The 60948-nt window shown below is 37.4% G+C and overlaps 3 protein-coding genes and 2 long non-coding RNA genes across 8 annotated transcripts in view; 2 read left to right on the top strand and 3 right to left on the bottom strand.

Annotated features, from left to right (window-relative positions):
• Positions 1-422: 422 nt before the first annotated feature.
• Positions 423-6968, bottom strand: LOC137032928 (sodium/potassium-transporting ATPase subunit alpha-1-like). Its single transcript, XM_067404956.1, has 22 exons — positions 6869-6968; positions 6595-6708; positions 5839-5898; positions 5349-5552; positions 5024-5137; positions 4809-4943; positions 4599-4716; positions 4249-4517; positions 3853-4161; positions 3589-3723; positions 3317-3509; positions 3052-3227; positions 2832-2968; positions 2567-2717; positions 2306-2474; positions 2066-2220; positions 1858-1981; positions 1629-1774; positions 1393-1523; positions 1124-1225; positions 938-1029; positions 423-792 (listed from the first exon to the last, which is right to left on the bottom strand). The coding sequence occupies exons 1-22, from the start codon at positions 6878-6880 to the stop codon at positions 764-766; spliced, it is 3075 nt and encodes a 1024-aa protein (XP_067261057.1). The 5' UTR covers positions 6881-6968; the 3' UTR covers positions 423-763.
• LOC137032933 (uncharacterized) lies at positions 6218-18152 on the top strand. Its single transcript, XR_010896764.1, has 6 exons — positions 6218-6518; positions 11829-12151; positions 17077-17274; positions 17416-17519; positions 17615-17709; positions 18042-18152. It is a non-coding gene; the product is annotated as an uncharacterized lncRNA (long non-coding RNA).
• On the bottom strand, positions 16660-36216 carry LOC137032930 (sodium/potassium-transporting ATPase subunit alpha-1-like). 4 transcript variants are annotated; one of them, XM_067404958.1, is made up of 23 exons: positions 35714-36216; positions 33968-34008; positions 22273-22386; positions 21987-22046; positions 21517-21720; positions 21135-21248; positions 20914-21048; positions 20722-20839; positions 20350-20618; positions 19927-20235; positions 19666-19800; positions 19395-19587; positions 19040-19215; positions 18788-18924; positions 18532-18682; positions 18272-18440; positions 18039-18193; positions 17838-17961; positions 17599-17744; positions 17365-17495; positions 17132-17233; positions 16913-17004; positions 16660-16810 (listed from the first exon to the last, which is right to left on the bottom strand). In XM_067404958.1, exons 2-23 carry the CDS (start codon positions 33989-33991, stop codon positions 16782-16784), a joined length of 3087 nt encoding a protein of 1028 aa, XP_067261059.1. In that variant the 5' UTR covers positions 33992-34008; positions 35714-36216; the 3' UTR covers positions 16660-16781. The 4 variants fall into 4 exon arrangements, with proteins under 4 accessions (XP_067261059.1, XP_067261061.1, XP_067261058.1 ...); XM_067404960.1 differs by lacking the exons at positions 33968-34008; positions 35714-36216 and adding an exon at positions 22734-22801; XM_067404957.1 differs by lacking the exon at positions 16660-16810 and having other exon boundaries at positions 16833-17004.
• Positions 19120-19848, top strand: LOC137032934 (uncharacterized). The gene is made up of 3 exons (XR_010896765.1): positions 19120-19301; positions 19371-19545; positions 19731-19848. It is a non-coding gene; the product is annotated as an uncharacterized lncRNA (long non-coding RNA).
• Positions 36217-59258: 23042 nt separating the features above from the next.
• The window catches only part of LOC137031660 (sodium/potassium-transporting ATPase subunit alpha-1-like), a 12965-nt gene continuing 11275 nt past the window's right edge, over positions 59259-60948 (bottom strand). The window contains exon 22 of the mRNA XM_067402769.1: positions 59259-60948. This exon is cut by the window's right edge and continues 1191 nt beyond it. The gene's annotated coding sequence lies outside the window, so the exon portion shown is untranslated.

The following is a 60948-nucleotide window of genomic DNA, read 5'->3' as shown; positions in this document are numbered from 1 at the left end:
TTTAGCTCACGTCACATTTATTTCAATGAAGGTGTTCCTAGAAGTCCCCGTGCGTCATTTAACCTTTAATTTTTGATATAATAAGTGCTTATTTTAGAAATTTCTTACCAGATTGAGGTCTGACTCTGTGTATTTGATGCTGTAGAATAAATCGTGAAAGTTTCAAGTAATGTTAACCACATATCTTATTACTTACATACACATAAATCCAAACCAGCTATTCAGAAATCCCACATGAACTCGTGTCTTACTCACAAAAAGTAATGAAAATAATTAAAAGCAAACAGTAATATTTAAGAGAAATACAAAGCATTAAGTGTTAAAAGTCAACTGAAAAGCACTTGATATGAATGAATAAATGTTAACCAATATTGCAAATTGTAAATAAACGTGTAATTGTGATCACCATTCCTCCTTGTTGTCATCTAATAGTATTAAAAGTGCTAAGTATAGAAAATGCATATTTAAAATATTGCTGTCATCTGTCTTGGTGTTCATTCAAGGGTTTGTTGAAACATATTCTTATGATGTCAGGAATGTAGATCATATCATACTATGCAGCTAAATGCAACTATGTGTACTTTTGTTACTTGGATCCTTGTTTTAAATGTCTAGTTTCATTAAAAAAAAAAATGTTAGAGACACAAAAACAAAATCAGCTCATTTAATCTGACACATTTATTAACTTAAACTGACATTCATTTTGATATTTTCAAAATGATACGTCTCTTTGCACATGTTCCCGACAGAAAGTCTTCTTCTTTTAGTAGTATGTTTCTTGTTCCACCCAGCCTGAAACAAAACAGCACAAATATTAGTTCATTCTTTATCCCTGAAAGGAATAAAATTCAACAAACTACTGTATTTGTAAACGGAAGTAATCTATGTAATTTAAAATTAAACTTCCTGCTTGGGTGTATAATAAAAGTGCCTTTACCTCCTGGGCTCTGCCTAAGGAGGTATTTTCTAACTTCATCATAGATGAAAATAAGCAGGGAATATGGAAAGGCACAGAACCACCACATTGGCCTAAATGACAGAACAAAAACAAGGTTAATTAACAAAAAATAAATGCTTAGGCAATGTATGGCCTTTTCAAGGTCATGTAAAATGTTTCACGTACTTCATTGGATACATCCTGACAGCAACATCCATGCCTGGGCAGTAGGACAGGAATGCTGCCAGAGCAGTTTCCTCAAACAGACCAAAGATGAGGACTTTGTTTCTATGAAAGAAAAAAAAATCAAATTATGGTAAATATAATTTGGTCAAACTGGGCTTTTAGAGGTGCAGTGAGCAACCATAAGCTGGAGCTGAACAAACAATTCAGTCTGATTGATATCAGGCCAATATTTTATGGCTTGTTTGACGCCGGGCCCATTTTGTACATACTTCATTCCCTGCTGTAGGATGGAAAGCCTTCTGGTCTTGCAGATGAGCAAGTCAGTCCACTGCACAATCACAATACTGGTAAAGAAGGCTGTGTGGCATGTGTACTCCACAATCTTTCTGCGCTCATAGGTCTACATCAGACAAGTAAAAACACAGGAGCGTTATTTAAAAGATTGATATTTCTATAGAAATGTTGGTTTCACGTGTGTCAGGTTTGGTAGAGCTGTGACACCTACCCATTGTTGGCCATAGCTGTCTTCCAGGTCATTGAGAAATCTGTCTTCCCAGCCAATTCGAATTCCTACCAGATCCCAGGGCAAGAATCCATTCTCAGCAAGAATTACGAAGTAGGTGAAGAACCCACCAACTGCTTGCATCATACCTAAACATTACATGTGAAGACGCGTAAGAAACAACCAGCAATAAACACCAGTAATGCTCAGTACAGAACAGACATGTTCTTACCAATTTGACCGTAGCTCATACTGATTAACCTCTCATTCACCAGCCTATCTGTTTCAGCATTTCTGGGTTGTCGCTTCATGATGTCGCTTTCAGCAGTTTCGTAGGCCAGTGAGATAGCAGGAACCTGTGGTGATAAATAGATTAAAATGAAAACATTCATTTTATAGTTATCTTCATTTAGATAGCTAAATTGACATCTTATCCCTACCATGTCAGTGCCCAGGTCAATGCAGAGAATGGTGACGGTGCCCAAAGGTAGAGGAATACCGACAAGAACAAAAAAGAGGAAGGGTGACATCTCAGGGATCTTACTAGTCAACGTGTAGGCAATAGACTTCTTCAAGTTGTCGAAGATTAGACGGCCTGAAGTGGAACACAGGTTAGAGAAATAATTCAAAGTTACCTTGATAATTCTTCAGTCAGTTAAGTTCTCAATAACATGTCATACCTTCTTCTACTCCAGTGACAATTGAGGCAAAGTTGTCGTCCAGAAGGATCATGTCAGCAGCCTGTTTGGATACGTCAGATCCAGCAATACCCATAGCTACACCAATGTCAGCCTTCTTCAGAGCAGGAGAATCATTGACACCATCACCGGTTACGGCTACAATAGCACCCTGATGGGAGAAAAAAATGCATTAAAATGGTTCCTGCTGGGTGAAATCATTTAGTATCAACTAGGATTGGATAGATAACTCTCTGACAGTACCTGTCGCTGACAACCTTCCACAATGATCAGCTTTTGTTGTGGAGAAGTTCTAGCAAACACAATTTCTGTGTGATGTTGGAGGATCTCATCCAGCTGTTCTGAAGTCATATTCTTCAGTTCTCCACCATGGACCACACAGGCCTTAGCATCTCTAAAAGGTACACTTTGCATTAGCAGACATCTAAAGCAAATTCAAAAATTCAAAAATTTTGTTTGCTGAATTTTGGAATAAATTTGTTGTAAAGGGCTGAAGTAACAAGTTTACCTTGGATTTACCTCCCCGATAGGGATTTTCAGCCGAGCTGCAATGTCTTCCACAGTCTCATTGCCTTCAGAGATGATGCCGACACCTTTTGCAATAGCTTTAGCTGTAATTGGATGGTCACCAGTAACCATGATAACCTGTATTGGAAGATTCAGAGTTGTCATCAAATGTAATATATTCACAGTGTATTCAAACAGTGTATCTCAAATGAGGACATCACCTTTATTCCAGCACTCCGACATTTGACCACAGCATCAGGTACAGCAGCACGAGGAGGATCGATCATGGACATGAGGCCAACAAAACACAGGTTCTCAGTGGGGAAGTTCACTTCTTCAGAATCAAATGCAAAACCTTCAGGAAACTGGTCATCAGGGAGCGAAAAGTGGCAGAAGCCTGTGAAAGAGAACAAAGAATTATTGAAACGTACTGTAACTTACCATTCTGTGTGTTCATATTCTTCTGCATTCATAAGGTGGCTTTACCCAGCACTCTTTCTCCAAGACCTCCGAGTTCTAAATAAGCATTTTGGAAGGAATCTTTCATTTCATCATCCAAAGGCTGCTCTTTTCCTTCAATCAAAATGGAGGAGCATCGATCCAAGATCCTCTCAGGCGCTCCCTTCATCACCAGCAGGTGCTTAGATTCTGAGGGATTGGTATTCTTGTGGATTGAGAGCTAGAAAAGTCAAAAGTACTGTTAGGATGACCAGTCAAATCTGAATCAGAATCTCCAAAGAATACATCAACAAAAATACCTGATATTTGTTTGTGGAGTTGAAAGGGATTTCAGCAATCTTTGTGTACTTCTCTCTCATTTCAGCGACTGAACCACAGCACAGCTCAATAGATTTCAGCAGAGCAGACTCTGAAGCATCACCAGCTGTTTCTCGCTACAAAACATATTTTATTGTTATGAAAAAGCTGCCACTCTAAATAAAAAATGCATATTCATTGCTGAAACTCTTAAAGTTTCAAGCCTACAAATGCAAATCCAAAATATAGATATTAACCTAGCACACCTTAAGGACTGGAAGATGGCTCTGATTTGCTTGGAAGACGGCACGATTGCACAAGCCAGCAACACGTGCAAGAGCAGACCAAGTAGCAGAGCTCTTGTCAAATGAGGTTCCAGTCTGGTTCTCTGTGGTGTCTGCTATATGAATATGGTTATCAAACCACATGTGAGCGACGGTCATTCGGTTCTGGGTCAAAGTTCCAGTCTTGTCAGAGCAGATGGTGGTGGTTGAGCCAAGAGTCTCCACGGCTTCCAGATTCTTCACCAGGCAGTTCTTCTTTGCCATACGCTTGGCGGTCAGAGTTAGACACACCTACGTGAGTAAACACACATCAAGAAATCATTGGAATTTTGAAATGTGTGTGAAATGATATGTGAACATAATATCTCTCCAACTTACAGTTACAGTGGCAGGGAGACCTTCAGGCACATTAGCGACAATGATTCCAATCAGGAAAATGACCCCTTCCAACCAATTGTAGCCAAGGATCAGGGAGAGGATTAAGAAGGTCACGCCCAGGAAGACAGCTACACCAGTGATGATGTGGATGAAGTGCTCAATCTCTTTAGCAATTGGTGTCTGTCCACCTTCCAGGCTGGAGGCAAGTGATGCTATACGACCCATGACGGTACGGTCACCGGTGTTGATGACAATCCCTCTGGCAGTACCTATTGCATAATGTCATGTTTAAGCATCATTTAGTCATGTATTTTGTCCACAGCTGTTGTAAAGGTATTTTAATTCCATACCTTCAACACAATTGGTAGAAAAAAATGCAATGTTTCTTGTCTCCAAGGGGTTTTCACTAGAAAAGTCAGGAGTACGACTCTGGGGCTCAGATTCACCAGTGAGGGAAGAGTTGTCCACCTGGAAAGGAAAGCAAGAAGGGATGTTTCATGAAAACTCATTTACTGCTGTAAACATATTATTTTTATGCTATGAAATTCTTTAGTTCTTACCTTGCATCCTTGTGCAGAGATGACACGGATATCAGCTGGAATTCGGTCTCCACTTTTGACCTCCACAAGATCACCAACAACTACCTCCTCAGCATTGATGATATTTTTCTCTCCATCACGCACAACCAGGGCTTGCTACGTGGCAATAGATTAACATAACTATCCTTTGTACCTCGTGAAAGCTATTTTTGTGAAATTCATTTACATTCTCATACCTGAGGAACGAGGTTCTTAAAAGAATCCATGATCCTAGAGCTCTTATGCTCTTGATAGTATGAAAAGCATCCATTGATTGTGACAACAAAAGCAAGCACAAGTCCCAGATACAACTGCAAAAAATAATGTAAAAAGTCATTAACCATATTCTTTTATCCTAAGATTGCAGCTCACTTATTAGGAGGACAATCCCCCTAGAGAAACCTCATGTTAAGTACCTTGCTTAATAGCATGGTGGCTATCAGCTCAGATCTTATTATGCTACAACATTTATTGACATATGAACTATTAATGCCCATGTAGAAATTTAGACAAAACTCATACATTGTCATTTGCCGGTTCTTCAGAAGAGGCAGCCTGGATTGAATATGCAAAGAAGCAAAGAAAGGCACCAATCCACAGCAGAGTTTGAAAACCACCAAAGAGCTGTCTGCAGAACTTGACCCATTCTGGAGTTGTAACAGGTGGAGTCAAGGAATTTGGTCCATCACGGGCTAAGATTTCCTTTGCTCGGTAAATGGACAAACCCTGCCACAAGTTATGAAAATGGAGGAATTAAAGGCATGTAGAAAACAAATGCTTATAAATAATAATATCGCATGCAGGTGGCTAACATCCATTACTTTTTGTATCAAAAACTGAAAAGTTGTAGCCTTGAAAGTAACTGAAATGAATGAAATTACCAAAAAGTATTAGGTAAGTAATTATCCACAAAATGTAATAATTTCACACAAATTATTCAAAATAGAAAATATATGAATATTTCTAGAATGCATTGTTGATATTTTACCCCAAAAGTGTCCCTTATGCTTACCTTGGTCAGATCAGTGCCATATTTCCGATTAAGCTCTTCAAATGTCAACTTGTGGTCTTCCTGCAGAAGAATAAAGACATTTGAAATCTCAGTACCTCACTTTCAGACTACACATAATGGTAAAAGCATGAGTGTTTTTGATAACTCTAAGGTATGGTATTCCCTTTCTGTGTAGATGTCTTTGTCTTTGAAAGTTAAAGGGATAGTTCACCAAAAAATGAAAATTCTGTCATCATTTACTCACCTTCAAGTTGTTCCAAACCTGTATGAATTTCTTTCTTCTGCTGAACACAAAAGAAGATATTTTGAACTGTTTGGTTACATTCTTCAAAATATCTTCTTTTGTGTTTAGCAGAAGAAAGAAATCCACACAGGTTTGGAACAACTTGAGTGAGTAAATGACAGAATTTTCATTTTTGGGTGAAATATCCCTATAATGTTGTAAATTCATTTACCACTGCATAACCTAAAACTGCAGGATCCGTGGAGGACTTTAAAATATCCCATGTTGGTATATAGCCCCTAGTATTGGGAGAACTGTGTGTTACACATTGCTTACAGTGTAATAATCACAAGTTTTACAATTTCTCTCAGTTTTTCTCCATGTGATTGAATCGACTACTTCTGCAAAGTGTTATTTCTGGACGTCTTGTAACAGTGTGCATCTCGAGCAAAGAAAGGTAAAGGTGCATAATTGTGTGTGATAATAATTGTTAAAGAGTTCTGTTGTGTGTGTGTGTGCAAATAATTTCATACCAGCTCCACTTCTTTCTTAAGTTCCTCCATGTCCTTTTTATTCTTTTTCCCCCTTTTTGGCTTTTTGACTCCATCTTCTGAAGTTGCTGCCAATTTGTAGTTATCATTCCCCGTCTGTCAGTCATAAAACAATATATATAACACATTCTACCAACATCTTACCAGATCCCCCCCAAAAAATCTACTTGAATAATTGGAAATCTTGCAGAATGGGATAATAAAATGAAACAAATTAAGTGATAAATCCAGCAGCGTATAGCTTCCGTTTACTTACCCCAAGCCCCATTTTTCTTCTTGACGTCCACCTAAAATCCAATGATTTCAGGAGTCTGGTTTGTTCCCCTGTCTTGGAGCCTATTGGAGACAGAAGTCCCTGTGTGTCCAAAACTGGTTCACACATTTATACCCTGCTATCTCACCTGTTTAATGGGGAGGTGTTCTGGGAAAATTAGGGAGGAGTTGTCATTTAGTTTTAACATTTATTTAACCTTCATTTATACAGGTAGGTCATTTCTGTGACACCCAGGTGAAGCACTGGTCTATTAACTATTGTCTTTATCAATAGATCTATGGCTTGTTAATAATAACTCATGTATAACTTTTAACATTAATCCTTATTTGTTTAGTTTTCAGTCTTTTTATGACATATTTCTGGGGTTATATTTGCACGCTAACTTATTTCTATCACTTTTGACCATTTTTGCATTTTCATGGTAAGTAAATAATGACTCTAAATATTGTGTTCTGTCAATATCTGATGAATAAAACTGCTTCTGTAAATGGACAGAACCCATCATTACACGTCAGAATTAGGACTGATTTCAGGACCTTGTCAATGTTAATGTTAAAAAAAGGTTTGCTATATGTTGTCAGTCAATAGACTGTCACAGCCTCCATGTCCTTCACAATGTCTTAAAGTTTAGTCCACATCACACTGCTGAGGGTGCTGCAAACATCACTTTGCATTTGAATACATTTGGAACAATTTCTAAAGACCCTGTGGCTTCTTTATGGGTTTGTCTCACACAAATACAAATGAAATCTCAAAGCAAAAAGAACTAATGGCTAAACTGGTTAACAAGATTATCAGATAAAATTACTGACATTGTAGTTCCCTCTGATTTACTTGTTAAAATCAGCGATGATTTGCATTTTAAATATAATTTTGAATTAAAATTGAACATTAGAACACAATGTTTTATGTTCATCTGGTTTCATTACAGTAGACCTATTCATCGCATTGCTGAAAGCCAACATGCTTTCAGAATAGAAGCATTACAGTTATATATATATATATTTGAGATGCCCTCAAACATATAGTATATAAACATATAACTTATATCTTTTGTTATCTTATTATATGTTGCTTTTTTGCATATTACACATTTGTGCATGGCTAAAATGTTTTGGGTTACTATTTTCACAAACCTCTATTTACTGTTTGAAAGAATTTCAGAGACAAAAAGCAAATTCAGATCTATTTAATTACAAGATTCTTTATCATTCTGAAAATATATATATATTAGTAAATATTGTTATGAAATGGAAGTAATCATTGTCATTTACAATGCAACTTTCCTCTTGGGAAACAGACATATTAGCTTTTGAATGAAAACACTCTTTGTTGAGGCTAATAACAAAGTCTGTTCACACCTGTAAGATACATCTTGTATTACCAGAGTATTTTCTTTCATTTTTTTTTTTCTCATGGGTTTGGTTAGGTAGGGTTGGAGGTATAACATTTCAAATGTATAGATATAGCTAAAAAATATATATAAAATAGCCTCTCTTAACCTGAATGCAACCGATTTAAAAGAGCCTCATGGCCCCCATGTCCTCCAAACTGCCTTAAACGTATTTCTCCAGCATCATCACACATCTGAGGGTACCGGAACCACCATTTGGCATTTTTGTCTGAGTATTATGACCAGGATAGGACCGGGTGTAACATAAATAAACCTTTCCAACAGGTATCTCAAAGTTTATCCCCCCCCCATTATTTTACCCCAAGTGGGAGCAAAACAACTTCAGTGCTTGAGAAAGTCAAAATAATAAGTTTAAAACTCATACTTCCCTTACATTAACCAAACAGAAAAAGATAACCACAAGCCACCAACACTATGTACTGTACAAGATGTGTGGCAACACCAACCACAAACAGAAACAACAACAGAGATCGTAACAATGATAACACAAAGGACAAAAGTAACAATGACAAGAGAAACAACCCTGGATCACTCTATCATGATTAGTGTTTATTGTGGGTTTTTTGTACCAACACATTCCTATAGTAATGCCCCTTTCTGTCAGGCCCCTTAAATTTTGCACCATCTTTATCACAATTGGCATGTATTGCTTTGTGTTTCATTGTAAATGACTCTCAAGATCAGTGAACAATCCATCTGTTCTTCAGTGAACAGCTTTTCTTAAAACTGGTTATTCAACTGATCACTTTCTCTTTATCCAGAGAATGAGAGCATGTCTTTTAGGCTGCATGACACCAAAAAACATGCTTTCTTCCAAGATGGGCGTATATACAACCGTTCCATTAAGAACCACAGAACCTTTCCATTGAACAAAAGGTTCTTTATTGTGGAAAAAAATGTTTCCTTAAGAACTGATCACTGAAAGGTTCTTTTGGGGAAACACAAAATGGTTAATCTATGGCATCACTGTGAAAACATCCTTTTATTTTTAAGAGTGTAGTCACTATAATGGCCTTTAAGATCAGTGAACTGTCATTTACATTGGACTTTGTAAAGAACGCTTGGAATTTGATTTTAAACCTTTCCTCAAAGCAATGGCACTTTTGGAAGGGGCAGATTTACAGAGATTGGAGGAAACTTTTTTCAAATCCTGGGAGTGAATAAATGATAGGAACATTAGCATGGTCATGTTGGTTGAAAGCAGTTGTGTGAAGTTCTAGCAGTGTTAACGAACTCCTTAATGCATCTATTAGTCATCATGTGATTCATATGCAAAGTGCCATTTTGTTGCATCTACATCCATCAGATGCCTTTAATCTGCTGCAAACACACTGTTTTTAGTCATTAAGAGACTTTTACCTTCCTCTTCAGATTGACAGCCTATTTGCATATCAGGTTACTGGGAAAAGCTGAACACAGGACGTAAAGTCAAACAATCTTGGGCTAACACTGGGCTAATTTACTCAAGAATCTGTTGACTGAACGGCAAAAGGGATGTTTCATACAACAACTCATGTTGGCGAAGAAACCACATACACAGGAAGTGCCACCATAACTGACATGTGTAATCACAGTTGGTTTGAGGGCATGTTTGAGGGCATCTCAAATATATTACCAGAAAGTCTATCTGATAAGAGACTCATTCAACCAAATCAGTAGTTTAAACTTGAGTGACTCCAGCTAAAAGCATTCAACATTAAGCATGTATTTACTACACCCGCAAAAAGGAGCAGATTAACCTCAACCAGGCCCTAAAACACCTGCATTAATGTAGGATCTTATAATATAATACTCACTTATAATAAAAAAACTCATGATTCTATGCTTTGATGCACGTTTTTAAACTTCTGAGTGCCATTATTTAAATATTTAAAGCAGCAAAGAGAGAAGCTCATGCTGTAAGTCATGTGTTCAGGAAACAAACTAATTTCCCCACACCAAAATAGAAAGGAAAAAAACCGAGGCCAAAAGCAGTACAGAGGCAAAATGCAATCAAACTTTACTGAGCGTCGAGTTTATGAAGCAAGTTGTATTAATAGACAACTTTTGTTTGGATTCAATTTTTGAATCAAAAGTTTCCACATGGGTCATAAAGAGGTTGCTGCTACCATTATTTCTATGACGTGTGGTTGGGAAGTCCCCATTTTCATTCTGAAAAAATGTTTTCATAGTCGCCATTTTGTTTTTTTGGGTTTTTTTGATAAATACATAGACTACTTCTTTATAAGATATATTTGTTTGTCTGGGAGTTAACTTGTGGTAATTACCAGAGATTCAAATGAGCATGTGCCCAGTGTTAATGTAGATGAAGATTTGTTTGACACTACATAAAACACCAATTATAAAAGCTTTTGTTTTTAATTGTTAGTGTTATAGATTTTTTTTTATGAAACCTTTATTATTTGCCAGTTAATAGTTCATTAAGAGTTGCTGATGTTCAGGATTTTTACACTTACCTCCATTAAAAATATTTACCCCTGCATAAAAGTATAGTGCTTTACAATTATGTACACTCACATATGATGAAGAGTTTCTTTTATAGGGTTAATGAGGGGGTTTCTCAATGAAAAAAAATGCAGACTGTGAATAAAGTGTTTTAACAACAACCCCCCCTATTGCTTGTACATGATACTACATTAACACTTAAAGGATTAGTTCACTTTCAAATTAAATTTTCCTGATAATTTACTCACCCCCATGTCATCCAAGATGTTCATGTCTTTCTTTTTTCAGTTGAAAAGAAATTAAGGTTTTTGGATGAAAACATTCCAGGATTATTCTCCTTATGGTGGACTTCACTGGCCTCCAAACGGTTGAAGGTCAAAATTACAATTTCATTTCAACTTCAAAGGGCTTTAAATGATACCAGACGAGGAATAAGAGTTTTATCTAGAGAAACGATTGGTCATTAAAAAAAAAAAAATGTAAATGTATATGCTTTATATAAACAAATGTTTGTCTTCCAAGTGGTTCTGCCAAAACCGCACTTTCATATTCTTCAAAAAGCTTACGCTGTATGTCTTCCCTATTCTACTTACGGAATGAACGCATCGGCAGTTCCATTTTTTCAGCGTAAGCTTTTTGAAGAATACGAAAGTGCGGTTTTGGCTGAACCACTTGGAAGGCGAACATTTGTTTATATAAAGCTTATACATTTACATTTTTTTTTTTTTTTCGAAAATGACCAATCGTTTCTCTAGATAAGACCCTTATTCCTTGTCTGGTATCATTTAAAGCTCTTTGAAGCTGTACTGAAACTGTAATTTTGACCTTCAACCGTTTGGAGACCACTGAAGTTCACTATAAGGAGAAATATCCTGGAATGTTTTCATCAAAAACCTTAATTTCTGTTCGACTAGAGAAAGAAAGACATGAACATCTTGGATGACATGGGGGTGAGTAAATTATCAGGAAAACTTTATTTGAAAGTGGACTAATCCTTAATAAAGTTATTTTTGTAAGGGCTACCAAGCATCTAATTTTTTGTTTGTGTGAAAAAGATGTATTTGTCTTTGTCTTGTTTAACAGCTAGAACAACTATTATCCTTCCAGAGTACAGGATGATGTTTGCAGGTTGTGGTGGTCCCATAATCCTCTTGCCATTTGTGGAGATACAGAATGCTTCTTCAGCCATCGGTTTATACTTTATTCATCTACTGGCCTGTTAATGAAGGGAAAGAAAACGTTTTTTTTTTTTTATATATATAATAATTGTAACAATTGTTGAGAATAAAATGTCTAAAATGAAATTGTGTGATACATCTGTACCAGCAGATCTCCCTTTAAATCATGGATTGTTTGCATCTCTTTGCTCTCAATCAAGAAGAGACACAGCCTGCACCACAAGAGCAGTGAGTATTTACTTGACTTTCTTAAATATTTAAGTTCACTTTTTCCTTATGTTAAGAAAAAATTAAACAATGTATATATAATTCAGTATTTTCCATGTGCGTCAGATGTGCCAAGGTCTCACACGCTGGACATTTTGACTTCTCATCTGCAACTCGTTTTTATACATATATGGTATAATACATATATTTATAATATTTAATAAATATATTGAATCTAAAAATGAATCTAACTCTTAAACCTTCTCCGTGACCTGACATGACAACATAGGCTCAACCAGCAGCGTGAGTTTTGACGCAGGATTACCTGTTTTGCTGAACAATGCAATTCTGTTTTTTTTTTTTTTTTTTTTTTTTGCTGTTCTTTTGGTGCTACTAGTGGTGGAGAAATCTCACTGCAGCTTTTTTTTTTAAAAAAAGTAGTTATTTATCACGTAAATAGCCTACTCTTTCTTTTTTATATACACGCTTTTATACACACCTACACTTTCATAGCAGACACACTTTTACCCAAAGCAACCTACAAAACACTTATTATAGGCACATACTTCTAGAATCAACTTTCTGAAAGTTCATCACTGTCATGTCTGCTTTGGATACCTTTACGAAAAATACGTTTATTCAAGTGTGCCATTATTATACTTCTTTTAAACTAAAAAAATAAGAAAGCCTACTTTCAGTCCACTTTTATGTACTTCTCAGAAATATACTTAAAATTGCACTTTAAGTATACTTGACTTGTACTCACAGAAAAGTGTTTATTTGGCGTATACTAGTACTCAATATTTTGACAGAGATATACTTAAAAGTATAATTAAGTAGTTTTAAGTATACTTGGCTTATAGTTGTGTTTAATCTTTTGATTGAGTAGTCTATTAAATACTTTTTCACATAGTTTTACATACTGTCTTATAAACGTACATTGTTTGAAAATATTGATTTATAATTCTGAGTATCTGAACGTTTTTGTAGGCTACTCCACATTTACTTCAAATCTACTTTACTCTTTCCCCGCCACTGACTGAATTTTCCGGATATCCACTGTTATACGATAGGGGGCGCTATTACACTTCTTCTGAAAGAGGATAGAATCTCCTGATCAAAACACAGTCGAAGAAGAAACAGAAATAAGCTGGAAGATTGTTTATTGTTTATTTATTTAATTTTTTTTGCAAAAATAATATATAAATAGTAAAGTAAGTATGATGTTATGTTTACTTACAAGTGTACTTAGTGTAAAACCACTAAACTAGTAGTTTACTGAGTACAGTTCAAAGTGTATTTTCATATACTAAAAAAATGATACAAGTATTAAAATAGTAAACTACTAGTTTCACTTCTAGTGCAGATTCAGTACAAATGAGGAACGTAGTTGTGAACTAGTTGTGTACTCAAAGTTTACTACTATTACACTTATAGTACACCCAAGCAGTACTGAAATAGTACACTTACAAGTATACTACTAGTACATTCACATTAGTATACTGACCACATAAAGTATACTTAAAATGTACTTGAACATTACTTAAGCATACAATTAACTTGAAGTATACTTTTCGTAAGGGTAACACTCGAGCAGTCAACATGATACATTGATTCCTATGAAAGCATATATGCAAATTCCACCTATTGACCCCCCGAGGACAAAAGTGTAACCTTACCTAGCTTTGCATAAAACAAAACTGTAACCCTACCTTACCCCATAAAAAAGTAGAGGCAATGACAAAAAAATCGACACAACAAACGAAACATCAAATAGTAAGAAAAGAAGCAAAACATGTAAAGAAACACTCCAGCAAAGACACCAAATCCTGTTTTCCATATTTCAATTAAAATGTGGTGCTTTGGATAGGAGAATCCTCTCTATCCTCCTGTTTTGAGACACAAATCCAAACTTGGCTCAGAAATTTGTACTCTGTCAGCTTAACCTATTTTAAGGGCAGGAGTTTGGGAAAATTTGGGAGGAGTTTGTCAGGTGTCATCTATCTTTAACATTCATTTAACCTTCATCACATCTCATTTATATAATAATTTGTGTTTTTTTAACATTAATTTGCTAATATCGAACATAATATCCTTTTCATGTTCATATTTGTTTGCGATTTTAGGTTTCGAGTATTTATTTTGTCTTTATGAACGATTTCCTCATTAAAAATGAGATTCTCTCTTATTTTTATGACTTTTGTCCATTTCAAAGGTAAGTGAAGAATGACTAAATTGTAATAAATCTGATAAATGGGTACAATAATGCACTATTAAGCACTAATTTTAATTTTACCTTCTCCTTGTTTTGTAAACATCTTTCTGTTTTGTCAGTCAACAGAGCCTCACTGGTTTGTCAACCTTACTTCCTCAAAAAGTTTAGTAGCATAACACAGCTGATGATGACATCATGGCACACATTTGTGAACTAATGTTTTTATAAAGGAATGTTTGACTAATGTTCAGCACGTTCTGCTGGTTTCACTGATATGTATAAACATCTCTCACAAACTACATGCCACATGATACCAAGAAGTACCTGAACTCTCAGTATTAGAGGTCATGGGTTCAATTCCCAGAGAATGCAACAGACAGATTTAGACTTATGCATGTAAATCGAATGTAGTTTTAAAGGTTTAGTTCACCCAAAAAATTCATTTATTACTCTCCCTCATGTCGTTCCACACCCATAAGACCTTCGTTCATCTTCAGAATACAAGATATTTTTGATAAATTCAGATGTCTTAGTGAGGACTCCATTGACAGAAAGATAATTAACACTTTCACTGCCCAGAAAGCTACTAAACACATATTTAAAACAGTTCATGTGACTACAGTGGTTCAACCTTAATGTTATGAAGCGTCGAGAATACTTTTTGTGTGCCAAAAAAACTAAATAATTACTTTATTCAACAATATCTAGCGATGGGCGATTTCAAAACACTGCTTCATGAAGCTTTACGGATTGCATATCAAACTGCCAAAGTCACATGAACTATTGAAATTTTGAAACACCGATGACGTAACGAAGCCTCATTTACTGAAATCACATGACTTTTGACACTGATTCGAAGCAAAAGGTTTGAAGCTTCATGAAGCAGTGTTTTGAAATCGCCCATCGCTAGATATTGTTGAATTAAGAGTCATTATTTTGTTTTTTTGGCACACAAAGTATCCTCTTTACGTGATAACATTAAGGTTGATAAAATACGTCTTCAGTAGCTTTCTGGGCATTTGAAATTGTTAATTATCTTTCTGTCAATGCAATATCTTAGTTTGTGTTCTGAAAATGAACGAAGGTCTAACAGGTGTGGAACGACATGAGGGTGAGTAATTAATGACAGAATTTCCATTTGTGGGTGAACTAAACCTTTAATTCACTTTGGATAAAAGTATAGGATAAATGCAGCTATATATAGAGTCACATTTGCTGTTGTTAATGAGTCTTGTTTTCTGTCAGCTGTGCATAAGAATCAGCATTGAGCATGTGAAACTTTTCTGTAATAAAAAGACAGCTATAGACATACACGTTTTTTTTTTTTTTTATCATATTTAAATGCTAACTGCTGGTTAGGATAAGGTTTGTCTAGACCCCTGCTGGTAGATTATGTAACTACACCAGTATGGGTGCATCTCAATAGAGTGCCTCAGGGATGACGCATTTTTGTAGGCAAAATCCGGAAGCGAGTTAGCATTTTAGGACTTCCTGTTCCAACGCCGTAAAGTCTATGGGTTTTTGCTAAATCGCCTGAAATAAGGTCTGTGGTTAACAAAGCCTTTAAATACTTTCACGTTTTGATCTATAACATAAAACACACCAGTTATAACCCACTTGTGATTTTTTAAACTTTTAGCCTACTGTGTCTTAAAAACGGCGGTTGCTAACAAGCTGCTAAAAGGGACTACTTCCTTTGGTGGGGACTTTAGACGTCATCATGACAAACAGGACATTTGGACAGCATTTCTCATGAAAAAGTGGATAAGTATTCATAACAGCACAGATCATAATCAGCGAGCATGTTTTTGAATAAAGTTTGAGGAAGCTTGACGTTGATCCGCGACCATGGTGTGCTGTAGTCCGTTACTGTTAGCTTTTTATATCTGACCACTTTATTTAGGCTTTAAAATCTATAAATGTTGTGTTAACTTGTAAAGATTATCTTGATAGAAAAACGTGTAAGTGTCATAACCCTTTGTTAAACACAGAGCTTATTTTCTGCGATTTTCGAAAAATGTCTATGAGAAAAATGCATAAGCTTTCAACCGAGGGAACCCGTGCGCCGCTAACTTCTGGGTTGGCCTACAAAAACACGTCATCCCTGGGGCACTCTATAGGATTATGGATTTATTTACTTAATTGCTTTTTATTTCATCTCATCATTCTTGCAAATCAACTGATCAATATATATATTGTATTATACATATATATTGATCAGTTGATCTGTAAGAATTTTTTAAATATTTGATTTGCACTAACATCTTTTGAGCATGATCACTATTTTTATCACTCTTTTCAGTTTAATAAAAAACACACACACACAAATTCAGCTCCATATTATTTGACATTTATTGGCTGAAATTGACCAGATTCTGTATCACTTTGAGCACATCCAAAAATGTCTCCTAACATGAGTTTGAACGTCGTCTTGTTTCAGTAGTATGTTTCTTGTTCCACCCAGCCTGAAACACAATAGCACAGATATTAATATTCATTCTCAATTTCCAAAGTAATGAAATACAACAAACTTTATTGAGGATAATGAAGTCTGCAAACATCTGTACCTCCTGGATTCCGCCGTAGGATGTATTTTCTAATTTCATCATAGATGAAGATGAGCAGTGAATATGGGAAGGCAGTGAACCACCACAATGGTCTAAATTGAAAGGATAACAAGTGTTTTTTGTTAATTTTACTGTTGTTTTCAATGTCATTTATATGCTTTCAGCTAAACATATGAAAAGGTCTGAACATGAAGATCCCCATTACAAAAGCCCACTTACCTTAAAGGATACATTCTGACAGCAACGTCCATGCCTGGGCAGTAGGACAAGAAAGCTGCCATGGCACCTTCCTCAAAAAAAGCAAAGATGAGGACTTTGTTTCTAGGAAAGAAAAAGGAACAAATTATGATAAGGCTTCAGAGGTGAGCAGCCTTGAGCTGGAACTGAGCAAACAATCCACCAATATTTTATGGCTTCTTTGAAGCTTGTTTGCATCTCTTTTGTTTACATACTTCATTCCTTGCTGTACAATGGAATTTCTTCTGGTCTTTACAATGATCAAGTCACCCCACTGTACAACCACAATACTAATGAAGAATGCTGTGTGGCATGTGGACTCTATAATCTTTCTGGCCTCGTAGGTCTGAAGAAGACACACAAGAACAAAGTAATGTTTATAACTATATATTATAAGGTTGATTTTCAAATGTTTTGGTTTCAAATTTATCTAGATCTTTGATGCTTACCCATTGTTGTCCATAGCTATCCTCCAGGTCAGTGATAGATCTGTCTTCCCAGCCAACTCGAAGTCCTGGCAGATAACTGGGCCAGAATCCATTCTCACCCATAACCACAATGTAGGTAAAGAACCCTGCAGCTGCTTGGATCATACCTAAAAGGGAAAAGAATGAATTGAATGCATTACCCATATTACAGATTTTTTAAATCAATTTAATGTTCAAAACATCCTCAAGAATGCTCTTACCAATTTGACCATATGCCATACTGATTAGCCTCACGTTCACCAGCCTATCTGTTTGAGCATTTCTGGGTTGTCTCTTCATGATGTCGTTTTCTGCATTTTCATATGCCAATGAGATTGCTGGAATCTGTGACAACAATTAAAACTAATTAAAAATTGATTGCATAGTTTAAAGTTCTCTACAGTAATAGTACTGTTTCTTACCAGGTCAGTGCCCAGGTCAATGCAGAGAATGGTGACGGTGCCCAAAGGTAGAGGAATACCGACAAGGACAAACAAGAGGAAGGGTGACATCTCAGGGATCTTACTAGTCAACGTGTAGGCAATGGACTTCTTCAAGTTGTCAAAGATCAGACGTCCTAAAGTTGAAGACACATTTGAGAAATAAGTCTCTTTATAATTCCTCAGTCAATTAAGTTCCCAAAAACATGTCATACCTTCTTCTACTCCAGTGACAATTGAGGCAAAGTTGTCGTCCAGAAGAATCATGTCAGCAGCTTGTTTGGATACATCAGATCCAGCAATACCCATAGCTACACCAATGTCAGCCTTCTTCAGAGCAGGAGAATCATTGACACCATCACCGGTTACGGCTACAATGGCACCCTGATGGGAGAAAAAATGCATTTCAATGCTTCCTGTTAGGTGAAATCATCTAGTGTCAACTAGGATTGGGTAGATAACTCTCTGACAGTACCTGTCGCTGACAACCTTCCACAATGATCAGCTTTTGTTGTGGAGAAGTTCTGGCGAACACAATTTCTGTGTGATATTTCAGGATATCATCCAGGTCACTCTCACTCATATTCTTCAGTTCTCCTCCATGGACCACACAGGCCTTAGCATCTCTAGAGACACACTTTGTATTAGCAGACATCTAGAGCAATTCTAGTGATGTTCACCATATATATTTTAATCTGAAAACATTGCTTTGTTTTAGGTGATTGGATTACCTTGGATTAACTTCTCCAACTGGGATATTCAAACGAGCAGCAATGTCTTCCACAGTCTCATTGCCTTCAGAGATGATACCAACACCCTTTGCAATAGCTTTAGCTGTAATTGGATGGTCACCAGTAACCATGATAACCTGTATTGGAAGGGTCATTCATTTAAATTGCTTTGAATAAAAATCTTAGCTGTAATTGAATGGTCACCAGTAATTATTGTTTGAATAAGTATATTTAAGCATTAGATCTTAACACCTTGATTCCAGCACTCCGACATTTGGCCACAGCATCTGGTACAGCAGCACGAGGAGGATCAATCATGGACATGAGGCCAACAAAACACAGGTTCTCAGTTGGGAAGTTCACGTCTTCAGAATCAAATGCAAAACCTTCAGGAAACTGGTCATCAGGGAGGGAAAAGTGGCAGAAACCTGTGAAAGAAAACAGAATTATTCAAACATGCTGTAATTTACCATTCAGTGTATTGAAGAAAAAAAAAACAGCATATGCTGGTTAGGTATGTTTTGAAGCTGTTTTTTTCAACGTTGCATATTCTTCTGAAGTCATAATTTTTGTGTTTTCACAGGTAAATTTCATAAGGTTGCTTTACCCAGCACTCTTTCTCCAAGACCTCCGAGTTCTACATAAGCGTTTTGGAAGGAATCTTTCATTTCATCATCCAAAGGCTGCTCTTTTCCTTGAATCAAAATGGAGGAGCATCGATCCAAGATCCTCTCAGGCGCTCCCTTCATCACCATCAGGTGCTTAGACTCTGAGGGATTGGGATTCTTATGGATTGAGAGCTAGAAAAAGAAGATTAGGTGCTGTTAGGGTGACCAGTCAAACCTGCAAATCTCTAAAGAATACATCAACAAAAATACCTGATATTTGTTGGTGGAGTTGAAAGGGATTTCAGCAATCTTTGTGTACTTCTCTCTCATTTCAGTGACTGAACCACAGCACAGCTCAATACACTTCAGCAGGGCAGACTCTGAGGCATCACCAGCTGTTTCTCGCTGCAAAAGATTGATTTGAACAAAGTTTTCACTCACAATAACAGTTATATTGCCTATTGGAATTGTAAACATTGCAAGCCTTGAATATCTTCATATAGATATTAAGATAACTAGAAGGAAGCACACCTTAAGGATTGGGAGATGGCTCTGTTCAGCACGGAAGACGGCACGGTTGCACAAGCCAGCGACACGTGCAAGAGCAGACCAAGTAGCAGAGCTCCTGTCAAATGAGGCTCCACTCTGGTTCTCTGTGGTGTCTGCTTCATGAATCTGGTTGTCAAACCACATGTGAGCGACGGTCATTCGGTTCTGGGTCAAAGTTCCAGTCTTGTCAGAGCAGATGGTGGTGGTCGAGCCAAGAGTCTCCACGGCTTCCAGATTCTTCACCAGGCAGTTCTTCTTTGCCATACGCTTGGCGGTCAGAGTTAGACACACCTACATGAGTAAACAAATTTCAAGTAATAATTTTTGGCACAGACACACCCACCTAAAAGTAGATACAGTTGACAAAACAACAAGTAGAATAACAAAACAATCACTTTGACTTACAGTTACAGTGGCAGGAAGACCTTCAGGTACATTAGCAACAATGATTCCAATCAGGAAAACAACTGCTTCCAACCACCCATATCCAAGCATCAGGGAGAGGATTAGGAAGGACATGCCCAGGAAGACAGCTACACCAGAGATGATGTGGATGAAATGCTCAATCTCTCTAGCAATTGGTGTTTTTCCACCGTCCAGGCTGGAGGCAAGTGATGCTATACGACCCATGACGGTATGGTCACCGGTGTTGATGACAATCCCTTTGGCAGTACCTAGGGTTTCATTATGTTCAAGCAATTTAGATGCTCAGTTTGTCCAAAGCTATTGTAAAATGCATCCAATGTATCCAACATACAACAGAAACTTTTCATGTACCTTCGACACAGTTAGTAGAGAAAAACGCAATGTTTCTTGTCTCCAGAGGGTTTTCATGAGAGAAGTCAGGAGTGCGACCCTGGGGTTCAGATTCTCCAGTGAGGGAAGAGTTATCCACCTGGAAAGGTAGAAGGGAAGTTTCATAAAAAGGCACTGATGGGATATATATCGCAGAAATGCTTTAGGTCTTACCTTGCATCCTTGTGAAGAGATGATGCGTAGATCAGCTGGGATTCGGTCTCCACCTTTGACCTCCACAAGATCGCCTACAACGACCTCATCAGCACTGATGATCTTTTTCTCTCCATCACGCACAACCAGGGCTTGCTACATTAACCAGAACAGAACAATGAGAATACCATAGGAAAGCTACATTTGAGCATGCAATGCTTTGTAAGACACCATATCTGTACCTGTGGAACAAGATTCCTAAATGATTCCATGATCTTAGAGCTCTTGGATTCTTGATAGTACGAGAACCATCCATTGACTATAACAACAAAGGCAAGTACAAGTCCCAGGTACAGCTGAAAAAAACACACAATTAGGTTTTTAGAAAGTGTAATCTACAGTGAACTGACATTGAATTACTTGTATGTATTTTTATAAACATTTATGTAGGTGAAACAGTAGAGCATGCCAACGCCAAGGTCATTGGTTCACATCCCAGAGAATGCATGGGAAAATCAATCTTGAAAGCAATATAAGTCACTTTGGATACAAGCATCTACTAAATGCATAAATGCAAATGCATATAAATTAAACTACATAATTAAGACAAAACATTTCCCATACATTGTCATTTGCCGGTTCTTCAGAAGATGCAGCCTGGATTCCATATGCCGTGAAACAAAGAAATGCACCAAACCACAGCAGTGTTTGGAAGCCACCAAAGAGCTGTGTGCAGAACTTGACCCATTCTGGAGTCGTAGGAGGTGGGGTCAGGGCATTCGGTCCATCACGCTGTAAGATCTCCCTTGCACGAGAAGATGACAATCCCTGCCATAGGGTATGAACATTGAGTAATTAAACATATACAGAAAAAAAAAAACACAGTTTCAACTTAGAAATAAAGGCTACTTGAAATTTTTAAACACCTACATTGATTTCTATGCACTTCGAGGCTACTATTATTATTTTTCATTATTTATCATTCTAATAAAAAGGTGGCAAAATGTATAATTGTATACAGAGAATTTAGAGTGACACAAAATGTTTTTAAGTAATATATCACATTTTCAAAAGTCTCATAAACCTCTGCTCACCTTGTTCAAGTCAGTGCCGTATTTGCGTGAAAGTTCATCCAATGTCAGCTTGTGGTCATCCTGCAGAAGAGCAAAAAAGCTTGCATCTTAGTTCTCCACAGAAAATGTATAAAACCAATTTATGGACAGCATTCATGCAGAAAATAGTGAAATAATGTACTTTTGTGATTATCGCTGAGAAAGTATTCTTGGTGGTTATAGTTTCAGATCAGCATCTAGCGTGACACACACACACACACATATATATATATATATTATGTGAATTTGTATAATATAAATTTCTCACCAGTTCCACTTCTTTCTTCAGTTCGTTCACATCCCTCTTCTTTCTTTTGACTTTTTTGGCCTTTTTGATGTCATCCTCAGAAGTTGCTGTCAATTTGTAGTCATCGTTCCCCGTCTACAAAACATGAAAACACCTTACCTGATCAAAGCAGACTCTACACAACACCTGGAACATCATCAGAATAAAATGATCAAGCAAACTGAGTGATGAAACCACCAGAATCACTGCTGAAAGGACCAGCATACACCAGCATGAATTTCCATGCTGGCTTATGCTGGTTTGGCGCTGATCTGCGACGCTGATCAACCAGCATGGTCTTTCTGGTGAAGCTTGTTGACCAGGGAAGCTTCGCTAGTTAAGCTAATTAAGCTTCCCGCATGGGACCAGCTCACCAGCATCCAAAACATAACATGTGCTGGTTGTTTCAGAAGATATAATCAAGATAACCATAGTCCACTCACGCCAAGCCCCATTGTCCTAATTTATTTCAACCCAAAATCTGGTGCTTTGGATTCCAGAAGCCTTTCTGGAGACACAAGTACCTGTGTGACCAAGCCAAGTTCACAAAATTTATATTCTGCCAACTCACCTGTGTTTTGGGGAGGAGATCTGGGAAGTTTTGGGAGGGGTTTAGTGCCTGTCATCCTTAACCTTTTATTTTAACCTTTCATTTATTTAACCTTCATTCCTGGAGGTAAGTCATTTTGGTGACACCCATGAGAAGGACTGGTCGATGATTTTATATATATATATATATATATATATATATATATATATATATATATATATATATATATATATGAAATAAGTCTCTTATCAAGCCTGCATTTATTTGATCATTTTGAAATATTATTACAATTTAAAATAATGGTTTTCTATTTTAATATACTTTAAAATATAATTTATTTCTGTGATGGAAAGCTGAATTTTCAGCATCATCTTCAGTGTCACATGATCCTTCAGAAATCATTCTAATATGCTGACGTGATACTTTTTTCAGGATTCACTGATGAATAAAAAGTTAAAAAGAACAGCATTTATTAAAAATATAAATCTTTTCTAACTATGTAAGTCTTTACTATCACTTTTTATCAATTTAACACATCCTTGCTGAATAAAAGTATTAATTTCTTCTTTTGAACGGTAGTGTATATTGTTACAAAAGATTTCTATTAAATAATTTCTGTTCTTTTTTAACTTTTTATTCATCAAAGAATCCTGAAAAAGTATCATGGGTTATAAAAAAATATTAAGCAGCACAACTGTTTCCAACAGAGATAATAAATCATCATATTAGAATGATTTCTGAAGGATCATGTGACACTGAAGAATGGAGTAATGATGCTGAAAATTGAGCTTTGATCACAGAAATAAATTAAACTTTAAAGGATATTAAAACAGAAAACCATTATTTTAAATTGTAATAATATTTCACAATATTACAGTTTTTTCAAATAAATCAAATAAATGCAGGCTTGATGAGCAGAAGAGATTAAAGAGATGTTTCAAAAACATCAAAAATAGTAAGTTTCCAAATGCATTTTAAGTATTTTAATATTATCAGGATTATCACAAAAGTTTCTCAAGCAAAGTTAGAATGAAACTTTCCACTGCTTTTGTGAAAAAGTCTGTACATGTTCACCTATAGTACTTCCTAGTAAACAATCTAGCGTTCGTGCGTCGGCAGTAAGACAGGAAAGCTGCCAGATCAGTTCCACAATCAGACCAAGGTTTCTATGAAATAAAAAAGATAATATGATGATAACTTTCATTTTCTTCACTGTGGCCTTCAGGCCCGTTATAGGTGGAATGAGCTGGAACTGAACAAACAATCCACTCTGATAAATATCAGTCCATTTTTATGGCTCCTTTGAAGCCGAAACATTTGTTTATATACTTCACTCCTTGCTGTAGGATAAAATTGTTCGTATTTCAGATGATCAAGGCAGCACTCAATCAATATACACATAGAAGCAATAGATCAAGTCTGTTTTATCATCTTTTGTGTATTTCTTTTTTGTAGTTCCCTGTTAAACAGACCAGCATTGCTGATCACCAGCATATTCTGAATGCAGGTGCGCTGATTCCTTAACCAGGTTAACCGGCAAAGAACATACTGTGACCAACATTACCAGAACAGCATGGCTATCCTGGTCCAGAACTAGACCACCATAAATCACTTAGAACCTGCATGGAAATTCATGCTGGTGTATGCTGAAAGATTTTCAAAGATTGAAAATTCAAAGCATAATTGCTCCACCAGTTTTATGACTTTTGTCCCAGTGTTTGTAGAATCAATGTTTGTAGAATCAAATTGATTCTATATGTGGGAAGAATCATTGTGAATGTGAATTTGGATTGACTTTGTCTGTGTTTTGTAAACCGCTTGCTGTGTGTTGCCAGTCAACAGAGCTTATTGGTCCATGTCCTTCACAATGCCTCAAAAGTTTAGCTCGCATTTAAACCAATACATTTAAAAAGTGTTGTTGGAACAGTGTTTTATATGGAAGTTTGTTTCTGCCACATAATCAGACACATAATTACTAGAGGCAACAATAATAATCAAAATATGAACATTTATTAATAAGCAATTTAATAAATGTTTATTGTTTAATTATTATTCATTAAACATTAATAAATGTTCGTCTCCAACATACTTTGTGTTAATTTTAAGCAAGCAATACAGTCATTTTTAACAATAACCCAATTGGGGGATTAAAACAACCCAATCACCAAGTTAAAACAACCCATCTGATGGGTTAAAACAACCCAAATGCCGGGATAAAACAACCCAATCGCGGGGGTTAAAACAACCCAATCGGCAGGTTAAAACAACCCATCCGCTGGGTTAAACATCCCAATCCCCGGGTTCAAACAACCCATTAGCTGGGTTAAAACAACCCAATCGCGGGGGTTAAAACAACCCAATCCCTGGGTTAAAACAACCCAATCCCCGGGTTAAAACAACCCATCCGCTGGGTTAAACATCCCAATCCCCGGGTTAAAACAACCCAATCGCCGGGTTCAAACAACCCAATCGGCAGGTTAAAACAACCCAATCCCCGGGTTAAAACAACCCATTCGCTGGGTTAAAACAACCCATCCACAGGGTTAAAACAACCCAATCCCGGGTTAAAACAACCCAATCGCCGGGTTAAAACAACCCATCCGTTGGGTTAAAGCAACCCAATCGCTAGGTTAAAACAACCCATCCGCTGGGTTAAAACAACCCAATCGCCAGGTTAAAACAACCCATCCGCTGGGTTAAAACAACCTAACCCCAGGTTAAAACAACCCAATCGCCGGGTTAAACAACCCAATCGGCAGGTTAAAACAACCCATCCGCTGGGTTAAAACAACCCAATCGCCAGGTTAAAACAACCCATCCGCTGGGTTAAAACAACCCAACCCCGGTTTAAAAAAACCCGATCGCCGGGTTAAACAACCCAAACGGCAGGTTAAAAAACAACCCATCCGCTGGGTTAAACAACCCAATCCCCGGGTTAAAACCACCTATCCACTGGGTTAAAACAACCCAATCGGAAAGTTAAAGCCACTCATCTGCTGGGTTTGACCTTTTTCAAGCCAACTTGGGTTGTTTTTAACCCAGCATTTTTTAGAGTGAAGATTAATTTTTGCAAATGTCTGAAACGGCATATATTGATTATAGCCAGAAGCAGGTGAAATAAGAAAATCTAACTGGACATAAACATGTCTTTCTTTTCTTTTTTAAAACTGTTTTTGCATATATATTTCTTTTTTACTAATTATATTTTAGCATCATCAGATGTAATATTAAAAGTTGATATGAATATTCCACATACTGTATAGTGCACAAAAGGCAACCTAGATAAAAGTAATAAATCATTTCACAATTTGACTTGAACAAAGAAAAAATATCACATATGGTCAAATGGAGAGTTGCAATTTTATAACGAACTTTATAGCGCACAGTAACAGCTGAATGCTGGTTAAAAGCTGCTCTTATCATAAATATTTTTATTATTTTGTATGTTTATCAGGAGTCCACTTATGTTAGTTATGTTTGCAGCTCAATAAATGCTCTTTTTAGACTGAGCAGGAAGTTCTGAGAGTTACAGTATGTTTACACTGTACATGAAAGTCTCATATTGAAATATCAAGAATATGAGTTCAATTTACTCTTAACCTTTGACCCGCTCTGCCTAAAACCGGTGAGTCAAAGCTCAATGCATGTTCTGTCCTTATGCTCATATTTGCTGCCATATACTGATATTTTGTGTTTGTTTGTTTTTTTGTTTCTAATTAAAGTCACTTATTAACTTCATATCATGAAACGGAGGTTTAGAGCAGCCGCCTGACCTGTTTGAAGAAAGCAGTGGAGCCTCTGAGAGGCAGTGTTACGCTGAAGAAGGCGTTCGTGATTCAACAGAACAAGCTCTCTTATAATACTCAGAATTCTGGTGAATAATACAGAGTTTGTTCTTGGCATTGTAAAGAATATGTACACTAGACACTGGCCTCTCCTTTTCCTCTCAAAATGTAACAGCAATGCATTTTATGATGAACAAATCAAACTAACAAATAGCTAATAAAAGACTGAGAGAGACAGAGAGATTTAATAGATTAAAATAATGTCATGCAACACTCTTTTAATAGCCCACTTTAGACATTCTACTGACCATAAGTTACTTTGCAACTAACGTTACATGTCAACTTATTCTACTAACCCTAACAGTCTAATAATACTCTAATGTAGTTGCAAAGTTATTTATAGTTAGTAGAAGTGGACCTTTTAATTGTTAAGTGATTTTAATATAACTTAAATGCCTCACGATTGAGATCCATTCACTCATCCCTTATTCTCCGTGGCAAATTTCTTAAATATATATGCAATACGAGTAAATATATGCAGATATTTTAATTTAAAGACCTTATTTTGTTTATTTATTTTAAATTGGTGCTTGGTGAATGTGAAAGAGAACAAAAACAGGTCTTACTAATATCTGGAACAATCCCAATCCTGTAAAAATCCAATAAATTCACCACATCAACATTTTGAAAAATAAAAGGCTGTTGTCACTGTTGTTATGACAACACAAAACCTCAAAAGAGCCTGTTTGGAAAACAGTTATGAAATCTAATAGTAAAGGGTTAAATTACTTCTTCATAGTGACCTTGTATGAAGTGAGAAAAAAAGTGAGGCAAATGTTTGATTCAGTGACACCAATATATATTTCAAATATATGCTGTAAACAACACAGCTTAAGAAGAAAATATATTTATTCAAAAAATGCTAAAATAAATTGCAAAATGTACTTGAGGGAGCAAGAAAATCAAATCTTATAATTCATTTTTGGTGAATGCACACATTGTGGACAATATAAATATTTTTAGATTTCAAAAAAAGTTATTAAAATATATATTTAAAAATATTTGCAACATATTTTAAGACATTTATTGTACATTTCTAAATATATGAAGAAATATATGATTTTTTTACTTTTTGCCAGAGGGGGTTTACTACTGTAAGACTGACAGGTTTTAAAGCTGCTTGTGTGTTTTTACGTTCTTATGTCTCGTGTGTTTACAGATGCTATGGAACAAGCAGAGATCACATGTCCAAAACAATCATGCTGACACCACCCTTCCTAATCCATACTTTGTTTGATTTGTCTCTGAAAATCTCGTAAGATTTCTCAGAATTTCTAAAACGCTGACAAATGTCCTGAGAAAAGTTCAAGCCTGACGTTCACCATCATTTGCTGTCATAACATACTATCTGTACAAATAAAAGTGTCAAGAAGTCCTACAAAAAAACAACATGAATGGACATGGTGACATTAATCAGTCTTTGAGAGTTAAAACAACCCAATCCCCGGGTTAAAACAACCCATCCGCTGGGTTAAAACAACCCAATCTGCAGGTTAAAACAACCCAATCGCTGGGTTAAAACAACCCAATCCCCGGGTTAAAACAACCCATCCGCTGGGTTAAAACAACCCAATCTGCAGGTTAAAACAACCCAATCGCTGGGTTAAAACAACCCAATCGCCGGGTTAAAACAACCCATCCGTTGGGTTAAACAACCCAACCCCCGGGTTAAAACCACCTATCCACTGGGTTAAAAACAACCCAATCCCTGGGTTAAAACAACCCAATCGCGGGTTAAAAATCACTCAGTCGCTGGTAAAAACAACCCAATCGCAGGTTAAAACCACCCATCCACTGGGTTAAAACAACCCAATCCCTGGGTTAAAAACACCCATTCGCTGGGTTAAAACAACCCAATCGCGGGTTAAAAATCACTCAGTCGCTGGTAAAAAACAACCCAATCGCAGGTTAAGACAACCCATCTGCTGGGTTAAAACAACCCAATCCACGGGTTAAAACCACCCATCCGCTGGGTTAAAACAACCCAATCGCGGGTTAAAAATCAACCCAATCGCGGGTTAAAAATCACTCAGTCGCTGGTAAAAACAACCCAATCGCAGGTTAAAACAACCCATCTGCTGGGTTAAAACAACCCAATCCACGGGTTAAAACCACCCATCCGCTGGGTTAAAACAACCCAATCGCGGGTTAAAAATCACTCAGTCGCTGGTAAAAAACAACCCAATCGCAGGTTAAAACAACCCATCTGCTGGGTTAAAACAACCCAATCCACGGGTTAAAACCACCTATCCGCTGGGTTAAAACAACCCAATCGCGGGTTAAAAATCACTCAGTCGCTGGTAAAAACAACCCAATCGCAGGTTAAAACCACCCATCCACTGGGTTAAAACAGCCCAATCCCTGGGTTAAAAACACCCATTCGCTGGGTTAAAACAACCCAATCGCGGGTTAAAAATCACTCAGTCGCTGGTAAAAACAACCCAATCGCAGGTTAAAACAACCCATCTGCTGGGTTAAAACAACCCAATCCACGGGTTAAAACCACCCATCCGCTGGGTTAAAACAACCCAATCGCGGGTTAAAAATCACTCAGTCGCTGGTAAAAAACAACCCAATCGCAGGTTAAAACAACCCATCTGCTGGGTTAAAACAACCCAATCCACGGGTTAAAACCACCTATCCGCTGGGTTAAAACAACCCAATCGCGGGTTAAAAATCACTCAGTCGCTGGTAAAAACAACCCAATCGCAGGTTAAAACCACCCATCCACTGGGTTAAAACAACCCAATCCCTGGGTTAAAAACACCCATTCGCTGGGTTAAAACAACCCAATCGCGGGTTAAAAATCACTCAGTCGCTGGTAAAACAACCCAATCGCAGGTTAAAACCACCCATCCACTGGGTTAAAACAACCCAATCCCTGGGTTAAAAACACCCATTCGCTGGGTTAAAACAACCCAATCGCGGGTTAAAAATCACTCAGTTGCTGGTAAAAACAACCCAATCGCAGGTTAAAACAACCCATCTGCTGGGTTAAAACAACCCAATCCATGGGTTAAAACCACCCATCCGCTGGGTTAAAACAACCCAATCGCGGGTTAAAAATCACTCAGTCGCTGGTAAAAACAACCCAATCGCAGGTTAAAACCACCCATCCACTGGGTTAAAACAACCCAATCCCTGGGTTAAAAACACCCATTCGCTGGGTTAAAACAACCCAATCGCGGGTTAAAAATCACTCAGTCGCTGGTAAAAACAACTCAATCGCAGGTTAAAACAACCCATCTGCTGGGTTAAAACAACCCAATCCGCGGGTTAAAAATCACTCAGTCGCTGGTAAAAACAACCCAATCGCAGGTTAAAACCACCCATCCACTGGGTTAAAACAACCCAATCCCTGGGTTAAAAACACCCATTCGCTGGGTTAAAACAACCCAATCGCGGGTTAAAAATCACTCAGTCGCTGGTAAAAACAACCCAATCGCAGGTTAAAACAACCCATCTGCTGGGTTAAAACAACCCAATCCACGGGTTAAAACCACCCATCCGCTGGGTTAAAACAACCCAATTGCGGGTTAAAAATCACTCAGTCGCTGGTAAAAACAACCCAATCGCAGGTTAAAACCACCCATCCACTGGGTTAAAACAACCCAATCCCTGGGTTAAAAACACCCATCCGCTGGGTTAAAACAACCCAATCGCGGGTTAAAAATCACTCAGTCGCTGGTAAAAACAACCCAATCGCAGGTTAAAACAACCCATCTGCTGGGTTAAAACAACCCAATCCACGGGTTAAAACCACCCATCCGCTGGGTTAAAACAACCCAAAACAACCCAATCGGAAAGTTAAAGCCACTCAATTGCTGGGTTTGACCTTGGACATGGTGACATTAATCAGTCTTTGAGAGTCAAAGGACAAATTTACTTTACTTTAATTTTACTTAAAGCCTTTATTTATAATCAATTATACAGGTATTTATACTATACGTTTTAATGCATTATATCTTTTCATGAATACAATATTTGCAGATTCCTTGTTCCTGCTTTCTAAAGGCATAACATTAATATTATAATGTATTTTGCATCTCCACCACAGTACAGAGACTGCTCTTGTTAAAATCTCTGAATCTAGTTTATTAACCATACTTGTCCTCCTCGACCTTTGACACCATCTCACATTAGATAGTCATTGACAGGTTAGCTTCTATTGGGATCACTGGCACCTCGTCCTGATTTATATCTCTCTGGCTGCACTCAGTTTGTCTGACTTAAACATTTTCGATCAAGATCATCTACAGTTACTGCTGGTGTTCCTCAGGGTTCTGTTTTGGGCCCGCTTCTATTCGTTATCTACTTACTCCCTCTTGGTCACATTTTCAGGAAATATGGTATTTACTTTCACTGCTACTCCGATGACACCCAGCTCTACCTGTCTTCCAAACCCTCTGGCTCTTTTCCTCCACCATCTGTTTAGCTGAAATTTAAGACCTGCTTTCAGCTAACTTTTTAAATCTCAATAGAAATAAAACTGAGGTCCTATTTGTAGGCACAAGATCTACTCTGACCAAATTGGACTGTTTTTCTATGGATAATGATCAGTATTTATACCCCTTCAGGCACTCTAAGATCTTCACTCTCACCCTCTCGTGTCATCACGTATACGCTTAACTACCATGGGAGATAAAACCTTTAGCCATGCGGCCCCTGACCAATGGGGCTCTCTCACGTCTTCAGACCTAGCTTTTTACCCAGCCTTTTTTTAAATGTCCTGCTTTTATCAGCCTGTACTGTATTCTACTGTATCTATGAGACATATGTGCTGTGAAGTTGTTGTATTCTGTGATGCTAATGGGATTTGTTTATTGTTATTCATCTATTTATCTATTTTTTAGATTACCAGGCATAGTTAAAGCTGCAAGCAGTGAAGAAAGGGCCCTCGCACCCGGGGCCACCGCCACCCGGTGGCTTTAGGAAAACAATGAATAGTGGGTGACATGCATGTAAGCGAGTAAATACAGGAGAAATATGGCAACGTCATTTTGACGTGCCACACTTCCTGCTGCCAAAAGGTGGCGCTTTGACTATAACTGAATATTGCCATGAAGATGTCTTCAGGCCAGGACTATTATCAATCATGTGAAGACTTGCGGTCTTGGCTATTTGAGAGCATGTGTACGCGACAGTAAGTAAGTGCACACTAAACCTACACTATCTTGAATACTGCTTTAGAGTGGTATACGAGGCTAAGCGTATCCCATCATGCATTATGTTCGGGAACTAGCGTGCCCTGAAATCGCGAGGAAAACATTCGACTGTAAGTTAAATTAATTATATATTACATATAATTTGGTAGTAAAATATAAAGTGTTGCACATTTTATTGATGCAAAGATGAGTAGGCTGTGTGTATTTTGCAGTTGCAAATGATGTACAAAAAAAGTGACTTTTTATCACTTAAAGAAGCACCACAATTTTAATATTCTTTCCTCTGTTAGTTACATGACCACTGAACAGACATTTAGAAATATATTTTAAAATGCAAAATATTAAAAATAACGTCTGCATTTTTGCAAGACTATAAATCTTCACACACTTGCGGTTTTCACGCCCACTTGAACACTTACAGGAAAATACAGGAAAGACGTCATGTAAATAGACAAGTGGTAAAGTGCAAAGACCACAAGTGGGGGTATTTGGAAAGGGCATCTGTATGCCTGAGTTACTACAACTTCCTGTTTCATGGTGTCATTCACATACTTTAGCACTTAGCCAAGTGTTGCATGATTTAATGTGTTTCTAGCACATTTGGTACTTCGTGGCATGATGAAATGTGTTTCAGGCAGTGAATTACAGTGTAAAGCATGCCATTTTCTGTTGCCAGCAGGTGGCGCTATGACTAACTGAATATTGGCATATAGATGTCTTTAGGCCAGGACTCTTATCACAAGTTTGGGGCAGATCCTTCACCGAAACCCATATCAGACGTAAATTTTCACCACTTCTGATGTGTGTGCACAGTTTCATGAGTTTTCGAGCATGTTTAGGCCCTCAAAAATGCAATTCATTTCAGAGAAGAAGAAGAATTGACTGAGCAATTACAATAGGTTCCTCACAGCATCGGTGCTCGGGCTCTAATTAATACTATACTATAAAACAAGACTCATTTTACTATATTTAAATTACTTAATTTGTAAAAATAATTGTTTAATAAATAATAATAATAAAAAAAAAATCCAAAACGCATATAAAAATAAGCCACACATGGATATCCAGCATGTTTTTCTTTACAATAGTCTTCTATACACACACATGAAAAAATTAGAAAAATAGATTTTTTAAATTTGATAATAGAATCTATTCATTACAAATTATATTATCAGCATAAAAAGCACAACTGAAAGCACATTTGACCAAAACCTGATGGAAGAAAATGTGACTGTCTGTAGAAAGAGTCACATGATCAATTACTTGCATTGATTAATCACCTAGAAATGTGAATGATTACTATTTTAATTCATTTTACGTCATGTTTTAATCCTGAATTTGATCCTAAACACAGTTCAGGGTGACCGGTGTGGAGGTGAGAGCAGATTTTCGATGACTAATTTGGTTGACAGGTACAAAGAGCAAAACAACTAGATGATCCAAGTCTGACCGGTTTTGTTCAGGATACAGAACTTTGTCAAAGGTCAGACATTTCCACTTAAAAAAAAAAAAAAAAAGACTTAAAAGTGAATCTACACCCACAGTAGTCGGAAAACACTAACATGAAAAAACCCAGAACATGCATTATGAAGATTGTCATCCACATGATTCAGAAACAATGAAATGTTGTGGCAATACTATGAAAAATTTCAAATCAGCTGTTGATGCAATATATAAAACTAAATACTCAGTATTTCTTCCCAGACTTTGCAGCAGCAAACTGAATGTTTTATCATTTCAAAAACTATTGGTTTTACCATAAATATTCTGCAAGTTGAGAATTGGCCTCTAGAGAAACACAAGAATCTTTCATCTCACCGTCTTAAACTCTGTATGATGTGATGATGAACAGGACTGCACACTTTAACATTAGTGCTGCAACCATCAAGAACACATTTAGGATTGATGCTAATTGTGTGGTGCAATGTTTCAACTATCCACTGGGTGGCGTGTTGATCACGTTTTTTCATTTTCTTGTAATCTCATCTTGACAAAACTGGTTTTCTTATTATCTAGAACTTTTGCATTTGAAAAAAAATGTACATGCATAATGCAGTTTATATTACAGGACTTAAAGGATCTGCTGCTAACATCTTGGTCCAGATACCACAGCACACCTTCAGGGGTCTAGAGGAGTCCATGCCTCGACGGATCAGGGCTGTTTTGGCAGCAAAAGGGGAACAAACATAATATTAGGAAGGTGCTCATCCTGATCGGTGTAAATTGCATGTACGAAATGCATAAAATTATTGCAAGTACTATATAATTACATACATTATTAGTTCTTATCTATTTATATTACAATATATATAATTATATTGCAGGCTGTGCGTAAACAACAATCCGCATCTGCTTTCTTTGGGTTTGAACTCACGAAAGGCAAACAAACTAGCCAGGAACGCATTAATGTAGAGCGCAATATTCAGCAGAACTGAAGCCAAATGCATTCATAAAGCATGCGATTAATATCTGGCAGAAGCTCGAGAGGTGAAGGAGAGGCATTTCAGTTCATTTGGAGATATTAATGCACCAAACGCTGGTTTGCCAAATGCTATAAAACACAAAGATGAAGAAGCCAAAAGCCTAATGGATTGGTTGCACTTCATCCTGGCGGAAAAACACTGGGAGATTGTCAAGCTGTTTGTGTGTGCAGGCCCGGATTAAGAACACATTGGGCCCTGGGGCTATAGCAACACTAAGGGCCCCCTTTCATATGATTGCCATGCCACAGTGTCTTGTACCACAAGAATTTTTTTTTTAATTATTATTATTTTTATATTTTTTAAAAATTCCTTTTATCAAATCATTTTATATAAGCACACTAAATATTCCATGCTATTAACATATTTTAAAAAATATTTAACATATAAAATATTTAACATATTTTAAAATTATATTGCATATATTGCTGACACAATAATTCTTTCCTCTGATTAACACAAAATAAACTATTTTGAAGAATGTGGGTAACCAAACCGTTGATGGTCCCCAGTGATTTCCACATTATATTTTTTTTTTTCCTACTATGGAAATGAATGGGGACCAGCAACTGTTTGGTTACCCACATTCTTTAAAATATTTTCTTTTGTGTTCAACAGAAGAAAGAAACTCATTCAGGTTTAAAACAACTTGAAAGTGAGTATGTGATGACAGGATTTTAATTTTTGGGGTGAACTATCCCTTTAAGCACAAGGGTCCGCATGCTATTAGGATGCTGTCACTTTAAGACCTGCACGCGTCCGATTTTCTCAACTCACTTCAGACATAACCAACTGTGTTTATGTAAACCTTTTGTGTATTTGACAGTATTATAGCGCAATCAGACGCGAAAGATGAAGTCCAGTAGTCAGGTGCTGTTTGACAGGCTTAAGTGTGTGTGCACGCTTCGGGTGTATGGGGTTGGGGTCAGAAAAAGCGCATCTCAGAACAGCACACGAATGACAGGTTTAACTGGCTTTTAAAGCACATGCAAATAAAGAACTTGTGATTGCGAATAAGTGCAGTGTCCCGTGAGTAACTCTACCGCTGTGTTAACGTGTGATGTGAATGTGTCGAGGTCGAGATGTACGGATGCGGCACCAGAACTGCAACTGATAAAATGTACTTCAAAGGCAGAAAGTGGAGACAAGTCACACGACATTGGTGTTCGTCAAAAAAACAGTAGGAAAGTTAATTCGGGATTTTTACACGGGTGATGATGATGAGAGAAAAACACTGACATTCTGAATTCAAACGGCAATAAAATCAACCGACTCGTCCCTGTAAATGTTGAAAACACCTTACGTTTTAATGAGAAACAATTACCATCCGAATAGGGCTTAACTCGTAATAAAAATAATAACTTGATGCAGCTGCTATCTCACCTTTTTCAACGTGTAAAGCACGCAGATCGGCGACGGTGTCGGGTGAAGATAATTGTGAGCTGCCGCTGCACGCGGGGTCTTCCACTGGCTCGGATGTTTTATGTGAACCGAAGCAGTTAGTTTTGTAATTTTTGCTGTAAGATTAGCATCCCTTTTCTCCCTTTCAAGCTTATTTTTCATTTTTTGCGCAACACTATCACTTTTTTTAATCATTTTGAACACCAGCGAGGCTGAACAAGCAATAAAGGCCAATTTTCTAGTCTACATGCGATGCGATAGCATAATGCAAAGAGGCGTTTCCCGGTGTCATGTCGCGAATTGTAAAGTGATTTTGATTGGACAGTGATTTATCAGTCAGGCACATTTTCCAATCATTTTTTCTTGTTATTTATTAGACACAAATCAACCACCTTTGACTTGTCAATCTCATTTCCTCCAGCCAATCACGGGCCCCCTCTACCCGCGGGCCCTGGGGCTTCAGCCCCACCTAGCCCTTATGTTAATCCGGCCCTGTGTGTGTGTGATTATGTTGTTTGGGTGTGTGAGATAACAATGGATCAAATGTTCATGTTTTACAATTAAATAATAATATGTGTGTATAAAACTTTATTTTGACCAAACAATTTCTCTGCAAAAGCGTTCGTATTTCCACTACCTTCATTTAACAGACAGATGGCGCTGTTTCCTACACATTTGAGTTGTTTTTAAGTGTTTTCATTTCTCGCCACTAGATGGAACTCTTTGTACTCAAGCAGAGATTCAAATGAAAAAATGCAGTGCATCATTCATCAGTTTACTGAAGAATAACTGCATTGTTCTCTGAATTAAGGGCTTATGCAACCATGTTACTCCTCATCTTCAGTCTTGTTTAAACGTCACAAATTCATTAGTTACTGACCGGACACCTGGATTAAGTTTCCTCAGGGATATGTGGCTTTACTAAAGAAGACTGAAAACATTGGGATGTCAGTAAATCTCAAATGATTAAAGCAAACATACCCAGGATTAAAGCATTGTGTTTGTAGTTAACAAACAGAAGAATGTTGGTGACGGCACACTCGCCTGCTTCATTTATATTTCTGTTTGTGTGTCAGTCTGCTCATCCATCTGGTGTTTTATGTGTGTTGTACAGGATTTCTATCCGTTCAGCTCAACTGAACTAAATAATTGCAGCACTATTTCCAGCTTCTGTCATGACGATTATTAGCTCAGGCACTGCTAGAATGTCACATTACAGTCATTGTTCTTTAGTTCACTGATTTTTAATAGCCGCCCCTTTCTTTGTGCTGTTGATCAAGAGTGTTTATTAAGAGTGCATTATGGTATACATCTGAAGTGTTACAATCATAATATTAAGAAAGAAAGTAAAGAAAATCAACAGATTTGACCATATATTTAAAGTTTGGGGTCGGTAAGATTTTTAAAAATGTTTTTAAAATAAGTCTGCTCACCAAGGCTGCATTTATTTTATCAAAAATAAAGTAAAAATAGTGAAATATTATTACAATTTAGACTGTTTTCTATGTGAATATAAAATAAACTGTCATTTATAGAGATAAAAGCTGAATTTTCAGCATCATTACTCCAGTCTTCAGTGTCACATGATCCTTCTGATATGATGATTTGATGCGCAAGAAACATTTCTGATTATTATCAATGTTGAAAACAGATGTGTTGCTTCATATTTTTGTGGAAACCATGATCTGTTTTATTTTTCAGGATTCTTTGATGAAAAGAAAGTTCAAAAGAACAGTATTTATTTGATATTCTGTCACTTTTGATCAATTTCATGCTTCCTTGCTGAATAAAATTATGAATTTGACCCCCACAGACCTCAAACTTTTGAAAGGTAGTGTATAAATATATTGGATTTTTTTCCTTTCTTTAATTCTCTAATAAATAAAGACAATGTTTGTCAACTTGGATTTAGTAACTTGGAAAAAACTCAGTGGAAAATGATGATTTTATCCTTTTTGAAGCATGACAGACGTCACTAATGTCACTGAATGAAAATAAACAGCAGCATACGGGTCTGAAACAACGTGAAAAATTAAAACAAAAAAGAACCCAGTGTGTTTCCTCATTAAACCTCAGCTGTCTGTAATTTAACTTCAGTCTTCAAGGCAGATAAAAGTGCATCACAGTCTCCCCTGCTGCTCACGTGGGAACCAGAGTTTTCACCGGCTCAGGGCTGCTGGATTGTGCAACAAATGGAATGTTTCGGAATCTCAAAGAACTATTTCATTGTTCACAGCCATGTGAGAAGGAGTCAGAGATCAGAGGTCAACCACAGTGGCACGCAAACAAAGAGAGAAGTGAGGAGGAGCACTACAGAAACAAGGGCAAAAGGACAAAACTAAAGCCATTTGTCAAGGTCATTGAAAACAGATAGTGGTGTTTTTAGGATTAAAGGGATAGCTCAGCAAAAAATTTAAAATCCTGTCATCATTCACTCACCATCAAAAGAAGATATTTTGAAGAATGTTGGTAACCAAACTGTTTCTGGTCCCCATTGACTTCCATTTGTGTTCAGCAGAACAAAGAAACTCTTACAGGAACAACTTGAGGATGAGTAAATGATGACAGAATTTTCATTTTTTGCTGATTTATCCCTTTAAATGACCATTCTTGATCATGTGACGATGATGATTTAACTGTAAAGTAATGTTTTGAGGGTTATGATTCAAAGTTGTGTTTATTTCGCTGTGACCTGTGATAGTTTCAGGATGGTGAGAATTATGACACACGGTTCACACCCCATCCTGAAGCTTCATGAACCCACAGGTGTTGCACAACTAGTTCAAAACAAAGAGGAACGATATCTTTTAGGAAAAGAAAGTCACAAGCGAGATCTCTTTAATATCGCAGTTGTTTCTCCTCGAGTAAACAGAGTTCTTCACCGAAGGGATTTTTAAAGAGAAACATCTCAGACACTGTTGATACTAAACTGGAGAATTATCCCAGCTAATAGGGAATGTTCTGGCAAGGTTCTCTCAAAGTTATGAACAAGCATTAATAGAATGTTTGTTCAAAGTTATCTGGTCTTTGGTAATGTTCTCAAAACTTAAGAACAAAAACATTTATACATCGTTCATGGAACACTGGACATTTTTTTAAATGTTACTTAATGTTTCAGAAGTAACAGTTTTTAGAATTCAAAAGTAACATTCCCATAATGTTTCAAAATGATAAAATGGAATGTTCTCGTAATGTTCAAATAACCAAGAAAAGGTGTTTTTGAAACATTAAAAAAACTCAGAGAGTATTCATATAAATGATAGCAAAACTTTCTTAGAAGATATTTTTGTTACAGGCAGTAACATTTTCCATGACTTGAAGTTTTCCATATGTGATGTAACTGAACATGCTGACGCAGTCGTTCAGGATCAATCAGTAACATCATGCATGTCAGCTAGAAAGGCGCTTGTGCTGTTTGTTGAGTATTGAATATGCAATATATATGGAAATTCAGTTGCATGACAAGTATTTTTGTCTACTCAGGATTTTACACAAATCAGTGCTGGTGAGTTTTATATTTGTGGACGGTGGCCTGAAAAAACAGAGATTGACATGTCAGGCCTTATTCTAAGCTGTTAATCTCCTGAACTGAGGTTTACCATTTCTGCACCAAACATAGTGTGGTCAATAAAGTTCAAAATCAAATTCATATCAGTAAAAAAACGTTCAGAAAGTTGCAGTTGAATAGAAATCCACAATGTATGTCTTTCCTAGAAAGTGATTGAGGCTTATAACAATGATCATTAAGAATCCATACTGTACATGAAGTCTGCTTAATGCTGTGCTAAATCTCTAGTGCATTAATACACGCGGTCACATGTGAACAACCCGTATGTGGGACTCATTCCAGCGTTACCATTTATATACTACTGCAGTATTTATTAATATTTTGAATTTGCTTTTATTTTAATATTTTTTTCTGAAATTATTTGTAATTTTTTGGTTGAATTTGAGTGTAGTTTTGTCATTTTTTATTTAAATTTATTTTTCTTTTATTTTTCTTTATTTTTTCCTTCAACTATTTCAGTTCATTTCATGGTAATATATATAATTTTCATATGTTTTTTAAAGTTTTTTTTTTATTTTTTATTTTTTTTAAGTTTGTAAGTTTTTCATATATTTTATTTAACTCCAGCTTTATTTACTTCTTTCTCTACTAACTTAAGTACCATAGTATTACCATGTGTTTTTTGTTTGTTTGTTTGTTTATTTGTTTGTTTTTTGGAGATGGTAATAAAGTAATAGTAAAGTGTATAAAGTATAATAATAAAGTAAAGTGCTTTTTTGGACCATATTAAATGAACTTATTCAGTAATGCAATATATTTTAAAGTAATATAGTATTATCTGATTCCATATATATATATATATATATATATATATATATATATATATATACACACAATGACATTAGATAATACCATATTACTTCAAAATATACCAGTATATAATGTAAAAAATGTTAAATGGACTTCCTTTCATCATGAAAGATCTTATCTGACAAAAACATATTTCATTCCTTCAAATTTTCTGACAAACCTTAGCCCTTCCCTTCATTTGCATTTATTATTTGCATTCATTTCAATGATATTCAGATTTCATTTGAACAATATTGTGATATAGTTTGCTCATCAAGAAGAAGCCAATACTAAAATCAGTCAACAGGCCTTTTTCCTTGGTCAACCCCAAAGGTTCTCTACCATTGTGAACGCACTGCGCAGTCAAGAGCTCTGAAGAACACGTCTGATTGGAGCGACTGCGGCTCCATTAGCTCCTGGCTGATGATCCGCTGAGGCTGTTGCTGCTTTTATTGGCTCATATCCATCACAGCTAGTGTGCACTGCACTTCTCTCTGTAAACGGCTCCCCGGGGATGCCAGATCTCGGTCCATCGCCGAACACTAACGCCCTCCGCCCTCCCCTCGGCTGCCTCTGCACTGCAGCATGTCGGGCTGAGAGGGCTGTCAGATATATGGCTTAATCTGCAATCAGCAGGATTTCTTTGCACTATAGATTGATTCTTTCTGGGAACTGAAAGGCTTTTAGTTAAATAATGAAGATGATGCATTTCAACAGTCGTCGCGACTATGCATTTACTATGCATTTCTGAGTATCTCGATAAACAGAAGACAAGTATGGGCTTTTACATTTACATGCTTTTGCTTGCATCCTCAAAAACCAATAGATACATTCTTAAAAATAAAGGTTCCAAAAGAGGGTTTTCACAGCAATGCCATTAAAGAACAATTTTTGGTTCTTACAGTGAAAAAAAGAACCATTTTTTTCACACTGCGAAGAACCTTTTGTAGAATGTTAATGGAACATTCCATTTTATCATTTTAACTTCAAACATTATAGGAATGTTACTTTTGAATGTTCTCTGAACATTCCGAAACAAGTTGAGGTTCTTCATGAACCATAGATGCCAATATGATGCCGGTACGATTTGGACTTACACATTTTTAGATTTTTTACCAAAATGTATTACTTTTCTGAACACCCCACAACATTAATGACTTCCAGAAAAACATATTTTCCCATCTCAGGCATCAAATCCCTATTATTATTTGTCATTATTTTAAGTTATGGGAGCTATGGGAGCTCTCTGAATATTATTATAAAATGTATTTGTGATAAAATCAACATTTTCCTATTAATCAGATGTTCCTCACACTAATTCAGTAATTGCAAATATAAAAGTTACATAAAATCTCACACTTTTGCTACTAAAGCCTGAAATGGGCACAACCTCATCATTTCTGATCAAAGGCTTAACTTCAGAATTTGAACTAAAATCAGTATTCTTATGATTGCTCTGAACATTTCAGACAAAATGTACTTTTTCATAAACTTAACAAAGAAATAATAATGAAAGTGTTGGTGTGACGGGGTTGTGATTTTTTGCCCAAATTGTCCACTGCTCTAAATCCAGTGAATAAATGGAGAGCGCATGGCATGCATGATATTAAGAAATCATAAATAATGTTGAAATAACAAAGATAATTTTCACAAGTAATAGTTTTCTATCCTTAATTGATGTAACGGGGTTGAGTCGTTAAGCTCAACAAACACAATTTAACAACATAATTTAGTTATAATTATTAAAGGAGGAGGTAACTAGCCTGTGTCTGCTCACAGTGTTGTTCAGAAGACTTCTATGATGTCACTTCCTATTAATGATGTCACATAAGTATCAGTTCATTATGGTTTGTGTAACGGAGTTGAGGGGTTACTGAGGTATGGAACTAAATGATGTGATTTTAATGAATAATCATGCATTTACTTAGGGAAAAAAACATTACCAGCAAAAAAGCTAATGGGAATATTTTTTCTCATTTTATTATTCATATCCCAAGTACACTTTCATAGAAGGCCTTGAGGGACGTGACAAAATAGGTGGTGTCAACTGAAAAAAACAGAATAATTTCTAATATGAAGATAAAATGTATGTCATGTTTTTAAACATTATTAAAGGAAACATTTCAATTAATACCATAAGCTTTTAAAAATATATTTTGGTGACCCAATAGATAAAATACACTGAAAAAAGGTCAGAGGGACTCGAATCGTACCGGTTTCGTGGAATGACTCTTGACTCTTATGAATGCATGGCTCAGGTCCGCGTGATGTTTTTACAGGATGGCGCACACTGAACTGTAATATTTGGTGATCACAGCACTATGATGATTGATTAAACACCACTAATGAATAAAGAATAAACGTTGTTTGGTTTGATGGAGCACACAGAGCCACACCTTATCTTGGACAATGCAGAAACACAAGTTAAGTTTTTTCCATGCATATCAGCAATTATTCAGGCCAAAACAAATGTCATCAGGGTTAATTTCTACGATTAGAGGTTTCTGCAAAGATCCAGTCTACACATCTAACAGTTCAATGAGCCTGCTGGAAAATCCAGCTGATACCAGCATGAATTTCCATGCAGGCGCAGACTCATCTGGTGGCATTCTAGCAGGTCTTAGCTGGTAAAGTGAGTCGGTCAGCACGATCTTTGGGAAGCTGGTTGACCAAAGTAGATTTGCTGTTTAAGCTAATTAAGCAGCCTAATGGGGGCAAACCAGCACCAGCACACCCACTACATACACTGGTGACTGTTCACTATACTGTTAAGGAAGTATGTGAATTTCACAAATTGACTTATGGACGCTGAAAAATAAGCAGGAGAGAAAACAGATTTAATAAAACTCTAAAGGAGTGGGAGTTGTGTGGAGACACATCACCCACTGAGGAGCCCAAGTACAGAAGAACTAATGAAGAAACAGAAAACACAAGATGTGGGAGATCAAAAGATTTGTATTTCCACATAACAGGGAGGAAATATAGATACAGAGATATGAACTCATCCACCACAAGAGCTTTCAAAGCTCCTCTACAGCAGTGCAGCTGTGAGTAATGAATGCTCATTGGTGGAGGAGGAGTGACGGAGTTTAGAGCAATTAAATAATTCATCTTAAGTCATCTTAAAAATTTAGGGGGTGTTTACACAACACCGTTTTCAACTAAAAACGTAAAAGTTTTTATATGTTAATTTACATGACAGCAACGTTTTTGGGGGACTGAAAACGCACCTTTTGAAAAAGGGTTTCAAAGTTCAAGTTTTTGAAAACGAAACCGTTATAGTTTCCATCTAAACTACAAAAAAATGAATTTGTGAAAATGGTGACATTATGCAAATGCATAGTATGTGTTCAGTCTATTGGCATGTAGTGTTTCTTTACAAAGTGACATCGCCATCTACTGGCCTGGCAGCAGAATACAGCGATTTTGGTAATTTTCTCGGATCCGTGTGAACGGGAATCATCTGTATGCGAAAAACACAAAGGAAATCTTTTCCGTTTTTAGTACAGCGTTGACGTGTAAATGCACCCTTAGAAAATAAATAGTTAGGAAACAAAAAGACGTTTAGTTTTTCAAAGTGCTTACATTGGCATTTTTAAAGAAAATATAAAAACAATCTTAAAGTCAACTTTAAAATGATTTAAGTGTAAAATAAATAAATAAACTTAAAATAAGATAAAATAAACCTAAATAAAATAAAATAAACCTAAAATAAATAAGAAAAAATAAATACATTTTTATGTAAACATTGATTTTGTTGATATTGTGACGACTTGCTTACATTCCTCTATAAGTCACTTTGGATAAAAGCATCTGCTAAATGCATAAATGTAAAAAACAAGGTGTAATCAAGATTTCTGTCTCTAGTCTGCAGTAGAGAGCTGATGCCCTCTTCATTAATGCCATAGATCAGGGTCCTGGAGGGCCAGTGTCCTGCAGAGTTTATCTCCATCCCTGATAAAAACTCACTTGCCTATAACTTTCTACTAATCCTAAAGACCTTGATTAGCTGGTTCAGGTGTGTTTGATTAGGGTTGGAGCAAAACTCTGCTGGACACTGGCCCTCCAGGACCGGAGTTGTCCATCCCTGCCATAGATGATCGATTAAATGTGAAATGTGTAATTTCTCCATCACATACATTCTCTAAATGTATAAATTCTCCATCAAACAGAACTGCAAAAATGATTGTTTTCAAACACTTTCATCTTCCAGTGGTCGCACAAACTCCGCCCTCAAACTCACACCATTGGTTGAGAAAATTCCTAAAAAAAACAAAGATTGCAAATGACTACTTTTGTTAAAAGAATGGATATAATTTACACATAAAATAGCCATGAGGAAGGTTTTTCTGCATGTGCTCTGAAACGACCTTAATATTAAAACATCCACAAACATTGTTTTCCAGTTCTATAATTCTCTCATTCTCGCACAGACCTGTTTACTGACACGTCTGCTGTCCTCATGGCCTGCTGTTCCTGTGGCCGTGCTGGATGGGAACATTGATCGCATTGACCACGCAATCACCTTTCATTTCCGAGGGATTGAATGATTGAAGGTGCTGTTGCAGAAACAAAGGAGCTCATCTCCCAGCTAACAAAAATATGTTGCAAGAACATTTTGCTAATGTTCCCATTAAGTTATTTCTGAATGTTCTCAGAACATCCAGTGTTTTTTTTTTCTTTGTTATGGAACATGTTACTTTTGAATGTTCTCTGAACAATCTGATACAAGTAGCAACATTTAAAAAATCATTCAAGTAAAATGTTCCATGAACAATGTATAAATATGTGCTTATGTTTTGAGAACATTATTAAAAACCATATAACTTTGAACGAATGTTACTGGAAAAATGTTTGTTCATAACTTTGCCATAACGTTCAGAGATTAAATGGAGTGCAAATCAAGAATAAAGCAAACATACTTTATCCAGCTTCTCAGTTTTTCAATGTGATCTCAAACATTTCTCATCAGTTTCTTCCCAGACAAAACAATCTTAGGAGAAACATCCCAAGACAAAGTTGACACGTACATAAAGCCTAACTGAGAACTCCAGTCTCTTGAGTAATGAACCTGAGCAATAAAACCTTCCTCAGGGAGAATCTTGCAGTCATTAATCCAGCAGCAGTATCGCTCCACACTATTGTACCTGGCAGTGTGGCAAGTTTCCAACTCATCTCTCCAGGATCCGTCTGTTTTTGTCTGCAGGCAGAGATGAAAGATTCGGCTGCTTAAGGAAAGATCTTTATTTGTTTAGTTGCGTATATGATGTTCTATTATAGGCTGTTGTGGGATACGCTCCATGTATTTCACAGAAAAACTGATTATGGTGGCACTGCAGCAGCTGCTCTTGCTCCTGGATTGCATCATGATCATTTTAAACATCTCATTTATATATTTGCAACATGACTGGTAATTTCTAGGACGCACATTATACGATCTGAAAGGTCTTTGGTCATGAAGGAAACACATTTGCATGCAATATGGCAACGTATGAGAAGATAAGCAAGATCTGTGTTATAAGTATGAACATATTAACACATGCCTACCCTAGCTGTCATTAATATAAACATCATGCGAGATTGAGGGAGGAGAAAATGAGCTTGTGGATGGAGACCAGCTGCCGTGCAGCATTGTATCATGAGAAACTGTACACCACATGTTATTGATAATGACATCCATCAAGTATAATAATAATACGAACAGGAAAAAGACCGCTGCCCAGCAACAAATCAAATTAAACAGACTTCAGGGGAGATTCATGTTAGCACAGCATTTGTCATGCAATCACACAGCACTTGTGCTATTTCAACACACAGAAGACTACCCAAGTAAAACCTAACCAGCCCTTATTGTGTAGTGAGGGATTGTTTTTATTCTTGGAAAAAAAAAAAAACCTACACTGAAAAAAACCAAACAAACACTGAATTTACCTTTCAGAGAAGCATTTTAGCAGTTTAGCATTTACTATTAGCTAATGTATTTCTGTCATGACAACTCTCTGAGTGTTTGGTATGGTAATGGGTATGACAATGTTGTTACGTTTGGTCTTGGAATAGATCTGCTAAACTGCTGCTACTGCTGTTGGTTATTGTTGCTGCTGCTGTTATTGCTGCTGCTGGTGTTGTTGATTATTGCTGCTGTTGTTGGTTATTGCTGCTGCTGTTGGTTATTGCTGCTGCTGCTGGTGTTGTTGATTATTGCTGCTGTTGTTGGTTATTGCTGCTGCTGTTGGTTATTGCTGCTGCGTTTGATTATTGCTGCTGCTGCTGTTGGTTATTGCTGCTGCTGCTGGTGTTGTTGATTATTGCTGCTGTTGTTGGTTATTGCTGCTGCTGTTGGTTATTGCTGCTGCGTTTGATTATTGCTGCTGCTGCTGTTGGTTATTGCTGCTGCGGCTGTTGATTATTGCTGCTGCGTTTGATTATTGCTGCTGCTGCTGTTGGTTATTGCTGCTGCGTTTGATTATTGCTGCTGCTGTTGATTATTGCTGCTGCTGTTGATTATTGCTGCTGCTGCTGTTGATTATTGCTGCTGCGTTTGATTATTGTTGCTGCTGTTGATTATTGCTGCTGCTGCTGCTGATTATTACTGCTGCTGCTGGTTATTGCTGCTGCTGATGTTGATTATTGCTGCTGCTGCTGCTGATTATTACTGCTGCTGCTGATGTTGATTATTGCTGCTGCTGCTGCTGATTATTACTGCTGCTGCTGATGTTGATTATTGCTGCTGCTGCTGCTGATTATTACTGCTGCTGCTGATGTTGATTATTACTGCTGCTGCTTTTAGTTACTGCTGCTGCTGTTGATTATTACTACTGCTGCTGCTGGTTATTGCTGCTGCTGATGTTGATTATTGCTGCTGCTGCTGCTGATTATTACTGCTGCTGCTGCTGTTGATTATTGCTGCTGCTGCTGCTGATTATTACTGCTGCTGCTGATGTTGATTATTACTGCTGCTGCTTTTAGTTACTGCTGCTGCTGTTGATTATTACTACTGCTGCTGCTGGTTATTGCTGCTGCTGACGGTTATTGTAGTTGCTGCTGTTATTGCTGCTGTTGGTTATTGCTGCTGCTATTGATTATTACAGCTGCTGCTGCTAGTGATTATTGCTGCTGTTGCTGTTATTGCTGCTGCTGCTGCTGCTGTTGCTGTTATTGCTGCTGCTGCTGGTTATTGCTGCTGCTGATGTTGATTATTGCTGCTGCTGCTGCTGATTATTACTGCTGCTGCTGATGTTGATTATTGCTGCTGCTGCTGCTGCTGATTATTACTGCTGCTGCTGATGTTGATTATTGCTGCTGCTGCTGCTGATTATTACTGCTGCTGCTGATGTTGATTATTACTGCTGCTGCTTTTAGTTACTGCTGCTGCTGTTGATTATTACTACTGCTGCTGCTGTTGGTTATTTCTGCTGCTGCTGATGTTGGTTATTGCTGCTGCTGCTGCTGTTGGTTATTGCTGCTGCTGCTGTTGGTTATTTCTGCTGCTGCTGATGTTGGTTATTGCTGCTGCTGATGTTGGTTATTGCTGCTGCTGATGTTGGTTATTGCTGCTGCTGCTGTTGGTTATTGCTGCTGTTGGTTATTGCTGCTGCTGCTGCTGTTGGTTATTGCTGCTGCTGTTGATTATTGCTGCTGCTGTTGATTATTGCTGCTGCTGCTGTTGGTTATTGCTGCTGCTGTTGGTTATTGCTGCTGCTGCTGTTGATTATTGCTGCTGCTGCTGTTGATTATTGCTGCTGCTGCTGTTGGTTATTGCTGCTGCTGCTGCTGTTGGTTATTGCTGCTGTTGGTTATTGCTGCTGCTGCTGCTGTTGGTTATTGCTGCTGCTGCTGTTGATTATTGCTGCTGCTGCTGTTGATTATTGCTGCTGCTGCTGTTGATTATTGCTGCTGCTGCTGTTGGTTATTGCTGCTGCTGCTGCTGTTGGTTATTGCTGCTGCTGCTGTTGATTATTGCTGCTGCTGCTGTTGATTATTGCTGCTGCTGCTGTTGATTATTGCTGCTGCTGCTGTTGGTTATTGCTGCTGCTGCTGCTGTTGATTATTGCTGCTGCTGCTGTTGATTATTGCTGCTGCTGCTGCTGTTGGTTATTGCTGCTGCTGCTGTTGATTATTGCTGCTGCTGCTGTTGATTATTGCTGCTGCTGCTGTTGATTATTGCTGCTGCTGCTGTTGGTTATTGCTGCTGCTGCTGCTGTTGATTATTGCTGCTGCTGCTGTTGATTATTGCTGCTGCTGCTGTTGATTATTGCTGCTGCTGCTGCTGTTGGTTATTGCTGCTGCTGCTGTTGATTATTGCTGCTGCTGCTGTTGATTATTGCTGCTGCTGCTGTTGGTTATTGCTGCTGCTGCTGCTGTTGGTTATTGCTGCTGTTGGTTATTGCTGCTGCTGCTGCTGTTGGTTATTGCTGCTGTTGGTTATTGCTGCTGCTGCTGCTGTTGGTTATTGCTGCTGCTGCTGTTGATTATTGCTGCTGCTGCTGCTGTTGGTTATTGCTGCTGTTGGTTATTGCTGCTGCTGCTGCTGTTGGTTATTGCTGCTGCTGCTGTTGATTATTGCTGCTGCTGTTGATTATTGCTGCTGCTGCTGTTGGTTATTGCTGCTGCGTTTGATTATTGCTGCTGCTGCTGTTGGTTATTGCTGCTGCTGTTGATTATTGCTGCTGCTGTTGATTATTGCTGCTGCTGCTGTTGGTTATTGCTGCTGCGTTTGATTATTGCTGCTGCTGCTGTTGATTATTGCTGCTGCTGTTGGTTATTGCTGCTGTTGGTTATTGCTGCTGCTGCTGCTGTTGGTTATTGCTGCTGCTGCTGTTGATTATTGCTGCTGCTGTTGATTATTGCTGCTGCTGCTGCTGTTGGTTATTGCTGCTGCTGTTGGTTATTGCTGCTGCTGCTGTTGGTTATTGCTTCTGCTGCTGTTGGTTATTGCTGCTGCTGCTGTTGATTATTGCTGCTGCGTTTGATTATTGCTGCTGCTGCTGTTGATTATTGCTGCTGCTGCTGGTTACTGCTGCTGTTGTTGGTTATTGCTGCTGCTGCTGCTGTTGGTTATTTCTGCTGCTGCTGATGTTGGTTATTGCTGCTGCTGCTGCTGTTGGTTATTGCTGCTGCTGCTGTTGGTTATTGCTGCTGCTGATGTTGGTTATTGCTGCTGCTGATGTTGGTTATTGCTGCTGCTGTTAATTATTATTGCTGCTGCTGTTGATTATTGCAGCTGCTGTTGATTATTACTGCTGTTGCTTTTAGTTACTGCTACTGGTGTTATTGCTGCTGCTGTTGGTTATTGCTGCTGATGATGATTATTGTTGCTGCTGCTGCTGTTGGTTATTGCTGCTGCTGGTGCGGCTGTTATTGTTGCTGCTGTTGCTGGTTATTGTTTCTGCTGGTTATTGCTGCTGTTTTTTTGTTTTTTTTTTATCCCTTATTTTACCAGGAATAATCCCATTGAGATAAAAATCTCTTCTACCAGGGAGTCCTGGCCAAATTGGCAGCACACAAAGTTTCACACAAAGACACTTCAAAACCAACACACACACACACACACACACACACACACAAAAGTCCTTATTATTGCTGGTTATTGCTGTTGATTATTGTTGCTGCTGTTGCAGAGCGTGTAAGGGACTTGCTACTGCCAATATATACACAGCACGCTGCTGTGAGCAAGTAAGACATGCTGCTGCTTTATATAGCATACATGAATTACTTGTAGCAGATCTATACAGGTGGAGCTGGGGAAGGTGGAGGGTTTCTGAAAGCATGCTGCAAATGCTGACCAACTATTTGAAGGTTGAGCAGCGAGCTTATTGGATACTAAACAGCTGTACCCTATAGAGAATGATGTGATTTCAAGCAGATCAAGTTAAGAACCTATCAGCCTGTGACATCTAGTGTTTCATGACAGAACTTTGTATTTCTATTAAGTCTTCAGACCAAAGGCATTCTTGCATTACAAATGTAAGATGTGGTGCAAAGATACACATAACGGTGTTTTGCGATGTGTTTTTAACAGTTATTTTTTTAACTTGACACGGCACATAAAAAATGCAGCAGCATTTACATTACAGATGAAACAGCGAAAACGCACCACGGTGTTCTAAGGCTATTTTCAAAACTTCAGGAAAAACAGATTTTTGCTCAAATCAACTTTTCAGTCAGACTGTATGCGCTATTAATTGTGAGTGATCAAATAAGATTTGTTTGTCCAGACATAACCAACCAATCTGCATGGGTTGCTTTGGTAACGATGTAGGCGTACCAATGTATGTGATGAGACTTTCAAAACAGATGCAGGAAAAATGGAGGTGCATTATCTCGCTCTCCAAATAAGTGCCCTGTCAATGCAGAACTCCTCCATCGCACAGGAAAATGCAGAAATCTTTGGACATACCATCTGAACACCATATGAATACTTCCTGCATTTCCGTCACTGTTCGAAAGTGTCAGTTCAATCGATTCAGACCGTTTTGGCCAGTTCAATGAAAAGAACTGACTCAAACGAATTATTCATTGGCATCGCTGTTTCTTAGTAGTGTGTGTATTTGTTTTAATATCACAGTTTTAATGAAACATCTGGTGAACAGTTCCTTTAATGAGATATAACACATTAACATCTAGGAACATCCATCTCAGTTATCCTGTAGTCAACATATGGGTGGGTGGGTAACTTTTACTTGCATAACTGCAAGAGATATCTACTGTACAAAAGCAGAACAACAGTGTATAATACATGGGTTGGTGGTATAATGACAGTCCTGACAGATCACAACATTCTCATAATATTGACACAACATTTTCATGACAGTAGCAGTGATGCAGGAAAACCCTAGTGTTTATGGAGGGAGGGACGTTGATGAAACCAAAGAGTATTATCCTAGATTGTTCCATTTCCAGCTGGAACACGTGATGGTTCCCGGCACATGCACAACACGGATTGCAATATTACGATTAATGATCCACCCTGCAGAGAAAAACTTAATAAACCAACTGATGATAAACAACAACATTTAAAGAAAAGCATTTGAATGCACAGCTGGTGAATTACGGAATTATGTCTGTCTAATCGGACACAATAAACAGGATTTAATAGAACTCGACAAAATCCCTCCTGCTGGATGATCATATTAACCAGCGCAATTCATTCACACTTCTTTGTCTTTCTTTTCTATTCCCAAGGCCATGAGTATAATCACCTCCTTTTGAATACTGCTGAAAAGAGCATAACATTTCAAATTTCACACTATGCAAATCATTTCCACTCTTGTGTAGACTAATGTATTATGGAACGAATTCGATATTAATTCAAGGATCATTGTGAATCCGTACTCAACGGGTTGGGCAGGCACATGTTCCAGGCACCTTGACCCAATATCTGCAAGCCGTTCGTGTGGCATGATGGATTTGTGGGCGGGTGTTGACAGGAATGGTCCGGTGCACGCTAGTACCCGCCGTTCGGCTCCTGCGGAGATGCCAGGCTTAATGCCAGTGACTCACTCGCAGCCATAGGGCAGGGAACACAAAATCAGAGCGCATATGCTTTGGCCTGGCAAATCTGGGGTTTAGAGGACTATTAGGATGCAAAGCTGTGGCTTTTAGTGCTGCTGTACTTTTTAGTCTTGTTAGCTTGAATGGAATTAAATGCACTGAGATAAACATTTAATTAATGGTGCTTACTTTTAAATTGATATTTTTATTGCACAAGGATGCATTAAATTGATCAAAAGTGACAGTAAAGACATTTATACTGTTGCAAAACAATTGACTTCTGAAGGATCATGCGACACTGAAGACTGGAGTAAACTGAGCTTTGATAGAAAACGCATTTGAAGTTGTGATAATATTTCACAATATTACTCTTTTTACTGTATTTTTAATCAAATAAAAAAAAATATATAAAAAAAACACTCAAAAATCTTAATTATTCCAAACTGAATGGGAAAAAAAAAAAAAAACACAGGCACATGTGTTTGTGTATGTGTGTGGTCTCGTGTGGGCTGCTCATTCGATTCTAATCATATCCGACCTACAGAGCTGAAGCCCCACAAGCTTCCCCAGGGGGATGATCAGCCTAAAAATAGCCGCTCTCTGGAATGTGAAAATATTTCTCCACTCCAGTCTCATGGTTTGGCCAAGATATTCCCAACACCTTGTCATATGTTGGGCGGCAGATGGTGTGTGGGATAATTACTGAATACAAACTGAAGGGGTGATTCTCAAAGGCATGATCAAAGGCGACGTCCGTGTGTCTCACGTAAGCTACAGGAAAAAACATTCACAGAACAGTAAATTGGAAGCCGGAATACATGAGAGTAAAGAAAGATGTGTTAGATTTTTTGCTTTGAAAACTGAAGCATTACAATTCTTATTTCTCATACTTAGTGTTTGAGAAAACACTTTAAACTATTTCTTTACATTTTGTGAGTTTTCTCATTTAGGGTTATGAATGCACTTGCAATGTTGTAACACATACATATGGTTTGGAAAGACTAAAGTCAGATAAAAAACAGAATACCTTTATTGTAGCTTGTCAAATACTAAAATATAAAAATATATGAGAACGTATGAATTGTAAGACTCCAGAAAAAAAGACTCATCTTCTGAATCATCCAACAAGAATTTGCTTTCAAAATCTGTGAAAGAATATTTTTGATTTTTTTTATAATGTACTTATTTGTAGTTATTTGCACCTCAGTGTGCAAAGAGTCACTACAAGTAGTAATGATAAAAAAATATATATAATTTTTTTGTTGTTTAATTTTGTGTCTGTACAGCTAATTATGAACAAAAATATGAGGGTCACATTGAACACTAACACAATAGAAATTATACATTTTAGAAATAGAAAATTTCTAACATTTTTATATTTTTTACTCTCTGACAAGCTACAACAGGGTTCCTGTTTTTATATGATTCTTTAGTGTTAGATTATTTTGGCAAAATTCATGGAAACCAATGGGGTGTCAATTTGACCCCAACACAAATTATTAAAAGTATTAGTAAAGTTATTAAAACTAAAACTCAAAACTCACATAACATTGTTTATGCTACAGACATGAATTATTCCTAGCTACTACTACTAGTAATGCCTAGTAACATCCTAGAAACCACCCAAAACATCATAACAATAACCTAGCAACACCCTAGCAACCACCCAAAACACTCTAGGAGCCACCTAGTAATGCCCAACCATCTGTTAACATTCTAGGAACTACCTAAAACATAATAACAAATCACCTAGCAACCACCCAAAACACCATAGAAACCATCTAGAAATGCCCAACCTCATAGCAACATTGTAGAAAGTAAGCACCTAAAACATCATAACAACCAACTAGCAACCACCCAAAACACACTAGAAACCACATAGCAATGACCATCCTATAAAACTCCCAAAATATCATCACAACCTCCTAGCAACATCCTAGAAAGTAACCACCAAAACATCACAACCACCTAGTAACCATCCAAAACACCCTAGAAACCACCTAGCAATGCCCAACCATCTAATAACATTCTAGAAACCATCCAAAACATCATAACAACCAACTAGCAACCACCCAAAACACCCTAGAAGCCACCAAGCAATGCCCAACCATCCAGTAACATCCTAGAAACCACCCAAAACATCATAACGATCACCTAGCAACACCCCAGCAACCACTCAAAACACCATAGAAAACCCCTAGCAATGTACAACTGACTAGCAACATCCTAGAAACCACCTAAAACATCTTAAAAACCACCTATCAAACAGCCACAACCTAGCATTACTCAACTGCCTAGCAACATCATAGAAACATAACAACCATTTAGCAAACACTTAGCAATGCCCAACTGCTACCTATCAATATCTCAGATACCACTCATATCACAATAGTAAATGTAAAACATCATCACAACCACATATCAACCATCCAAAACACCCTGGAAACCACCTAGCAATGCCCAGACATCTAGTAACATCCTATAAACCACCCAAAGCATCATCATAATCACCTAGCAACTACCCAAAACACCCCAGAAACCATCTAGCAATGCCAAACCATCTAGTGACGTCCTAGAAACCACCCAAAACACCATCGTAACCACCTAGCAACACCCTAGCAATCACCCAGAACTCCATAGAAACCATCTAGAAATGTCCAGCCATCATCATAAACCACCTAGCAATCATCCACAACATCCTAGAAACTACCTAGCAATGCCCAACCATCTAGTAACATCATAGAAACCACCAAAAAAATCATAACCACCATAGAAACCCCTAGCAATGTACAACAGCCTTGCAACATTCTAGAAATCACCAAAAACATCATAACAATCACCTACCTATCAACACCCTAGCAACTACCCAAAACACCATAGAAACCATCTAGCAATGCCCAACAACCTAGCAATACCCTAGCAACCACTCAAAAAACCATAGAAACCCCATAGCAAAACATCTTAACAACCACCTATCAAACAGCAACAACCTAGCATGACCCAACCGCCATAGAAACCATCCAAAACATCATAGCAACCATTTAGCAACCACCTAGCAAAACCCAACCCCTACCCATCAATATCTCAGACACCACCAATATCACCATAGTAACTGCATAGCAACCACTAAGAAACACCCTAGGAACCACTTAGAACATCCCAGCTTTCTCCTCTTGTCTTCTCACAGAACCTCACAGTAAAATCATACACAATACAACGGCCTCAGGTGACCATTCTCCTCCATTCTCACCTGATATTGCTAAAGCTTCACAGTTTGTCAGAGCTGAAACGTGGCATCTGTTGTGTATCTCAAGCTCTTAGCATCTGCCTCCCTTTTTGTCTGTGAGAAATGAACATATAGCCGCAGGGGACACCTATACCTGCCTACTGCATCACTCCTCTGCCATTATCAGCCAATATTCACATGCATCCATCCTTCATTGTCTCTCTCTGTTTGCGTGCGTTTTTGTGTGCGGCGTGTTTGTCAGAGCTCCGGCTGTTTGTCTCTCCTCACATGCAAGGCTGGGGATATTTTAATAAAATATCAGTGCCACACATTGCCTCATGTATTATTCATGTGCACTGATACTCTGTACCACAGAATCGTCCCTTAAGCTCTGACAACACCAGAAACACAAGAAGAAAAAAGATTCACTTCTCTATTCAATCATTTTCAGTGTGCATTTGCATGGTAAATCATTCTCATGTCGGCTCTTGATCAATTAACAGAGCCCACATGTCACTTTACCTTGATTTGGATTAGATTTATGAATCTGGGGACTGTGTGAAAAATGGTCACCAGGTGTTTCAGAATGAAGCAATAATTAAATACACAGACTATCATCGCAGAGCTTGTGTTTTACATTTTTCTCCAGAGATGCAACTTGCTGAAGTTCTGTTGAGTTTACTTTTTTGTGTGTGTTGTCTTCACAACAAAAGCAACCAGAGGAAAAAGTTATTGGAGTGAGGTTGTTCTTTCATAACTCTTAATGAATTTATATTAATTTAAGTGTAAATTACACCTTAGCAGATCAAATAGACACAAATGTGGTCATTTTTTCTTTTCTGCTATGCATCATGGACCATTTTCATACCAAAGATTTCAGATAAAGTTGAGTACAGCACTGATTTGTGCTCTGGCTTTATTGCCCACGTTCATTTCAAAGGGTCATGAGTTTAAAACTAGCCTGAAGCAAAGATCGGAGACTGTCAGAACAAGAAGAGCAATCCTGGCTTAAATAAGCTAATTTTATCACCCAGAATAAATAATTGTGATGAACAGATTTAAGCCTTGCAAAAATCTGAACACAGTATTGCATGCATGGAGCTGACCTGCAAACCTTTTTTTCTTCAAAAAATGTCTTAAATGAGCAGTTGAAATAATTTTGGAAAATTCTAATATTAGAAAAGAACTGGTGTTTAGGTAGCAATTGTGTTTTTGAAACAACACTTACATCCATGATTACATTCTAAACTGTAAAATGACTGTAAACATATAATTAAAACAGTTAAATTAATAGCATATGTTTTGGCAAAAGTTTAAAGTTGCAAACCAAACATTTCAGTCTAATAAACGATTATGTATGTATGTTATATAGGGCAATATAATTGGACAACAAAAAATGGCAGATGGATTGAATGAAAATGCAAATTCACTCTCGGACAGTAGGTGGCGCTTATGTGAAGGCAGAAATACAATGGTTACACAAAGCAGCGCTGTGCTTTTAAAGGATTACACTAAAAAAAATAACTCTTTGAACGAACATAAAAAAATCATGGAAAGGATTTCCACATGATTAAGTTGCTTTATTTCAGCATTATACAATTCTGTTATTCCAATTTAATGTACTTACGTTGGGTCAACTTAATTTATTAAGGTTGATTCAACTTATTTACTATGGTTGGGCAGAGATTAATTTAATAGTGTCAGCCCAACTAATTTGCAATGTTTTGGAAAATAAATAAAAAGCAATAAATAAATAAATAAAAAATAAATTGTTTTTACAATTAATTCTTCTTGTTTAATTTTGTGATTTATATAACTTTTGTGATGTTCTGTGTTAGAAATCTAGATGTGATACTGGATTCATCCTAAACTGCCTTAACCAAAAACATTGTAAAATCTAATTTGATCATAAGTCCATTGGTGGCAATGGTTTTACAATCAACATAGGCTTACAATGCTTTTGGGAAATGCAACCCAGAGCACTACTACAGAGATTACTTTAATTGGACGTTTGTTAGCAGGTCCTCAACCCAAGCACAAGTGCAACAATTCACCACAGTGGTAACCCTAAAACTATTAATTAACAGAAACTTTTAAATACCAACATAATAGAACAGTAAACATTAAAAAGTCTTTCCATTTTCTCATCTTCCTAAAACTGCTTAAAATAACTTTATTTCAACATTTACACTCCTAGTTCAGCCCCTTTGGAAAGCATAATGGGAAGGGAAAATCCTGTTTGATTGAGTCCTGGTTGGGTTTACTTGATTTAAACATGTTATTCCAATATGAAAACATCAAGTTAAGTCAAAGAGTAATCGTTTCAAGTCAATTTAACATGAATCAATCACATTTAAACCAAAACCCTGATACAATGGTGCTGAATCAAAATAATTTTTTTAAATAAACTGAACAGCATCAAAATATCTTTTTTTTAGTGTAGTTCACTTTCAAATTAAAAATACCCCAAGCTTTGCTCACCCTCAAGCCACCTTTCTGATGAACACAATCGGAGATATATTAATAAATATCCTGCCGCATCCGAGCTTTATAATGGCAGTGAACAATACCAACAAGTATAAAGCTGAAGAAAGTGCTTCCATCCACATCCATCTATCCTAAACATATTTAGTTATAGAGTAGAATATACAGTAAAATATCTAGCTTCCACCAGACTGCCTTCTGTATTCAAGTATTTTATATTTTCTGCAAAATCTGAGTATTTAATGCAGCAAATGTATGTCTAATGCTATTTGTGCATCAAGTGGAGTTGCTGTAGAGTGTTTCATATCACTTAAGCAAGGATGCTGCCTATATAATTTTTGGAAAATGAAAGTCAAGTGTCCATCATGAACTTCCAAGCCCTCAGATTCCATCTCTCTGCTTCACTACCCCCTGCAGCCACTGGAAATGGGCCTAAAATCACATTTCATTTTCAATTGCAGGATGAAAACCGATTCCAAGAGAGCCTTAAGAGGGTTTCTCAGAAATTGCACTTGGCCAAATTACAAAGACTGAGCCATCAGGCTTTTGATTTGCCTCAGCGGGTCCTTCAGTGGGAGAAATTAGCAAAGTAAATGTGCTAGTGAATTAAATATTCAAATGTCTTGATAAAGAAAACTTCGCTTCCAGGGTTTGTGGCTAGTATTTTTGTCTGCCAGGTGAATTTCACAAAAGATTATATGTCACCCCCCCACCCAAAATTAATTTTGCATAAAGAAAAAGAAGAGAATGGCTTAAATGTCATGCATATAATTTATCATTTCTTTCTTTTGATTTTGGAGTAAAATATTACCCGAGCGATTTGAATGGCGTGTTTATATATAGCAGTCAGTGTCTAATTTTGTGCGGTATTAAAACATAGCTAATGTGTGCAGAGGAAACATCATTCTTAAGTGCCTGTGTGTGTTTGTGTGGAATTAAATTGACTCCTTCACATGAAAGAAAGCGCTCATTGGAAATTCAAATGGGATGTGTGGGCTTGGTAATTAGTACTGGAACAAGACCACTCTAATTAAATCAAGACTCTTTCCTCCTCATTGACAGGAAGAGCCTGAAACTGCAGCTCATCTCTGCTTTAGAAGGTTGATATTAGTCTTACCCTCAATATTTTGGACTTGCCTTATGATATTGTAAGCATTTTCACTGTCTGAATCACATCACTGATGTCTCACAAGAGATGGTTTGTGGAGATATTGATTAAACGCCTCTTTCCTCACACACGTGGCTCTTTTGGGACAGATGACTGATCGTTTCAATAGAGGCTTTGCCTAGTCCTTGCTCAAAATGGCATGGTTAAAGAGAAGTATGATGAAGTACTGCAGCTGGACGCTTTGGATGGATTTTTGTCTTTGCTTCACTTTATCAAAGAGAAACAGTTTCATAGATCTTGTTTAAGCCCTGTTGCGACCGACACTCATTTCCTTGAGGAGAATGCATGTTAAGGAGCGTGTTTGATGAATGGAAAGGGAACTTGAAAACAACACTGCCCTGTAATCATCATTTGGATCCATGGTGTGTGTTTTTTATAGTCATGACAGCAAGTTTATCGTTTTTTCCATATGCACTTGTTGGTGGAAACATCCCAGACTTACATTGAGGGAAACCAGAACAGCACAGAGTTTCTTTTCACTTGAACCAATAAGGCAATTTTGTGACTTTATTTCATTTAGATGCATATGAAGTTCTTTATGGCCTGACATTCTTGCATATTCACCCAGATAAATCTGTTTTGTGGTGTCATATCTATTCAGAATAGCTCTTGTTTACTGACTCTGTTATTTAAGATGTGCCTGAAACTAAACCCAGGCTTTGACACGCTCCATTAAGGCTCTCAGTAGAAGTTAGTGGGGAAGGTGCATTAGCAAACTGACTATGCACGAGACTCCAGGGCCCTTGTTTATTGTCCACACACACACACACACACACGCTCAGAAACAGCCAAGACACATGATAAAAAGTCTGCTTTATTGGTTTCATCATAACAGTCTTCATTCTCATACAGTCACATTTAGGTTCTGCATATACAACATGTATCAATTGGCTAAAATGATCAACAAGCTCAAGTTTTTCCATTTGATTTTTGTATCCAGAATGGTTCAGAATTTATATAATTTGCACATGCATGTCTGTCCACTGTTGAGGGTGCATCAAACACTAAAGCTGATGTCTTTGTTGCTTTGAAGAGTTTATTTGCAGTCTTTCCCAAATGGTTTTCTCTCCATAACAGACCAAACACATTGGAGAATAACCTTGTTTTTAAATGCATAGTCATGTGAAAGTCATGCAAAAATCATGCAGCAACACAATGTGGTTTGTATAAACTGAACACAATTCTCCCCTCGCCTTTGTTATGCAGTTCTCCCTCTCCTGAAAAATTGGATTCATTCTTGTTTCCGCAAATCTGGACTGACCTCGCCCTGACCCCTCACTAGACGAAAACCCTAGAGAATGCTTCACTAGTACCCTTCCATTGATTGATTCGGAACAATGGGAATGATTCATTAATAAAAAGCACAATGTTGAATAGGTAGGTAAATCAGGGAATACATTAACAATATTACATCATGTACAAATGGTTGGTCCATTAAGATTGTATTGTACTTATGCTGATTTTAATAACATAAAATATTGCAGTACATTGCAGTAAGTTCTTCCATTAGGTGAATGCAAATACTTGCACAATAATTGGTCCTAAAATTAGGACTTTCTTTATGAAAGCTATTATTTCTTTTGATTTTGGGCTAAAAGTCCCAGATAATTTCACGCCATTCACCCTTTTTGGTGGTTGATGAACAACTTTGTCTTGAAAAGGAGTGAACGGAACATATGATAGTTTAAAAAATGTCCTCGTGCCTCAACTCAGACTTCGTACGTTATGCAATCGGTGGAAAAGTTGAATGAAAAAGGTCAAACGGCTTGTTATAACCTTGCGTCTCAGGAAAAAGCAAAACTGAGCTTTTCTCAGCAGGTGGAGCGGATACTTCAATACACAGAGAACGAATACTATTGAGTTTAATGGCACTGCTTGCATAATTTCATGAAACGGCAGTGGAATAACCTGCGATCGAATTGCGGGTAATTAAACTATCAACCGGCATCCTATGAACCCAAATAAAATGGGAAATGCAGTTTCAACAGCCTCATTTAAGAGACAGAAAAAGCAGTGCATGATCACTCAACAGAAAAAGACCAAAATAGATTCAAGCTCATCCAGGCTTGAACTACACAATCCCTCTTCAGTCTCAACCCCACCCGACTGTATTCTCCCGGCATGGCCCCCAGCCAAATTTCCCTGGGAAACAGATATGCACCTCAGGGAGATCGAGCTGTTAACCCGGAGCCATCATCCAAAGATAAAGCTCACTCAGTCAAAAGCAAAGAGAGAACAAGGGAAGGTAATACATGAAGTGGAAGACTCATGCTACTTGCTCCAAATTATTCAAGAGGTGTTTAAGAATACTTGTGTGCAGAAATCAAATAATATATGCACTGATAATTGGTTTGACTGATATTTACTTATCTACTTGATCGGTTCTTCAATATTAAGTCATCAATCTCTGAAGAAAATAGACTACAACACTGTTCTCATCAGAATAAAACAAGACAGACCAGGTAAATAATTTAATGCATTACATGCATGTC

Source organism: Chanodichthys erythropterus, chromosome 12 (genome assembly GCF_024489055.1).
Source record: "Chanodichthys erythropterus isolate Z2021 chromosome 12, ASM2448905v1, whole genome shotgun sequence".
NCBI classification, from domain to species: Eukaryota; Metazoa; Chordata; class Actinopteri; order Cypriniformes; family Xenocyprididae; genus Chanodichthys; species Chanodichthys erythropterus.
This window is presented reverse-complemented; position numbering and strand designations above follow the sequence as displayed.

Excerpts from the sequence above, each read along its gene's own strand:
- LOC137032928 (XM_067404956.1), bottom strand. Across the intron at positions 2,221-2,305 it reads TGTCACTGGAGTAGAAGAAG|GCCGTCTAATCTTCGACAAC; the intron begins GTATGACATGTT and ends GTTCCACTTCAG. Across the intron at positions 1,982-2,065 it reads TTGACCTGGGCACTGACATG|GTTCCTGCTATCTCACTGGC; the intron begins GTAGGGATAAGA and ends TTATCACCACAG.
- LOC137032930 (XM_067404957.1), bottom strand. The coding sequence starts at position 33,991 with ATGGACTCCTCTAGACCCCTGAAG. Across the intron at positions 19,801-19,926 it reads GCCATCTCCCAATCCTTAAG|CGAGAAACAGCTGGTGATGC; the intron begins GTGTGCTTCCTT and ends AATCTTTTGCAG. Across the intron at positions 18,683-18,787 it reads GTTGGAGAAGTTAATCCAAG|AGATGCTAAGGCCTGTGTGG; the intron begins GTAATCCAATCA and ends GTGTGTCTCTAG.